A 71905-nucleotide genomic window follows, 5' to 3' on the forward strand; every position below is an offset into this window, starting at 1 on the left:
TCTGTACCCAATGGAACCCGGGTTAAGTAAGAGGAGGGAGTATATAATCCAAGTTGAGTCAAGGCAGTAAACACTGGAGAAGATAAATAACAATGCAAGGGGCAGAGAATGGGCCCTGGAAGGAGTGATTAATTACCAAACAGCCGGTTCCAAAAACAAGCGGGCTGCGGCAAGAGGGAGAGATCCGAGGAGTCAGGCCCCGTGTCCAGAAGGCTTTTTGCAAATGAAAGCGCTGGTGACAAGCTCTGAAAGCCGGCAAGGCATGAACTGGCCAAGGGGAGGGTACCAGATGGCAAAGGTCAGTAGATCAGGTTCCAGGGCACATCTCTCAACCAGCACCACCGCAGGCCTCAGACCTGGCTGCACAACGGAATCACCAGGTGGTTGTTGTTGTTGCTGTTGTTGTTGTTGTTTTCAAACAGAGTTTCACTCTGTCGCCCAGGCTGGAGTGCAGTGGCTCGATCTGGGCTCACTGCAACCTCCACCTCCCGGATTCAAGTGATTCTCTCGCCTCAGCCTCCTGAGTAGCTGGGATTACAGGCGCCCGCCACCAAACCTAGCTAATTTTTGTATTTTTAGTAGAGACGGGTTTCACCATATTGGCCAGGATGGTCTCGAACTCCTGACCTCAAGTCATCCACCCGCTTCAGCCTCCCAAAGTGCTGGGATTTAAGGCGTGAGCCACCATGCCTGTCCTGTTGTTGTGGTTTTTGAAGCTAGCAATGCCTGGGTTCCATCCTCAGAGATTTGGATTCAGTTTAAGTGAGTGGGAGCCCAGGTATGAAGGATTTTTTAAAAGCTCCCAGAGGATTCTAAAGCTGAGCTAGGACTACAGACCACTGCAGGCGGTAAAGTCCCCAAAGCAGCCAGCCGGGAAAACAACTTTTCTTTTCCACCCTGCAGGCTGTGGGCAGGGCACTCCCTGGGCAAGGTGGCTCTCAAAGGCAGAAACCTGCAGGGGAGCCCTGGGGTCAAAAGGGGGAGGGCTATGGGAGATGAGAAGCTGGATCTGTGGACTCTCTGAAGTAAGAATGCCCTTCCCCGCCCTCGCTGGCGTTGGCCAGTGTAGACACCTGCTGCTGCGTCTTTTTCCCTTTCACTCCACAAAAACATATATAAAACATCTGCGAGGGCCAGAGCATCTGGTCCCAGGGCTGTGGCAGATATAAAAGGGTCTGCATAGTCTAGCCTCACCTGCCAGTATGCAGGAGCAAAATGCCACAAAGGCATTACTCCACCCCTCGGTTGCGCCGCTGGTCAAAGGTTCCCATACTTGAAATCCCAGAGAGGCCCCCCAGGTGCCCAACCTTGAGCCCTCCAGCCACGCACTGGTGATTGGGGGAGGCCTCCTGAGACCTCTGTTTATGGAGTATCCAGAGCCTTCAGGGTGGCAAGGCCTTGGTCAGAGACAGCGTGAGTTTCAGGGCTGGGGCATGTGAGGAGAATCATTGCTTTTCCTGCTCTGTCTCCACTTTATTATCAAGTTGCGATTCCAGCATTTGCCCCAAGCCCCACGCATTCACGTTTTCAACAAATATTGAGGTTCCACTGAGTGCCGGGCACTGAACTAAAAGCATGACAAGAAACAAAATGACTTTTGGCAGGGCACAGTGGTTCATGCCTGTAATACTAGCACTTTGGGAGGCTGAGGCAGGCGGATCACTTGAGGTCAGGAGTTCTAGACCAGCCTGGCCAACATGGTGAGACCCAGTCTCTACTAAAAATACAAAAATTAGCCGGGCGTAGTGGCATGCGCCTGTAGTCCCAGCTACTCAGGAGGCTGAGGCAGGAGAATCACTTGAACCCAGGAGATGGGAGGTTGCAGTGAGCCGAGATCATGCCACGGCACTCCAGCCTGGGTGAAAGGGCAAATCAAAAAAAAGAAGAAAAGAAAAGAAAGAAAGAAAGAAACAAACAAAATAGATTTAAAAATCCCTGCCCTCGTGGCAGCTGCCATTCTGGTGGGAGACAAAAAGCCAGAAGCAAGATAACCAAGTAAACTATATAGCATGTCAGATGTTAACGAGTGCCAAGGTGTACAAGTAAACAGGAGTGGAGGATAGGGAGTATATAGTTGGGGAAAGGCAGAGTAAAGGAAGTCCTCCCCAGAAGCTGACATCTGCATAAAGACCTGAAGGGAGGAACTGAAGGCATTACCTGGGGGGAGGAGCTTTCTAGGCAGAGGGAGGAGCATTCCAGGCAGAGGAGGAACAAGTGCAAAGGCCCTGAGGCAGGAGCAGGCAGAGGCAGGCCTGCCATGTTCCAGGCAGTGTGGCTGGAGGGGAGGGAGCAAGGAGGAGGGAATAGAGGGTGAAGTCAGACAGGCGATGGGAGCTAGGTCGTGTAGGCCTTACAGGACACTGTGTTTCAGTCAGTGCTGCTTTTACTCTGAATGAGCTGGGAAATTTCAAGGGTTTTGAGCTGAAGAATGATGACATGACAGGGGCACAGTGGCTTCACTGAAACTCAAATTCAGAGGGCAGAAGTGAAGCAGAGAGGCCAGAGAGAAGTCATTAGCAGAGAGAGCTGGTGGCAGGTACCCATGAAAAAAGCCTGGGAGTGGGATTTTTGGTTTTGCTTTGTTTCGTTTTGTACAAAAATAGTGACAGGGTCTCACTATATTGCCGAGTCTGGTCTGAAACTCCTGGGCTCGAGGGATCCTCTTGTCTCAGCCTCCCAAAGTGCTAGGATTACAGGCGTGAGCCAACAACCCCGGCCTAGGAGTGTTTTGACGGTAAGACCAACAGGCATTACTAACAAGTAGATGTCGATTATGAAAGAGGGGAGAGGCCAGGCGCAGTGGTTCATGCCTGTAATCCCAGCATTTTGGGAGGCCGAGGTGGGCAGATCGCTTGATCTCAGGAGTTCAATACCAGCCTGGGCAACATGGTGAAACCTCAGGATATGGTTTGGCTGTGTCCCCACCTAAATCTCATCTTGAGCTGTAGTTCCTATAATCCCCACATGTTGTGGGAGGGACCAGGTAGAGATCACTGAATCGTGGGGGCAGTTACCTCCATGCTGTTCTCCTGATAGAGAGTTAGTTCTCACAAGATCTGATGGTTTTATAAAGGGCTTCCCCCTTCGCTGGGCACTTATTCTCTCCCCTGCGACTCTGTGAAGAGGTGCTTTCCGCCATGATTGTAAGTTTCCTGAGGCCTCCCCAGCCACACAGAACTGTGAGTCAATTAAACCTCTTTCCTTTGTCAATTACCCAGTCTCGGGTATTTCTTCAGAGCAGTGTGAGAACGGACTAATACACCCTGTCTCCACCAAAAAATACAAAATTTAGCTGGGCGTGGTGGCGCACTCCTGTAGTCCCAGCTACTTGGGGGGCTGAGGAGGGAGGATCACTTGAGCCCAGGAGGTCGAGACTGCAGTGACCCATGAAAGTGCCACTGCACTCCAGCCTGGGTGACAGTGCAAGACCCTGTCTCAAAAAAAAGAAGAAGAAAAGAAAAAGAAAGAGGAGAGAGTGATGGGGGATTTTGAGGGCAAGGGTTTGGGCCTTCAAATCAGGAGGAAGAAGTAGCTGCATGCTGAGATGGAGAGGGGGCTATGGATTGGAGAGGTGCTACAGGGAGGGAGACGGTGGGAAACATTTGAGGAACTTCTCCAGCATTTGGTATGGGAGATGTGAAGGAAGTTGAACAGGTAGTTGGGCAGTTTTACATGTACTGTTTCTGAGCCTCCAACCCTAAATGCTACCCCCCTATCCTGCGTAGGGCAACAGCCGGCCCATGCCACTCCATCCTCTGGAGCCTTTATCCTCTCCCTCCACCAAAGAGAAACAAAGTCACCAAGCTTGCCAGCTCCTGGAAATGCTGGAGACCCTTGTCACCTGAGGTCAACCCACATGGGAAAAGCCCACTTACAGTGAACCAATTGAAATAGAGACCAAGGTTTCCAAGTAAATACAGGGGAAAAAATTGAACTGGGACTTAATCTCAAAAATGACACTTGAATCATAAAAATAAGTTATTTTTGGTTTCATTTATATATGGAATCTAAAAAAGTCGAACTCATAGAAACAGAGTGGGCCAGACACAATGGCTCACGCCTATAATCCCAGCACTCTGGGTGGCCAGGATGGGCAGATCACCTGAGGTCAAAAGTTCGAGACCTGCCTGGGCAACATGGTGAAACCCCATCTCTCCCATCTCTACTAAAAAAAAAAAAAAAAAAAAAAAAAAAAAAATTAGCTGGGCCTGGTGGTGGGTGCCTGTAATCCTAGCTACTTGGGAGGCTGAGGCAAGAGAATTGCTTGAACCCAGGAGGCAGAGGTTGCAGTGAGCCAAGATTGCACCACTGCACTCCAGCCTCAGCAACAGAGCAAGACTCCATCTCAAAAAGAAACAGAGTAGAATGGTGGCTGCCAAGGGCTGGGACACGGAGTAAATGGGATGTTGGTCAAAGGGTACAGTTTCAGTTATGAAGGATGAATAAGTTCCGGAGATCTAATATACAGAATGATGACTGTAGTTAATAATACTGTATTGTATACATTTGCTAAGAGAATAAATATCAAGTGTTCTTACCACACACAAAATGGTAACTATGTGAGGTGATGGATATGTCAATTAGCTTGATTGTCCTAATTATTTCACAATGTATACATACATCAAACATTGTATAGCTCAAATATATACAATTTTTCTGTTGAACCATACTTCAATGAAGCTGGGGAAAAAATAAGTCATTTCATATTTAAGAAAATGGAGTTTCTAAGTGCAACTGTGCACCACTCTTAGCAGTAACAAAGTGCTGACAAGTTTGGTTGGGAGTTCAAAGCTTTTCTTTTCCCCGACCAAATCATCTAGAGACACAACAGCCTCCAATTCACCCTTGACTTTCACACACCATCATAAAGAGGGTCATTTTGGCAAAAAGGTTCAAGGCCTTCATCAGCTATCCCAAGGGTCTCTCTTGATTCTTTGTTCTTCAAAAGGTCCACTTTTGGAAACTCCCATCATGCCTCCTGCCTATGGATCATCTCTTTGGCTGAGAACCGAGCTAACTCACTCAAGATCCCAATTAGTGACTCCTCATGAGATGGAAGTAATTCTCCGGCATCGTCCTCATTTGATTTCAGAAAATCCAGCAGTTCTGGACTTCACAGTTGCACCACACGGTATTGGGCTGTGGTCTGCTTCCTGGCAACCAAAGGGCAGGACATAGGTAGCTGATAAGGAAGGAGTGAAGGATGTCTGCGTGGGGGCAAATTTCATGCAAAATTCATTACTGAATATTTCTGTAATATGACAATTTCTGCTTTCCTAGCCAACCATACAACTGCAGAGATCCACAGAGCTACCGTTTGAGGAATAAGGAACCCTGTACATAGCCAGGGGCATTCTAAAATCCCCAAACTTGAATCCTACTTCCGACTTTGCTAGGACACCGCAGGAATTACCATCAAAGAAGGAAAAAGATGCACAGAAGTTTCCCATTCGACAGCTACGATTCTACAACCCCATAGTCTTTCTAAACCACAGGCTGCATTTTCCATTTTGTTTTGCTGTGTTTTCCTTCATGCGCCTAACTCCGGAGGCAGAGTTCTGCCCCTACAAAGCCACATTCATGTCATCATTCCAAAACTCACAACTCCTGAAAACTTTGAGGAATGTTATTAGGCCCTGTAGGCCAGAAGGGCCGTTTCCAGGGTAACAGCAACTCTACACTAAGGAAGAAAGGCATTTCCCTTCCTATGCTCCTCTCAGAGTTCAGGCCACTGCAGAGAAACCCATGCCCTGAGCCTGAGGGACACTTCCTGTGGCCCTTATGCAACCAGCCCAGCACCCACCCCGAGGACACACAGCCAGCCCCTGCGCACTGGAAGGCCACACTTCCTGCTCCCGATATCTCATGTTGATCTCCTGCCATAAATCTACCCATGCCTGTCCGTCAGCACGTCCCAATCTGTGGTCTGGAAAAGTCAGCATAGATGTGAGAAGAACTCCTGCACAGGCATTTGTTTTTCCAGCCGCCTGGCTTTTGTTTTGAGCAAGGTGGAAATGAAAACTGTCTCTAAGGGAGAGAACGCTCCTTCCAGGTGCTTGAGTGACTCCAGGCCCAGAGAGCTTAACCGTGCCCCTTTCACCTTGGCCTGGGTCCTTCTTGACTGAATAAGACACATTTCCGCCATCTAATAAGGAAACTTGGAAATGAGGAAGGAGGCCCGCAGGGGATATCTGGGATGCCCTGTCCATGTAAGGCTTTCTCCCCAGTGTTCGTCGGCTTTCCTGATTGCCTAATCCAGACAGGCTCTGGCAGGGACCCCTGAAGGCGAACCACATTGAGCTGGGTGAGAGATTCCCCCTGTGAAACTCAAGACATATCGAGTTCAAGAACAGGGCTCAAAAGCTTGTGGGGCTAAGGCAGGTCATGGCCACAGGGTCTCTCTACCAGATTCCCCTCCCCCATCTCTGTGCGCCCCACCACTCCTGCACCCATCCACATACAACTAAGCCTTGCATTTACTTGCAAGTTTCTTGAGACATGGCTGAAAAAAAAAAAAAAAAGCTGTTTTTGCCAATGACACTGATCTTCCCTGATTCATAATGGAGTCAGACCTTCGAATTCCTCCTGGGGACAGAAGGAGAAGTGACTAACAGGAAGCCCTTGGGATTGTGAGACTTACCCTTGAGAATGGAAGAGCACAGTGGAGAAAAAAATGAACACATGTAACAAAATCAGCGGCAAGTGCAAGGCTGGGCAGTGCTACTGAAGCTCAGTAGCAATTCAGGGAAGGGAACTACCAGGGCAGGCTGACTTGCGGCAGACAGGGTGTTCTTGGGGGTGGTGCAAGGTGGGGAAGTGCTGAGGCTAAAGGTAAGTCTTTTTTTTTTTTTAAGAGTCAGGGTCTCATTCTATTAATATCACCCAGGCTGGACTGCAGTGGCACGATCATAGCTCACTGCAGCCTCAAACTCCTGGGCTCAAGAAATCCTTCTGCCACAGCCTCCCTAGTAGCTGGGACTACAGGCACATAGTACCATGCCCAGCTAATTTTTAAAATTTCTTGTAGAGACTGGGTCTCACCATGTTATCTACCCAGGCTGGTCTCCTGGCCTCAAGCAATCTTCCCGCCTTAGCCTCCCAAGTCCCTGGGATTACAGCCATGAGCCACCGTGCCTGGCTAAAGCTAAGTCTTACAGATTTCCATAGGAAAGGACCAGGCAGGGGGTGGCAGGGCTAAAGCACAGAAGTGGGAATGGCCCTGGCATATGCAGGCAGAGAGAACAATCCACAGAAAAACAGGTTTTGCTTATATTTCATTTAGAGGATTTTCTAATACAGATTCAAGTCATTCAACATTTACTGGTACCTACTATGAGGGACCTGCTATGGGCCAGGCACCATTTTGGGACCTACAGGGGATCTGGGGCTAGTCCAGCAGGACGAAGGACCAGAACAAACAAAGTGACATGTCTGCGTTTGGGTTCCTCAGTAGCCGACCCTGAGATAAGGGTCTAAGTACAAGTGGTATATCTGGAAGGAGGCAGGGAAGGGAAGGTAGCCAATGAGCAGGTTGCTGCTGTGGGCAACTGGGGCACAGTCCCACTGGGGATCTGAGAGCTGGCATAGAACAATTACTTGGGAATATTCCATCCATGGAGTGAGGGAGCTGGGGTATTTATCCACCAGCTCCCATCAGTCATTGGTTGAGGGCTGCTCCCAGGGAGCATTAACCCCCTGGCACCTTCTGCTTGACAGAGAAGGCTCAAGTGGTCAGAAACAGGCTCCAGGCACAGGGATACAGGTGCTGGCAGCTGTGTGCACAGAAATGGTAAGCACAAGGTGACATGGGTGAGGCATCAATAGTGTCTACTGCACATGTGACTGAAAGGGGACAAAGAGGATATGGACCTGTGGCCTCCATAAAGACACCAGGACAAAGTTTCCAAAACACTCATCGGAAGATCCTTGGGGTTCAAAATGCTGAGAGCCGGGGCTGGGGAAGTAGTACATCATTTCAAATAAAAGGAACATTGTGAACAAAGACAGCTGAGCAAGAATCATGTCTGGGAGCTGAAAAGTGTGATTTGGCTAAAGTATAGTGACAAGGAAGGTCAGAGGTAGGGACCTGAGCCACACTGTGGAGAACTCAAATGCCAGGCAACAGCTTTAATCTTCATTCCACAGGCAATGAGGAGCCATTGAAGGTGGTTGAGCAGGAGTGGCATGGAGAAGTGTTGTAGGAACACTAACCTAGCCAAAAAGCAAGAGGATAACTTGGAGGTAGGGAGACTAGGTTAAAAAAAAATTCCCCAAATGAATGTTAGCCACAGTGGAGATTATTTCGGAAGGGAGAGAAATGAAGGGGGCTCCCTGCGGCTCTGGCCCCAAGAGAAAGGCCCCTGAAAAGAATTGCGTGGGAGCTGCTAAAAGGGGGACCAGCCCCTCGCCTGCATGGCCTGATTGTTCCTTCTGGCAAAGATGTGGGCCCACTCATTTCTCTCCTATTTTCTTTCCTCCAAAAATGCTTTTGGCCTCTGGTTTCCGAAAGCTTTGCTCAGTGAGTTTAAACAGCATCTCACAGCATGGCCGAGCAATAACAAATGGCGCCTGGTGGCTCGCCTGCTGGTGGCTTAAAAAACAATTGATGACTTTTAATCAGCTGAATGAGCATGGGACAAATGACAGCATGGCCTGAATGCAGCCCAGACGTCATCGGCTGACATCAGTGGGGAGGAGGGAGGTGCCCTTCTGGTGAGCTTGGGAACAAACAGGAGCAGAGGCTGGCGCTTGAGGCTCCAGGAGGCAGCTCTGCTCTCACCCCAAAGCGGTTGCCTTCTTCTCTCCCTTCTGGGGAGACCAGGTGAGCCAAGGGCTGGGGCACTGGAAGACCGGGGCTCAGGGTCTCCAGATGTCACTTGGTAACTGTAGGCATCAGTTCCCCTCCAGACCTCAGTTTCCCCCTCTGATAAATGGAGGAGATGAAGGCAAGTTTGTGTCTTCTGTTAGGCCGCCCCATATGTGGGATAGCTTTAGACTGAATCTCTAAAGGACTCAAGTGAAGGTCTGTTTATATATCCTGCTCCTATCAAAACTATCAAAACCATCAACACTCCCCACTGCGCGGCCACTTTCCCCCACCTCCCCCTACCCACACACCAAATGGATACTCACCAAGCATTCCTTTTTTTTTTTTTTTTTTTTTGAGACGGACTCTTGCTCTGTTGCCCAGGCTGGAGTGCAGCAGTGTGATCTCACTGCAACCTCCGCCTCCCGGGTTCAAGCGATTCTCCTGCCTTGTAATCCTAGCTGGGATTACAGGTGCGTGCCACCACACCCAGCTAATTTTTGTATTTTTCATAGAGATGGGGTTTTGCGATGTTGGCCAGGTTGGTCTCCAACTCCTAAGCTCAAGTGATCCACCCGCCTCAGCCTCCCAAAGTCCTGGGATTACAGGTGTGAGCCACTGCACCCGGCCTCACCAAGCATCTCTGATTAAAGGAGTGCAAATTTGAGCAAAGGAAGCAAAAATGGCAGGAATGAAAATAAAGGTATTTGTTGAGTGCTTACTACATGCCTGGCCCCGTGCTATGTGTTTATAGGCATTATCTCATTATCCCCATCTCACCTCATGTGAGATGGGGAGGAAACAGGCTCGGAAGGGTAAAGGCATCTGCCCATAGTTCTACCACCAGTAAGTGAGGGACACGAACACATGCCTACCTGCTTCCAAAGCGCTTGCCCTTCCTCACTTTTCCAGCCCAAACTGGGACACAGGAGCAACTTAAGAAAGTAGGCTGGGGGAAAACTTGACCTGATGCAGGAACATATACATTATATTAAGAAATGCCACAGGTCACACCTCAGTCACAATCACAGGAACGCAAGACCTTTATGCCATGAATCTTCCCTGACCACCAAAATTTAGGAATTAAGAATCTGCTTCTTAGGATGATTTTTTTTTTTTTAATCCTGTGCTTGGTCCACAGGAATGGACACTCCCTCCTGGCCAGCTTGCCCACCCTCCAGGCCACAGTTTGCACACTGTTTGTCTCCCCGAGAAGAGCTACCCCTCCCTCCCTGGCTTATGCTGGGCTTTGTGCGAGATGGACCCTGAGATGGTGACTGGTGTATAGGATCCTGATTGGAGGCTGCTGTCAGGAACAATGCCTGTGAGGGAGAAAGGGCTGCAGGATGGGGCAGAGGGAGAAGCTGAACTACAGTGCAGTTGCAACAGAGGCCTCAGTCAACTCCAAGGCAAGTTCTGGGGCTGGGATGGCCCTTCAGAGATGTCCTAAATTGAGGCAAGGGGGTAAGTCCTTGCATAGTCTCCCCCGCCTATAAACCAGTCATTGAATGAGTTGCCCTCCCGGAAGGTGGCAGAGCGCTCCCTTGGACAAGGCAGCTCAGCCAGCTCCTATCAGCTAAGGACAATTCCAAGTGGGCAGCGGTCCCCACCCAAACCTTTGAAGGGGGTAGTTATATGGTGTGCTCCTGAATCCACCATCCCATCCAACAAAACTCCTGCTCATCCTTCAGTTGGCAGCTCAAGCTTGACCCATTCTTTCTGAACTCCTAGCCACTCCCTGAGCCCCTAGACTCGCCACTATTTCCATCCACAATGATGGCCCTGCTTCAGAAATGTCAGATAACTCCTTACCCTCCATCTCTAGACAGTGAGAAATGGAGATCACCTTTACCACCTGTTCCTGGCACAAAGAAGCCTCCCCTAGGTGCTGAGTAGATGGATGTTGCATGGGAGGTGCCAGCAGGCCCACGGGAATGTTCCAGCTTCCACAATTTCCTCTCTATCAGTGACTCAAAGTGTCTACGTTGTTTCTGCCGATGACATACAAGCACAGAGAAAGCTTGCTCCCACAGCCAACCTGGCAACCTCTCTTGGGCTCAGGCCAAGAAAGTCCTGTCCTTGTTCCCTTCCCTGTCCAGTGTTCTGCTGTAAGTCCACTTCCTAGCTAAGAGGGCCAAGCACATTTAGAAGCCTCCGTGCCAGGGAAAGCCCAATGCCATTGCCAACTGCACTACATCGCCGTTCTTCTGAAGGAAATTACTATTGATCCCACAGCTCTCCTCCCCATGCTGTTTGCCGGGGACAGCCAAGGATTCCCGTGCCAGCTGGGCTCCCACACGGCTCGACTGTTCCTGCACCAGATGGCCAGACCAACACCCTCTGGCTGCCGCACGCTCCCTGGGAGACGAGGCTCTGACGTCTATCAGCCTGGCTTTTTGTGCACAGGGACGCCGGGGTCAGGGATTACAGGGCCAATCACATTACACTAAAAATCTCTGCACAGCGTAAAGATTTCCAAATCCCAGTGGTTATCAGTGTAACCAACAAGGCAGGGAAACTGTTTCTATAGCCTTAACTTTCACTGCTCTTTTCACAAATATCAGTTGAATGCCTCCGTGGTCTGAGGGATGCAATGGTAAACAAGACAGTCCCTACCCTCAAGCTAGTTATAGTCTACTGGGGTATAGGTTAGGTAACCATATCATTTATTGTTCAAACTAGGACACTTTTGAGAAAGTAAAAGGGGTGTTTTTATCGTTAAACCAGGGTAGTAGGCATAAATAAGGAGGTGTTCCAGGCAAACCAGGATGTTTGGGCACCCCAGATAGAGACACAGCATGACCAAAATGGGGGGGAGTTCAGGTCATGGGGGCATAGTACTGTTAGGTGGCGCCACAAGGTGGCGCAATTGAAATACTCGTAGCTTTTCTTTGTTTTTGTTTTCTCTCTTGAAAACTAATTTTTCTTTCCATTGCCACAGAGCCAGTAGAACCCTTCCATGGTGTGCTGGAGCCAAAGGGTACTGGTTTGTGAGATCAGATCATCAAATTTTCAGGAATTTTTGCCAATTGGTTACTAAGCATAGCCATTAATAAAAATTAAAAGAAGTAAAATAAAAAATAGAATTATAACTAAAATAATTAAAATTTAAAATGGAGTAAGTCATATTAAAAACAAAGGTAATAAATACTGAAAACTCACACCTTCCTGACTGCTTTGCTACAGTTTACTATTATTTACTCTCATGAGGTTATTTACCCTTTCATGACTGTGTGGTAGAAATACTATGTAAAAGGCAGGGCATGGTGGCTCACGCCTGTAATCACAGCACTTTGGAAAGCTGAGGCAGGTGGATCACGAGGTCAGGAGTTCGAGACCAGCCTGGCCAACATAATGAAACCCCGTCTCTACTAAAAATACAAAAATTAGCCAGGTGTGGTGGCGGGCACCTGTAGTCCCAGCTACTCTGGAGGCTGAGGCAGGCGAATCGCTTGAACCCGGGAGGCGGAGGTTGTAGTGAGCTGAGACCACACCATTGCACTCCAGCCTGGGTGAGAGGGTGAGACTCTGTGTCAAAAAAAAAAAAAAAAAAAAGAAATACTATGTAATGCTGTGTCCGTGTCTTTTCAACTCCATGGTCAGCACCATCACGTGGGCAGCTTGAGACTGGCTGTGGTGGGAGTATTTGCATCATGGAAATCAGCAGATACTACAAGTCAGGGCTTGGGGGGCAGGGAGCCAGTTGTTAAACATTTACTAGCACATCACCGGAACCATCATTTAAGTTCAATAATTTATGTGGCTGATTTCATGTACTCTGGGCAGTTCTATCACATTCCCCAAAATTATAATGTCCGCTCTCACCCAAAACAACACAGAAAGTTGGGGGAGGAAGGGGTTATGTTCTTCCCATAACCTAATCTGAACACTGAGGAAGGAGGAGCCCACACAGTTTAGTGCTAAGTGCCACAGTGCAGATAGGTGAATCAGGGAGTCCACCGCCAGGCTCTAGACTGCTGTGGAAAGCTTACCCCCAGGGACAGATGCCTAACATTTGCATATTCAAATTGACCAGTGGGGAACTCAGGATATCTTGTCTGTGATTGGTGGGATGACTTAGGGACTGCCCATGGGTACCACTTGTGCTGTGAGTCAGGGCCCCGGTAGCAATGGATGGCAGACTCAGCAAGAGGGTTAATTGACAAGAGTTTGTAAAGGGACTATTTACAGAGTTGTGGGCAGATTACAGAAACCACAAGGGATAGGGAAGTACCTTGGGACTAGCAACAATGGGAAGCTGCCACCACTCCCTGGACTGAGGGGGCCAGGAGTGGGGGCTGTTAGCAGAACCTGGAAAGAGCTGTAGGTGAGGGCTGCTATGGGACAAGGAATGCAGCCACCACCAAAAAGGCAGCCCAGCTGTGGAAATAAATACCCAACCTCTGACTCCTCCTACCTGCCTCCCATTGGCCAAGCCAACCAGAAGCCAGTGGTCAAGGCAGCCCAAGGGATCCAGTCCCCAAGGATCAAGGATCAGCCTCCTGGGCACAGAAAGTGGATGGGGTGAGGGGAGGGCAAATAGATCTGCCCAGCCAATATGGTGCTGCCCCTACCAGTCTGCTGGCTTGAAGAGGAAGTGCCAGAGACCACTCACCTGCATGGCTGGCCCAGTAGAACAAACCACAGGCTGGCTGTGGGCCTAGAGGCAGGCAGGCCAGCCGGAGCCTGGCAGAGATATACCAGAGTCAAAGGAGGGCCATCCAAGACCGTCCAGTTGACCTAAACGTGATGTGGAGAGGGATGTGTCTTAGCTACACCTATGTCCAGAATTAAGCCTCTGCACAGGTGTGGATTTTACCTCGAGGCTAATAAAGCTTAAAGTTCAGGGCCTTGACTCTCACAGTCCCCTTCCAAGGCCCTGGTAGGGTCCTAGCAGTTATCATTTGTACCTCTGCACTGTTTTTCTTCAAGAAGGCCCCAAAATTCACGTAACTTTTAGGCCCCCAAACTTGGATCTGACCCTGCAGCTGCATTAAGAAGAGATTGGGCTGCTATTCTGGTTTCTCCTTCCAGGGGGTAAGTTTATCCGCAGGGTACAGGAGGGCAGAAGGGACTGTACCTCCCCACAAGAGGGGTTTTGCCTCCGCTCTGCTTCTCTTGGAGGAGCATTTCCCAAGCTCCTCCTCCTCACCTCGTTCTGGGAGAGGGTTAATAGACGTGGGGGTAGGAGGCCTCTTGGGGCCAAATACTTCTGGAAAGATTGGCGGCCTCTCCACTGCCCCCCACCCACCAACCTCCGGAAGATTCACAATGTACATTAGCATAGTAAAGGCTCCAGATAAAGAAAACGTTTGGCTTTGTTTACTGTGGGGGTTGCCCATACTTCCTGGAGCTTAAGCTGAAAGCGAAAGGATGAGTAGGAGTCAGATAGTTGTAGGAGTCAGATAGTTTTAGGAGTCAGAGGGTTTTAGGCTTGAGGGTACAGCCCCAGCAAAAGCCTCGCAAAGCCCGGAGAACTGGAAGAAGTTGCTGCTGGAAGGCAGAGTTTGAGGTGGTGGAGCCGGGAGGGATGGACTAGAGGAGCCCCCCAAGCAGGCCTTTCATCCTGAGGACACCGGGCGACAACGCGCTCAGAGCTCTGAATCAGAGCTTCCCTGAATCACAGGCAGAGCTCCCAGCTCTCTGAAGGCTTGGCATGCTGCTGTTTGCATCCTTCCATCTGTTAGCGATGTTTCAGGCTGGGCAGGCGTTGTCCTCATAGAGTTTCTCCCCCATTGTCTCTGCCTCTGTTCACCCCAAAGCTGGCAGAACCACAGCGCCCAGTGGCCTCTGGCTGCAGAGGGCATGAGGACTTCAGGCTGGTTTCCCAGAAACAGGAGGGTTTGTAGATAACCCTGATACCCTATGACCAAAGGCACCGTTCCCGAAACCCCTGCCCATGGAGCTATAGCCTAGTGCTGCCAAGTAAAGTTTGGTTCTGGAAAAAACAATTAGCCTACAGGGGTAGCACTAGCTGTTTCTGAAGTTCTACAGCCCAGGCCACCACTGGGTGCTGGCCTCAGTCCCATGAACCTTCAGCCCTGCCAATGAGAAGAATTCACAGATTTATTGTCTTCTAGAAAGGTTGGGGGACACATTCCTCCATGCCACTCTCCGCTAGTTGAGGGCCTGTCCTTTCTCCCCAGGGAATAGTATCTCCCTGGCCAGAGAGGCAGCGGACCAGGCTTTGCTTTCCAGCCTCACATAACCACCCTCCCGATGTCAAATATGACACATTCTTCAAGCTAATGACCTCTGCCCCCGCCTTAAAAATAACAGCCCTCCACTTCATCCATCTTTGGGCTGATGACTGCTTTTTCTCGAGCAGGCACGGACTCTAGCAGTTCCTTTGTTTTCCAGTGATGCTTTTTATCCTCCATCTGATTTCGTGTCATCTGTGTCTGTGACTGAGCAGGGCTCCCCCGTCTCCTGGCTCACCCCGCCCATGCACCTTTGGACGTGAGTCTGGAGAGCCTCTGATTCCATGTACAGATTTGCAGGGCTGGCATTTGCCTCTCACATTGGTGCTCAGAGTGGCCGTGTGAAAAGAGGGCGGTCTGGCCGTGGGACTGACTTCCCAGAGCAACAGGGCAAGCTGGTGGGTAAGAACCAGCCTTTTTGCTGGCAAGGGACCTGGGCAGAGATGGGCCCTAATATACCCAGGAGCAACTTGAAGAATAAATACAAGTCATGAGCAGCATCACTGCCAGAGTGTGACAGCTGGCCACCTAGCCCTAGATGGGTACAGGGGAGTGTCTAGAGCCTGGAACCTTCTGGAACGGGGTAAAGGAGTAGCTGAGGGCTCCTAGCTCCACCCTTGGCTCTTTACATGCTCCTGAACACACAAGGGTCCCGCCTAAAATACCGGAGGGCATGGGAGTCTACGTGTTAGTCCCTGTGGCAATTTGAGTCCTCCAGGTAGAGGACACCAAGAGAGAGTAAGTGTGAGAGATGTATTGGGGGAGATTTCTAAGAAGGATAAAGGGGGAGGGAGGGGGGGGACTTCGGACCGGGAGGCAGCTCTGACCCCTGCAGAAGGAGAGGGGAAGGAAGGAGGGGTGGGTAGGGAGAGCCTCAGCCGGCAGCGCAGCTCTGAGAAAGTCTCAGCCAGGCCGATGGGGAGCCCCAGAGCACAGACTGCCCATCAGAAACTTCCTGTGTCAGGCAGTAATGACCCAGCTCTAGTCCCCCTGCTATGCTCTGTCATCGGGCGGGAACAGCCTGGGGAGGGTGGCCTCAGCAAGAATGCTGCAGCAGATCCCGAAGGTGCCACAGCCAGAGGCTAGCAGACCATGACACTTCTTCCAGAAACTTTTCCGCTGAAGGGAGGTCTGGGCAGTGCCCTTGCATGGCTGCCACTGTCCTTTTGTGTGGGGGTAAGGGGGTATCAGTGAGGGGAACTCTGAACCCTGGTCTCATGACCTCAGTCAAGCTTTTCTCTGTCGTAGCTTCTTAGTGTGTGGATGAGGGGAATGAACTATACCACATCAGTCCCCATCTCTATGGGGATGCTTGACACCCTGGATTCTGGTTATTTCAGTCTTTGAGCTCCTAGAAGGTAGACATGGAACCAAAAAAGATACCGAAGGGCCTCCACCACCAGAGACAGACACATTGCAGTTGGAAAGGGTCCAGAGTCCTTTTCTACTTGCAAGTACAGAAGGGATGTGGGCCTGGCCCAAGACCACTGAGCTATCCAGTCATTGATTCCATTATTCCACAAAGATGTGGTAGCCACCTACTCCGTGCAGATGGCTACTGTGTGCCCAAGGGGGCCATGGGTCTCCTGAGGACCAGACGGGCTTCAGCAGGAAGACCTTGCTGCCCATCTCTCCCACCCAGCCTTGGTGATTCTCAAAACCGAGGGGCAACATTCCAGATCAACCCCACTTGGTCCTGAGGAAGAGAGAAATGGTCAGGGGCGGAGGGTGGGGGAGGTCTCAGGACAAATAATATAATGCCAGTGACTCCCCCGACACTTCTCCTGCACTATCACCTCACAAATACGTGCACTCACACGTGCACACACGCACAACCACACAGCCATCTTTGGCATCATTAATAATTTATCTTTGAAGAAGCCTGTACAGTTTACAAATATTAAAGCATTATCTCACTATTTTAATCACAACGACTGCTTTGGGGTATTCTCGTTCTTTCTGATAATGAAGCTAGGCTCCGAGATCAAACTTCAACAAGGTCAAAGGGATGGCAGGTGGTTCTTAACCTTTGGGACTGTCTCAGATCCCTTTAAGAACTCTCCCCTCGGTAAAATGCATCTACCCAGAATTTTGCCCACTCTTTCAGGGGTTTGCAGTCCCTACTTCAAGCCCTTGCAGGGCTCCGCCTCCCCACCCCAGTCCCGGTGCGGCTGAGTTGGACCGGGCAGCCGCAGGATAAAATCCAGAGAGGAGTCCGTGTGACGGCGCAGCAGGATTAAGAAATCTCCCAGACCAGGATGGGCACAGAAATGGTTAAGGGGGTGGAGGGTTTTGTTTTTCACCTCTGAGGACTCTGTTATGGGTCATTAAGAACACAAGACCGAACGAGCATTCCATTTGCTGGGCCTGCCTCTAGCGCACAGCTCTGCTTCCCGACAAGATAAGTCCTGTGCAGGAAGGAAATCCTGGGCCCAGGGAGGCAGATGGGAAATCACCCCAGATAAAGCGGCTGCTCCGAGTGCTGGAGTCACACAGGGCCTTTCTGCTGCAAGAATGGCACTGCCGAGAGTCTGCGTTTCTTGCCAGCTAAGGAGGAGGAGGCTCTTCGGAGGCGTCTCCTAACACATTGCTGTTCTAGGCAGCTCTGCAAGGGGAACCCCCCAACGGGGGTGCAGCACCGTGCCTCCAAGTGAAGGAGAGGCCCTCGGGTTGCCGGAGTCTGGAGAGGTGGCCTCCAGCGGTGCCCCGGCCGCCTCCGGCTAGGCCCGCACACAGTTTACCCCCACCCAGGCCTCCTGGCACCCCCGCCCCGCATCCACCACCCAGGTGGTACCTGTGCCCGCGCAGGTGAGGAAAAAGGCCTGTGGAAAACATCATTACTGATAAATAACAGTTCCTTTCAGGTTTAATGACACGTTGCATCCATCCTAAATCTCTCAAAAAAAAAAAAAAAAAGAAGAAGAAGAAAAGAAAAAAAAGAAAGAAAAAGATAAAAGCCCTCTCGAGGGACTGCGCCTCGCGCCTGTAAATAGGAACGACAGGCCGGGGCGCGCGCCGAGGCGGGCGCACGGCTTGGAGCGGGCGTGTAAATTAACCGGGGGCCGCAGAGTGAATACATTGCACGCGGTATTTATTATGCGGCCGGACCTCCGAGGGGTTCTCCGGCTCCCGGACGTGGCAAATCTTGTCCGGAGCGCCGCTGGCCGCGCTGCCAAGGGCTAGGACGAGAGGACCCGTGGCGGGGGGCGGGGGGCTTCTCCTCCAGTCCCCGGGAGCCCCGGGGCAGCCCCCTTACAGCAGCGGCAGTGGGGAGGGTTTAGGCGAGGAGAGACGCGGCCCCGGGCGCCGCTCGGGCTAGGGGCCGGGCGGGGAGGGCGGGGCGGTGGGAGCGGGCGGCGCGCCCGGCCCCTTAGCATTCCGCCGGCGCGCCCGCCATCGCCGCGTGCGCCCCCGCGCCCCACTGTAATTACCCCGATTACCAAATGAATCTCGCGCTTTTGTGCTCGCCGGGCGGTGGGTGCGGGGAGGCAGTTCTAATAGTTGTCATTAGGGCCGGGGGAGGCGGGGCGCCGGGGGCTGAGGGTGGGAGCGCGGGGGTGGGGGAGGCCCGCCATTCCCTCGCTGGCTCGCTTGTTCGCAGGCGGTCCCAGGCGGCGCGCAGGCCGCTGCTGGCTGCTGAGTAATGATTTTTTTTCTAATTGGAGGCGAACAGCGGCCCTAATGGATGGAGCCGCTCTCGGCGCGTTCGCTGCGCCCGCCCTTCGATCAATACGGCTCGCTGAGACCGCCGGGCCGCGCTCCCCGGCCCTTTGTGGTCAGAGATGCCTCGGGGGCCCCAATCCCCGCCACCACCACCGGCCCCCCATGCTGCCTCAGCCTCGCCCGGGGAGTTCCCAGCCCCGCCACTCCGAGACACCACCCCTCCTCCGGCCTACCCCCACCCCGGATACTCCAACCCCAGGCTCCTTCCCGCACCCCCGCGCCCGAGTTCCCCTCTCGGAACACTCTTACTCCAGCTCCCCCAACACTGCCCCCGCGTGTCCCCGCCGTCCCGAGCCCTCCATCCCTTCTTGTCCTCACACTATGCCCAGTAGCCTGGTCCCCGTGGCCTTTCAGACAGGGTGGGTTAGCAGGGAGGTGTACGGGAGGGCAGACCCGGGATTGCCACCCTCACCCCTTCTCCGTGACCGCGTTTCTGCCAAGCGCCCCAGGCCGGGAGGAGAGCCGGGCACAGGCGACAGCCTCCGAGAGTTTACGCCGGCTGGTCCGGGAAGGGTTCGCTGAGTCCAATTAAATCCCCACGTTCTTTCCTTCTTGAGCCCGCTCCATCTCGGACTGGCTCCAACTGGGACCCTTCGGCTTTTTGAAGGTACAGAAACTTGCGAGCACAGACACACTCCCAGGGGGCACCAGTTTCCAAGAAGCCCTCTGGAATGTTTAGCTCAGAAACCGGACAGCATGCACAAGTCCTCCTAGGTCAGGGGTCAAATGTGCCCTCTGTTTTGCAGGCCCTTCGTGCACTGCTTCTAACTAGCTGGTGACCTTGGACAACGACTCAGTGCCTGAGGGACTCTTTTTCTTACACCTTACAGAAGTTTATCCAGCTCTACAAGCTAGGCGGCTGGGATACAACATTAAAAGGAATGGTCAAACCTTCCCACTCCTTCCTGCAGTTTACAGACTTTCCTCCTTCCACCCTGCGGAGAGCGGCTCCTAGGAGGCCCAAGCTGCTCCACCTACCCTCCTTCCTTCATCTGCTCACTTTCTGTTGCTGGCTGTGATTCCTGCATAACATTTAGCATCACCTAACATAATAAACACTTGCTTGGTTTTTTTCTTTGTTTGTTTTTTGAGACGGAGTTTTGCTCTTGTCGCTCAGGCTGGAGTGCAATGGCGCGATTTCAGCTCACTGCCACCTCCTTCTCCCAGATTCAAGCAATTCTCCTGCCTTGGCTGGGATTACAGGAGCGCCCCCCCACCGCCCCACCACCACCACGCCAGGCTAATTTTTGTATTTGTAGTAGAGATAGGGTTTCTCCATGTTGTCCAGGCTGGTCTCAAACTCCTGACCTCAGGTGATCCACCCACCTTGGCCTCCCAAAGTGCTGAGATTACAGGCGTGAGCCACCGCACCCAGCCAACACTTGCTTGTTTGTTTATTGTGATTCTTCCCCCACTACTATGTCATCTCCACAAGGACTGGGATTTTTATCCATTTTGTATCCTCAGCACCTAAAACAGAGCTTGGAACATAATAGGTATTCAGTAAATATTAGCTGCATGAACAAATTGAAACAATTTGAACCTGGTGAAACCTCTTCCTCTCCTGTCCTGAGAAAGGATAAGACTTCGGCTTTTCACTTCTTGGACTCTGTGGCATATTGTGTTTTCCAAATAATGGCCACAGCAATGTTTCTGGTCCCACATGCTATTCCAGCACCGTGCCTCTACCCCCTTCAAGAGAAGTCTCTTTCCCCTCCACTTGAACCTGGGTGGGTCTTTGTGACTGTCTCCACGAATAGAATGTAGCCACATACATCCTAGTCTAAGTCATAAATGATTGCATGGCTTCCTTCTCTCTTTTTCTCTTGGGACTGTCACCCTTGCAACCCATCCACCATGTTGTAAGGGAGCCCAGATCACATGAAGAGGTCAAGTGTAGGTGTTCCAGCCAATAGCCCTAGCTAATGTCCTAGCCACCACCTAGCACCAGCCACCAGATAGGTGAAAGAGCAAGCCTTCGAATGATTCCAATCCCGGCCTTTGAGCCACCCCAGTTGATGCCAAGTTGCATCACCATTCAAGCTACCCAGCTGACACTGAGTGAAGCACAAATTATCCCTGCTGAGTACAGCCAAGTAGCAGATTCATGAACAAACTAAATGTTGATATAAGTCACTAAGTTTTGGGGTAGTTTGCTACCCAATAGATAGCTGAATCCCCCATTCCACTGACTTCTCTCCAGTCCTCTATTACCTAGGCACACCACAAACCTCCTTGTCACAGTACACAGAGTGAACTCTCTTCTGAGGCCCTAAGCTCTGTGCTCCATCCCTGCAGCCACCTTTTTGAGGATCCTCAGCTCCCCTGTCCCAGTAGCACAGCCTGGATAAACATCAGCCCACTATAAATCCAACAGGCCCTCCTGCCCTCCTCTAGGCTTGCTCCCAGGAGGCCCAGCCCAGCAGGAGGAAATCACTCAGCCTTGCTAAGCAGTAGCACCACCACCAGCCCTGCGAATCCTGCATCTTCCTGCTCAGCTCTCGACACACAGTTACTTCCCTCATTCTCCACTCAGCTGACTTCAGCCCCACACTCCACTTCACAGAGACCATGACCTCCCCCACCCCAGCATGTTGCCATCACACGTCTGTCCACAGCATCCTGTCTGCCTACCCTCTGGTTCCAGGTGTCTTTCCACCCATCTAGAGGCCAATCCCACTCTTGGGCTGTGGATGCTAGCTGCTCCAACTCTAGGGCAGCGCTGCACAACAGTTGCAGTGATGGAACTGTTCCATCTCTGTGCTGTCCAATAGAATAGCCACTAGCCACCTGTGACTACTGAGCACTTAAAATGTGGTCAGTACCACCAAGGGGATAAATTATTTTATCTTAGTTCATTTAGGTAGCTGAACGCTGCTAGTGGCTACTGTATTGTATAGTGCAACTCCAGAGATTAGTCCTGCCCTCTCCCAGGTCCTCGGCTTCACCCTCCCCATCAGCCATTTACAAGTCCTTCTCTCTCATCTCCTGCTACCTCCCACTCCACCCCCACCCACCCCCACTGCATTTTTCTCTGGTCCTTCACAGCCAAACTTCTTCATGGATTTGTCGCCACTGCCTCTTCTCCCATACCCGCACCTTGTCCACACCCTAGGTCTTTCCGAATGTCGTTTTCTTCCCCACCTTCCCAGCCCCTCCCCACGAAATGAACTCCCCACGTAATGAAATCACCTTAGAAGCTTCAAGGTAAAAAGTTACTTTTTCCAGGAAGCCCTACCGGACACCCCCATCCCAGAAGAGATTGGTTGTCTTTGCCATGTGTCCCTGTGGTGCCCTAAACAATCTCTGGGACTGTACATGTCAGTTTCTTGCCATTGCCTATTTAATTACCAGGCTTCCCTGCAGACTGGTTGTCCCGTGAGGGTAGAAGCCAAGCTCCCATGCCCATCATCACATCCCTGTGCTTGTGCCAGGCACATGATGGGTGGTCAGTAAATATTTGTTGAAGAAATGCCCTAAGGCGGAAACTGTAGCTAAACAAGTAAGTGACAGATGCTTCAGTGGAGGACCCAGTGGGTGGGTGGGAGCACACAGGGGAGTTCGAGGTTGGTAAAGGCCTCACAAAGAAGGTGACATCTGCAGGGGATCTGAAAAGACAAAATGAGTTTGCCAGGTGAGCAAGTCAGGAGATTATTCCGGGGAGAAAGATATCATGAGCAAAAACCCAGACATGCAGTGGCAATGAGCAGGAAGAAATGCAGACTGGGCGGAAGGGGTGAGAGAAGGAGGGCTGCGAGGAACCAGGCTGGGGGCAGAGTGAGGCCCAGAGGAAAGGGGCTTGCCTTGGAGGCCGTGCATTTTATCTTCAACCTGTTGAAGTTGAACCTGTTCAGCTTTGAGGCTTTTTGTTTACCCATTTGCATGAGAAGGGAACTCTGCAAGGAAGCTTGGAAGGGACCACGGTCATCTTGGAGATCCATTGCTCAGATCTCTCTTGCACACAGAACTTTCTGCAAGTACAATTAGTTGACAACCTCCAGCCGTGGGTGCCTTCAGGCTCTGCCTTTTAGGGCAAGGCCATGCACTTCCAGTGACTGAGTATGGCCAATCCAGGCTAGATCACTTCTCTAGGTGATCTTTACGCTAGAACTTCCCCATGGACCTGGCTGAGACTCTCTGAGCTGCACTGAGGGGTGAGGCTTTCCCTACCAGCCCCTCCTTCCTTCCCCTCTCCCTTCATAGGAGTCAGACCTGCTTCCTGGCCTGAAGGCCCTCCCCACCTCCTCCTGCTCCCTCCTCACTTCATCTTCCATAAGCATTTCCCCCAGTAAACCTCTTGCATGTCTAATTCCATCTTAGCATTTGCTTCCTGGAGGACCCAACTGACACAGTACAGAATTACTGACACACACACTTTCCCTTTACTGAGTCCCCTGTTAAATACTTGCCATACATTGTCTCATTAACCCTCCCAGCAGTCCCATAAGGTAGGCACCATTATTATCTTCACTTGCAGATGAGAACAGGGGCTCAGAGAGGACAAATTACTTGCACAAGGTCATACCATCAGGGCTTGATGGAATTCAAAATCAGGCTTAGGCATGCCTGACTCCAAAACTCAGCTGCTCAACTCCTGCACTGTGACCCTTTAGGGACTGGTTGGAACAAAGTTGTCCTGGAGACAGTGGCCAAGCAAATGAGGTGGACTGGAGCACGTCATCTCAAGAGTCCTCCAGGCCTTACTTTTTCCATCTCTGTGGCTTTGGGACATGTAGGCACACACTGGTGCCAGGATTTACCTGTGCCGAGGAACCTGCCTGCCACACTGTGACCAGGCAAGCATTGGATTGAGGGTAAACAGATTAGGATTCCAAAATGGGGGCTTTGGTCAGCACCTGAGTGATCTTAGGCAAATGACGTGGATTCACCAGGAAACTTCATTTCCACAGCTATGGTGATCATCTGATTCCCGTGATGATCTGGTGCCCCTGATGTTTGATGCTCTTCTTTGCCACAGCCTGACTTCCTGTCCAAGATGCCCAAGGCAAAAAGAAGACTTTTTCTCTGCTTGCAAAGTGATTTGTGGTCTCAGCTCAAAAGCCTGAAAACTAATGTTTGCAGCCAGGGGGTTGGAATACCTGAGGACTGCTTAGGTAAATAGTCCTACCAGACTGCCTCTGGAGAAGGTTTTTGGTGGTGAGCAGAGGGGCCCACTCGAGGTCTGCTTGACCTGTGCCTGTACCTGCACCTGTTCACGACGAAGGTGCAGTCTCAGCCCCCTTGGGGAGAGGATGCGGTCATTGGCAGTGCCCCCTCAGCTGCGCGCTGTGGGATCTAACCAGTGATAATGCTGGTAAATGTTTAACTGGCTCTCTGGGGGAAAGTCCTAATTTCTAGTTTTTGCCAATTTCCATAGAGCAAACCCTCCTACTCTAGCCAATTCCAAGCTTCAGACTTGTCATCACTGAACACAGAGGTAGGAAGAGCTGTGCACAGTTGGCTGGGCTCTTGTGCGCTGGAGCCGGCCCCAAAACACCCCTCACTGGGTCTAACCCTGTGGCTGACTGAGGAATGGCTCCTCATGTATGGCCAGAGACTCCTGAGTACACAGGGCCAGGCCAGGGAGCAGAGGAATCGAAAGGATGGGGCAGGGGTTAGGGGCTTCGACTGGCTGGGTTGGGGGCCTGGGAAGAACATGTCACGCCAGATGCCACATCACAGCTCAGCATGTTGCTGCACAGTCTGGCCCAGCGTGTGTTCATGCATTTGCTCTGTCTCTTTCTAGAGACATTCTAGAACTCAGTGCTTACATCCGGCAGATGCTCACTACATTTCTAATTGAAAAGTGTGTGCGTGCTTAGATCCAGGCCTTTCCCCCAGAGACAATAGAGACAGAGATACCCAGAGAGACTGACTGTAAAGACTGGGCCACAGCCTCGGCAGCTCTGAGCTGTGGCAGGGATTGCAGCGTGGGAGCTGGAGGAGTAGAATCGCTCGGGGAAGAAAGACAAGGTTCCTATTGAGTTAGGATGAGAGGTTCACAAACCAAAAGTGGTTATAGGGGCTCCCCTTCTATAGAGACTCCTTGGAGCAGGACTGAGGCCCCTGGAAGCTAAAGGCCATTGCCTGGCTGCTTGCCCCCAGGCAACCTTCCCCACACCTGCCCCCTCCCCACCTCTGCCTGACTGACCCTAGATCCTTTTTCTTTTTTCTTCCTTTCCTTTGTACAAAAAGGGAAGAGCAAGTCCGGCTCAAACGTGCTACTCTCCAGGAATTGCCGAAACTTACACTGAATGACACCCAAATCCCTTCATGGGCACCTCCAATAACCACCTTGGTGGCCGTTTTTCATACCCGTGGCTCATTAGGGTTTCTGGGGCCAGGCCAAGAAATTGCCAAAGACAAGACAAGCAATGCCTGCCTGGAAATTCCGCAGAGCCCACTCCCCTCAGAGGCCCTTCCTGCAGCGTGAGTGAGGGGGTGAGTTGCGCTGAGCTAGAGCCGCGCCTGACAAGTGACACGCCTGATGAGAGACGCGATGACGAGTCCCTGGGGAGGCTGTGGAGTCTGGTTCCTGCAGACACTGTCTCCCCTGAGGCAGTCTCCGCGCTTGAGTGCTGAGTGTGTGGTGTGTGTGTGTGTGTATGCACACACATCTTGCTTCTCCAAAGAAGATTCTCTGAGCTCCACAGCAAGCTTGACAGAGGCCCCCCTGAACACTCCTGGGGTCCACGGACATCAAGAACAGGCACGGCAGGCCAGGTGCGGTGGCTCACGCCTGTAATCCCAGCACTTTGGGAGGCCGAGGCAAGCAGATCACTTGAGGTCAGGAGTTCGAGACCAGCCTGGCCAACATGGTGAAACCTGGTCTCTACTAAAAATACAAAAATTAGCTGGGCGTGGTGGCGGGTGCCTGTAATCCCAGCTACTTGGGAGGCTGAGACACAAGAATCACTTGAACCAGGGAGGCAGAGGTTGCAGTGATCCGAGACTGCGCAACTGCACTCTGGCCTGGGTGATAGAGCGAAACTCCATCTCAAAAAAAAAGAAAGAAAGAAAAGAAAAAAAAAGAAAAGAAAGAAGGAAAGAACAGGCATGACAAGCCAGCCACAGCCTGCTCAGTTCAGGAGGTCCCTCATGGAGTTGCCCTATCCTCACGTCCCTGTTCCAAGCACATACAGGGATGGATTGATCCCCTTGGGAGCTGCTGAGCCCTGCCTGGTACAGCAAGGCTGGTAAGATCCAGCCTGCAGGTGTCTGATTCGCCTGACTCAGCCCAAACCCAGATCATGCCTGGACCATCAGCCCTGTGCTGGGCACTGGGCCATACAGAAATGAATAAAATAGTCTCTCTTTTCAGAGTGCTTGCAATCTAGGTACTGCAGACTATGTAAGGGTCATATGTTCCAAAGAAGCCAAGGTCACAAGAAAAAATTTTTTTTCCTAGCCCTCCTCTGATATTCCCACCCCCAAAAGCTTTCTGAAGGATGTGGCATGTGATTTTGAAAAATGCCTAGGCTGACAAAAGCCCACAGAGATGGAACAAGAGGAGGAATGTCTTCCAGCAGGGTCTCGTGGTTAAAGTGAAGAGTTCCCTTTGGGGGAAGTGGATGTAATGAAATGTGGAAGATGACAAAGAACCAAAGACGCTCAAGGCAGGACTGTATGTCAAGTATTTGGTCCCCTGGGTTCCCCTCCAGACACCAACAAGCAGCCACCATCTTTTTCTTCATGCTCTGCAGGGAGTGTTACAAAGTCATACATGGTCCCCTTCTTAGATGGATCTGAATGTCTTAGAGTTCCTACCTGTACTGAGCCAAAAGGTGCAGCTCTCTTGCTATTCACCCTGGGGCCTGCAAAAACAAGGCTCATTTCTCTTCCACCAATGACCCTTCAAATAGTTGAAATAACTGTGTTTTGCTTTTCTACTCCTGCCTAAGAAGTACCACCAAAACTTAATGATTTAAAACAACAGTGTGATTATAGCTCACTGCAGCCTCCAATTCCTGTGCTCAAGTGGTCCTCCCACCTCAGCCTCCCAAGTAGATGGGACTACAGGCATGAGCCACCACACTCAGCTTAACAATTGATTCTTTTTCTCACAATTCTACAGGGTCCGTTTGGCTCAGCTGGATGGTTCTTCTGTTCCACGTGGCAGCTGGAGCCATGCAACTGCAGTCAGCTAGGAGTTTGACAGAGTATGGGACATCCCAGATGGCCTCATTCACATTTTTGGCAGTTAGTGTTACCTATTGACTGAGTTGCTCCTGTTCTCTTTCCCTCGGCCTCTCTCTTCAGTAGCGTAGCCCAGGCTTTTTACATGGCAGTTCTATTCAAGAAAGCAAAGACAGATGCTGCCAGGTCTCTTAAGTCCTAGACTCAGAAGTCACATGGGAACACTTCCATTGCATTCTGTTGGCCAGACCAAGTCACAAGGCCAGCCTGGGCTCAAGGGGAGGGGAAACAGATTCTTGCTTCTTTTTGATGAGGAGAGTGGCATGCACACACAGGGATGGGAGAAATTGCTGGCAACCAGTTTTGCAGACAGTCTGCCAGGAGCTTCCAACAGGTCCAAAGTCCTTTCTTCCAAGCCATCCCTTCCCACTGAACCCACGCTGGTTTGGGTACACCTCTCTTAGGCTTGCTGTAGAGCCTCCTTCAGTATAGTGAGGGGAATCATTTGAGCAGTACGGAATATTGAGGACTTTCAGAGGAGACTTGGGGATATGGGCTGAGGCCAGAGCAAGCTCTAACCTTTAAGGCAGCCCCCAAATTGACTAGGGCCAGAGGAGCGGGGGTGAGGGAGAGAGGCCTCCTGATAGAGGATGTTTAGAGCTCCCCCTTGTCCAAAAAGCCCCTAGGAAAGAAAGCTTTCTGGCTGGTAAAGACTCCAGAAAACCTGTCACACAGCAGAACAAAGTGTTCTTTAAAAACCCTAAAGACTCTCCATGTCCCAGCTGGTCACTTGGAGCAAACACTGCTGGTTAGGGAACTTGTAGTGCTTAGTTGGCAATTAATCACTTGGAGCTCTGTGACGTCCCTCATATTGTCCCGGGTTGTTATTTAACTCTAGCTGTGTTTATGCTGCCAGGCAGAGTAGAGCCTCTAAGACAGACTGCAGACCAGCCTAGAACACCCTCTTCCTGGTGAGAGAGTCTCTCCTCTCTCTCTTTCTGATCATTTTAATGTTCTTCTTTATATTCTTCTGTATTTTTCCATTTTTTTTCTATAATGACTACCTTATACTTTCATAACAAGAGAAAAAGGTTAGGGGAATCCCTGACAAAGATGTTCATTGCAATATTATTTATATTAACAGAAATTTGAGGACAGAATCAATGTCCAGCAATAAGAACATTGCTAAATAAATTATGATGAATCTATGGGGTGCAAAATTCTGAAGCCATTTAAAGCGAGGCTCTATAAGAGCATTTAATGATACAGGAAAATGCTCATGGTAGAACATTAGTGAGAAAACAAGCCAGCTTCCAAATTTTTAAAGGGTTTGGTCTAAATTGTGATGTATGGTAATATGAAAATAAGAGCTAGTATTTCTTTCTTTCTTTTTTTTCTCTTTTCTTCTTGGGACGGAGTATCGCTCTGTTGTCCAGGCTGGAGTGCTGTGGCACTATCTCAGCTCACTGCAACCTCCATCCCCCAGGCTCAAGCGATTCTCTTGCCTCAGCCTACTGAGTAGCTGGGACTAAAGGCACATGCTACCACGCCCGGCTGATTTTTTGTGTTTTTAGTAGAGACAGGGTTTCACCATGTTGGCCAGGCTGGTCTTCAACTCCTGACCTCAAGTTATCCACCCACCTCGGCCTCCCAAAGTGCTGGGACTACAGACGTGAGCCACCATGCCCAGCTACTTTTTGTATTTTTAGTAGAGATAGGGTTTCATCATGTTGGCCAGACTTGTCTCAAACTCCTGACCTCAAGTGATCTGCCCACCTTGGCCTCCCAAAGTGCTGGGATTACAGGCGTGAGCCACTGTGCTTGGCCAAGAGCTAGTATTTATTGAGCACTTGCTATGTGCTGTCACTAGCAGGAATTATCTCATTCACTCAGCACAAAATCCCCATAAGCTACGTACAGTCATCCCTCGGTACCCATGGAAGGATTGGTTCCAGGACCCCCCCACCCGCCCCCACCCCTTGGATAACAAAATCCGGGATGCTCAAGTCTCTCATATAAAATAGTATAGTATTTGCATATAACCTATGCACATTCTCCTGTACACTTTAAATCATCTCTAGATTACTTATAATACCTAATACAGGCAGGGCACGATGGTTCACACCTGTAATCCTAGCACTTTGGGAGGCCAAGGAGGGTGGATCACCTGAGGTCAGGAGTTTCAGACCAGCCTGGGTAACATGGTGAAACCCCGTCTCTACTAAAAATACAAAAATTAGCTGGGCGTGGTGGTGCGCTCGGGTAGTTTCAGCTACTCAGGAGGCTGAGGCAGGAGAATCGCTTGAGTCTGGGAGGTCGAGGCTGCAGTGAGCCATGATCATGCCACAACGCTCCACCTCCTGGGCGAGAGAGCAAAATCCTGTCCCAAAAAAAAGTAAATAAATAAATAGAAACAAAATCAAAACAAGAATAAAAGCAAATGGGACCCCTGTCCAGCAAAACTTCACATACTGGATTTAAGGTTTGAAGCCTTCCCTTTGATCCTCAGACCGGCCTTGTTCTCACTCCTGCTGGTCTGCTTCCTGGCTCTCCTCCTGGGAAAGCAGAGGGGTAAGTCCCCTGATTCATCCTTGGCAGCTTTTCATCAGTATTTGACCAGACTTCGAAGGTCCGAAATGACGGCTGGGAGGCGGCTGTTTCCCAAATACAGAGCCATCCTTCCCTCCCTCCCAACCATGTACCGCCCTGGTTTCACTGCTCCAGCATCTGGTGGATACGTTGTCTTATCCCTAACTAAATCATCCACTGCTCTTGGCACGGACCGTGACTTACACACATCTTGCCGTCACCCACGTCACCCATGGCACCTGGTGTCTTGACACAGATAACAGCCTCTGAAAACACACCTACCCATTGGCTGCTCGACACATGGAAGCCCAGAAACAGTGCAGGCAGCTCAGGAGCTTATGGTGGGAGGGAGCCTTGTGCCAGACCCAGACATCCTACCTGGGTGGAAAGGAATGGAGGGAATACAGTACGCCTCAGATGCTAGCCACCAGATGGGCCCGTTAGAGGCTGTTGAAGCAAAAAGGAGTGCCAGAAACTCAATTCTAGCAATAGAACCTGGAGATGGGGCCTTTACATTAGGAGATTATCCACAGACTCACAGACATTCAGTCCAAGCCCCAATGGGATTCACTTTGTCCCTGTGAATGTCAGTCTGTATTTATCAGTTGGTCAACAAATATTTATTGAGGCCAAGGCAGCAAATTATAAGGTACTTGAGTTGGGATAGAGGCTTGTGGGGGTTGGGGAGGGACAGTGGGCCCCTCATTTTCCCCACTCACCCTGCCCTTCGCCCAACCACCACATACACACACTTTGGAACTTAGGGACTTAGAGATTGGTTCTTGTAGATCTTGGTGGTTTTCATGAACGGTTTACAGTCTGTTGGACAGAGTGGTATGTGGACCATTGTTCCCTGATTCCTGTCCCCTCCTGCATTTGAATTATTCACCATACTCCTTGGCATTGATCTTGCAGTTTCTTGTACATTTCTCCACCCCTTAACTTTGGGCCTGGACCTGTAACTTGCTTTGATCAATGAGGTGTTAGTAGATGGGTGGCAAGCAGAGGTTTGCAACGTGCTTGTGAGGTTGGCCTAGCCCAACCTCTTATGCTTCTGCTGTGTCATGAGAACAGGGCTCAGCTCGACAGCAGGTCCAAGGGGCCGACTCAGGCTTCTCCCCATGGACTTGCCCCCACCTCTGCCTGGTTCTCTGGCTGCTACAGCAAAGGCACCAGGCTAAGTATTCAAACATCAATGGTTTCATTCAATTCACTCAACAGCTCTAGGAGGCAGGGCCCACTTGACAGATGAGAAAACTAGAACACAGTAAAATCACTTGACCAAGGTCACACAGCCAGGAAAAGCCAAGTGAGGATTTGAACTCAGCGGTCGGCTCCAGAACCTTCAAGGTGAGCCTCCGTTGATTTCTTCTGATCCCTGGGAACCTCATCTACCAGTAGGGTCTGGGCTCCTGAGCCAAGTCCAGGCCAAGGGGAACATTCCTTACTTGTGGCAACCTGGTAGTCGTGTCTTATCTTAATCCCTAGCCGGCAAAGACTCTGGAACATTCCTGTTCACTACCACAGCTGCCACCACACTAACCTGCCTCAGAGGCCCCCATGACACCTTCGGCAGGTACCTAGGATTGACCACCTGGGGGGCCCCACTCTCTCTCACACTGGAATTTGAGCCCTCAGGCAAATAATAAGCTGAACATTTTTTCAATCTCCTGCCAGTGCCATGAGCTCCCTCAGTTACAGCCACCATTGGCAAGCCCTGGACCCTTATCTGCAAACCCCTAGGTTCATCACAAGAGTCTCAGAGCAAAGCTCTCTCAGCCAAGAGCTGCAAACATGATGTCCTGAGCTTAAATTAGAAGGCAAGGTCCTCTGGCCAGGTGCAGTGGCTCACACCTGTAATCCCAGCACTTTGGGAGGCAGAAGCAGGCAGATCGCTTGAGCCCAGTAGTTCAAGACTAGCCTGGGCAACATGGCGAAACCCCATCTCTACAAAAAAATACAAAAATTAACTAGGTGAGGTGGTACATGCCTGTAGTCCCAGCTACTTAGGAGGCTGAGGTGGGAGGATCAATTCAGCCCAGGAAGTCGAGGTTGCAGAGAGCCATGATCGTGCCAGCCTAGGTGACAGAGCAAGACCCTGTCTCAAAAAAAGAAAAAAGGAAAGTGAGGTCCCTCTTGTCTATCACCCCTGAAATGTCCCTATAGTTTTCTGACACACATACATTGATACAGATAATGTATACACAGGTGTCATCTTAATTTTGGCCTCAAGGTCTTGAAGGGCTCGGCAGGGCCGTGGGTGTGGGGACTTATTAGTACTGTCCATTATCATTAGAATAGGAGAGTTATTTTAGGCAAACACTAACTCACACTAAGTCCAGAGGCTGGTGAAATAGTCCTTCACCTTTCTCATCAAGTCCTTTAAAGTCTATACAAAGCAGATCTCTGTGAGTTAGCACAGGGTTTAACTCTGAGTAACAAAGACCAGAAATGAAAGTGCCTTAAATGAGTCAAAAGTGTATTTCTCACCCAAATTCCCAAGCTAGGTGGTCTGGGGCTGGTGTGGCAGCTGTGGCTGTGCTCCATGAACCCTCAGGGACTATGGCAGGTAGAATTTTCCAGAACTGGCTACAACAGTATCTCCTGTCCCTCACGCTCTTCTGTATCATGAGCTTGATAGCCCACAGTGGAGAAGGGGCGTCTGATTCCCCTCCTAGGTTGAATCTAAGCCAGCTTGTGACTGTTTCGGCCAGTAGAATTTGGTAGAGTGATACTGCAAGATTTTTGGGTGGATCATAAAAGGTCATATGTTCTCCACCTTGTTCACTGGAATATTCTTGCTTGGGGCTCAGAGCCACCATGTAAGAGATCCAACTACCCTGAGGTTACTATGCTGTGATGACATCAAGCCACATGGAGAGGCCATGCATAGGTGCCCTGGTTGACAGTCCTAATCTTTGAGCCATCCTCATTCCAGGCTCCAGATGTGTAAGTGAAGCTGTGTTGGATCTTCCAGACCAGCCATTCAGTCAGCTGAGTACCACTGAGTGACGCCAGTCAACACCACTAGGAACAAAAGCATTGCCCAGCCAAGCCCTGCCCAGAGTCCTTTCCCACAGAATCTACGAGCACAATAAAATGGTTGTTTGGGATTTTTGAGACAGAGGCTCACTCTGTTCCCCCAGGCTGGATTGCAGTAGCATGATCTCGGCTCACTGCAACCTCCGCCTCCCATGTTGAAGTGATTCTTGTGCCTCAGCCTCCCGAGTAGCTGAGACTACAGGTGTGTGCCACCATGCCTGGCTAATTTTTGTATTTTTGGTACAGATGGGGTTTCACCATGTTAACCAAGCTGGTCTCAAACTGGCCTTAAGTGATCTGCCCGCCTTAGCTTCCCAAAGTGCTGGGATTACAGGCGTGAGCTATCACGCCCAGCCCTAAAATGGTTGTTTTAAGCCACCAACTCTGCAGTAGTTTGTTACACACCAAAAGTAACTGGGACAGAAATTCTGGTTCCATCCAGCTCATTGTTCTGCCACAGCTAGGGAGTGACCTTGTCCTCATTATCCAAAATGGTGTCTGGAGCTTCAGCCATTACATCTGCATTCCAGATGGTAGGATATTGGGAGGGATGAAGGAAAAGGGCAAAGGGCGTGACACAGCTCTCTCTTAAGGAAGTTCCTGGAGGATGCCTCAGGACATGAAATAAATTGGCTAGTATTTAGTCATGTAGCCATACCTAGCAATAAGAGAAGCTGGGAAACATTGTCTTTATTCCAGATGACTGTATGCCCAACTAAAAATCAGGGGTTCTATTACATAAGAAGATGAAGAAAATAAACACAATAGTCTGCCACAGCATCCCCAAATGCCCTTGCTCTCTCCCTCCTCTCCCAGAGCCCCCGTATTTATTTATATACACTGTCAGCCTAGCCCAGGGTCCTAACATGAATATCAAGAAGTGAGTATCTAAAAGACAAATGAGTGTTTCTCCAGCTAATACTGAAGATCCCTCTCAAAGCATAATTTCTGATGCTAACAAAGTCTTTCTCTTTTCTTTTTTTTTTTTTTTTTTTTTTTTACAGAGTCTTGCTCTGTCCCCTAGGCTGGAATGCAGTGGCACAATCTTGGCTCACTGCAACCTCCACCTCCTGGGTTCAAGCAATTCTCCTGCCTCAGCCTCCCAAGTAGCTGGGATTACAGGCGAGTGCCACCATGACCAGCTAATTTTTGTATTTTTAGTAGAGACAGGGTTTCACCATGTTGGCCAGGTTGGTCTCCAACTCCTGACCTCAGGTGATCTCCCAAAGTGCTGGGATTACAGGCATGAGCCACCGTGCCCGACCTTGTCTCTTTTCTTTCTAAAGGCCCCTTCCCAGTAAGGATGAGGAAAGATGGTAGGGGTCCGGGGCCAGGGGGAATAGGGATCCTGGCCAGCCCCATATATTAATTAATGAAGCAACTGTTAGTGTGTCCAACACTGGCTCATCTAATCCTTGCCCGAAAACATGGCACTACGATTACATTCAGTTAGCAGATGGGGAAAAAAAAACAGACTCAGAAAGCTTAAGTGACTCACCCCAAGTCACACAGCTAGAAGTGGCAAGGACAGCAGGGCTGGTGTGGCAGCTGTCACAGCTCACCCCTGAGCACAAGGTCAGGTGCCAGGTTCCTGGTGGTGGCTCTTTAAACAGCAAGTCCCAGCACGTCCCCCGTCACCGGGTCTGGCTGTGGTCTGCAGCCTCCCCTGTGGAGACCCTGCTTGTCTGTCTTCCCTGTACCCACAGGAACAGGATCGTTAGTGAGCATGCCTGAGGGAAGCCAGGGTTGTGTTAAACTGTGGCTACAGCCGAGACCTGTGGACATTGTTCTCTTTCAGTTTGGAACTGGGCCTCACTCCAGAGCTCGGTGCCTGAGCCTGAGCCTCCACTCAGAGACAAGCTCATCAGCTGCAAGACAGTCAGGGAGGTGCAGGCAGCCCCCGCAGCTTGTGAATCAGTGAGTGAGCTTAGATATATAAAGAACCCCGGCAAATGATGAAAAACTTCTGCAGATGGCTGGTGGTGATGGTAGCACAATGTGAATGTACTGAATGCCACTCAACTGTACGTTTAAAAATGGTTAAAATGGTAAATGCTATGTTATGCATATTTTATCACAATAAAAAAACACCCCAAAACTTAGTGGCTTAAAAGAGCAATCATTTATCAGCCCATGATTCTGCAGATCTGCAATTTGGGCTGGGCTGGGTTGGGCAGTTCTTCTGCTGGACTCACCTGTGACCAGCTGGCAGGTCACCTGGGAACCGAATGGTCTAGGATGGCCTCATGCAGTGTGTCTGGTGGTTGGTGCTGGTTGTCAGCTGGGTGGCAGTGGTGACTGGGCCACATACCTCCACCTGCCTAACCCAGGCACATTCACATGTTGGCAGTTGTAAGGGTCCCAAGAACAGCGTGAGAGGGCAAATCTCAATGCACAAGCACTTTTCAAACCTCTGCTAATCATGGCTGATGGTGTCCCATTGGCCAAAGCAAGTCACCTGGCCAAACCCACAGTCAGTGTGGGAGGGAACTACACCAGGGAGTGAATCCAAGGAGGTGTGAGCAAATGGAGTCACTACCACCAGTCACACAACTTGTCCATGAGTTATTGTTGCAACTATCAAGCCTGGGTGACTACACAGGTGCATTAATTTTCAAAACAGAAAAGAAAGCTGGTTGCCCAAATCAGCATCTACTTTAGCCATTGAAGACATGAGATGGCCCCAGGCAGGAGTGCAGTTTTCAAAAATGAAGGGAACATTCTAGCATGACGTCGTTTCTTGGAGATCCAGAACAGAACCCACATCCCCAGCTCTTGGGGATTTCTGTGAAGTTTCGGAGAGCAAGCAGGGTGCCCCCAGCTCTTCCTGGTTGGTGGAAGCGCCAGCCTCTCCAAGTGCATCCACTTCTTAAAGGCAAATCGTGATTCCCAGGCCCCGCCCCATCAACACAGATATGCTAAAAGCAGGGTTTGAACTAGAGATGGGTGGTGAGAACCAGGCCAAAAAATGACTCCTTCCGCAGTGTACTGGATTTCCTTTCTGCCCTGTCCCCGGATAGAGCCCCAGAGGAGAACGGCTGTTTGCTTTCTTTCCAAAATGAGCTCAACTTTCCTTTGGGAAGAAGGAGGTGGAGTTGTCCTGCCCCCATTACTGAGCAAATCAAGAATGGAGGGCCAGCCTCTATACCCCGCCGGCTGACAAGGAGGGCAGCCATACCCACACAAGAGTCAGACAGTCTGGGTGACCCCATCAATCACCCCTGTGTGACCTTGAGCAAGTTACTTAGCCTCACATGGTCAGTTTCCTCATAGAAGTGCAACAACGACAAGATTAACCCCTCTTGAAGGGCCATCATGAGGATCCTATGCCCTAGCTCTTGCATGAGACAGTCCAGAGCACATAGAAGATGCTTACTAGCCACAGCTTGTCTTTTACGGTGGCTCTCTCCCAAGCCACAGGAGAAGAAAGCTTCTATGAGCTAGGCCAGGGTAACAGACCAACAAGGTCATTTGCAAACCCACATCTGGGCAGCAAATCTCACAGCCCACCTTTCATCCAAAGGGCTTGATCATGGCAGCGGTGCTTCCACCCCCCTGACGCAAGAGAGACTCCCTCTGCCTTCCCCAGAAGCCATCACTAAGTCTCCACCTAACATTGTGTAAGGATGTCCCAACCATCCCTCCAAACCCTACTTCCACTGGCTGTGACAGGTGGCCAGACAGGAAGGAGGTATTACCTTGGTGTGAGAGTGGAGGGTTACAAGCTACCTTCAGGGTGCTACCTTGCAGGTTTCAGAAAACAGGCCAAGCCGCAACCCCATACACCACCTCTCCAGCATGCGGAAGCCGTGCTGCTGAAAGCATTTTGATTTTCCTCTTCCCTTGGCTTATCCTTTCCCCCTCAAATGCCATCTGGGGGGGAAATAGAAACAAGAGAGCATTTTAAAGACTTCTTGTGGTCTAAAAGCAGCAGTCCTCCAGGATGAAGCATCCTTAGGAAACCAATGACTCTGATTCTTTCAACCCTATTCCATGAAGCAGAACCCCCAAATCGTCCCCCTCTGATTTTACATCCCCTTGGGTTTGCCAGATTTTACCACCCAGCATCCTCCAGTGTCCCAAGCAGACCCGCAGCACACACCTGATTAAGCAGGTGCCAGACCCCCCCACCCTCACCCCGGGGCAGGTTTTGCGTGTTGACTGTCTCGGAAAGCTGCCCCTACCTGGTTCAGCTGGTTTATTGCAAGTTAATTGGTCTCATCCCTCCCCACTCCCCAACTCCATCACCTTTGGTTATTTATTGCTATGTACCAGTTACATAATGTTTTCTCTTTCGTTCATGAGGTAACAAAAATGTCTCTGCCTTTTGATTTTTTCTTAGACAGGGCTGGAGGGAGGAAAACAAGGGGTGACCCAGAAGTCTGCATGTCACCCTGGCCCTGAGGAACACTTAGAGATTCCCTCATTTGGGTTCTGCCCCAGAGGATGGAAGAGATGAACTGCCACCTTTACCAGTCAAGCTGAGAAGCCTGCAGGCCCTCTGAGGTTCTGGGTGGGCTCCCGGCCTCCCCCTGGCTAGGGAAATATGGCCATTGGTAAATTGGGGAGAGAGGTACATGGACACAGGGCTGGGGTGAGGGGGCAGTAAAGGACCCTGATAAATCTGTCCTGGCTTTAAAGCTCCAAAGAGGAGCTTGCCTTCATGGGCTCCTTCCTCCAGGTTCAGAAACCTGGACAAATAGCTCCCCACTTCCCAGGGTCAATGACCAAATCTGGATGGAGGGGGAGGGGAGAGCAGGCTGGGGGTGTGGGGGGTGGCGGTGCTGCTACCACTGCTGCTGCAGCCCCCTGTGTATAAAACTCCCTTTGTATGCAGGTCGCCGGCTGCTCCCCATGCCAGGTGCAGCTGCCAGGATTCTCAATGCGGTTTGAACACAATTTGCCAGTGTTGGTTCAGCTCCGCTGGCTTCCAGTTGGGGGGCCATATGCTGTCTTTAATCTGCCTGTGCGATTCTCACCGATGTCAATAGGCGCGGGCGGGTGGGTGGTTCAAATGGCCCGAGAGCTGGGACTGGGGTGGTGCTCTCCCTGCTGCCAGGCGGCCTAGCTCTCCACCCCACCAAGGACCACCAGCGGGTCCTTGCAGGAGGCCATGGCAGCAGGCGGCAGGGACAGGCAGGGCCCAGTCACTGGCAGCTGCCCCTGTGTTTGGCTATGGCGCGTGGGAGCCTCTCTGTTCGGCCATCCCCAGAGCCATCATTGAGCCTTCCCCTCGACAGAGATCCCTGCCAAGGAAGTCGGCCAGGGAGGTGCCAGCGCTCAGTCCAGACTTCACATTTCCCTCATTCTTTCTTTAATTGGATTTTTGGTCCTGCTGGGCAAAATAAGCTTTCCACTGGCAAAACACTCTTGCCTCTTCGGAACGCGCGGTGGTGCCCGGCGGCTCTAGGCAGACCGTCGCCTGCCTCCCCCACCAACGCATTCATTCCCTCTCCCCAGGGACACAAGAGAGCTTGGCGTGCACACACATGCACTCACACACACACACATCCCCTCTGCCAGGTCCAGGCAAAGTCAGCCTCCCTCCAAGAACTTGATGTAGAGATCTTTGCAAACAGTTACTCTTGCTTACCAGGTCACGATCCCACATGGAATGGCCCGGAGTCGGGTGCTGTGGTTGGAGCTGGGGCTGTTGGGTGGGCATCAGGCCCTGGCCCAGCTGTTGGCTGCCCTCTCCGTGGCTGGGCTGCCCCCTCCCCTTGTAGTTAGTCCCTCCTTCCCTGAAGCCCTGAAAGTCCCAATTCTGTTACTCAGACACAGATTAAGGTGCCAAGAAGCAATCTTCTGTCTTTCCTTGACAATCGGACAGGCAAGCTAGGCCTTCGTGTGTGTTTGGGGTGGAAGTGTGTGGTGGCGGTGGGTTGGGGAAAGGCTGACGGAGGAGCAGGCAAGCAAGCTGGAGTCGGACTGAGAATGTCATTCAGAGAAGTGGCATTTTACTAGCAGCACTCAACATGAGATATTTAGATACTCTTACATCTTGGACTGAGCATTAGGGAAGAAAGGGAGAGGGGGAGGAGAGAGAGGGAGAGTGGAAGAAGGAGGACCAGGAAGGGAGGAGGGGAGAAGAAAGAGAAAGGAAGGAGAAGGGGGGGGGGAGAACAGAGTGGGGAGGATGAAGAGGAAAAGGGGAGGAAGGAGAGGAAGAAGAGGGGAGGAAGGGCAAGAAAGAGCCACCCCCAACTCTCACCCGCCTTTACAAGAGGTGTGTTTTAAATCCTCACAGGCAGCTGTGAGGACCGGCAGAGCTAGCCCCTAGCCTCTCCCAGGTTTAGCCAGGCACGTTAAGGAAACCCTGCATCCCCAGACACTCTCAGAGCTTTCAGTGGCCAAGGGAACCCAGCAGTCCTCTCTCCATCTCTGGGATCCCGCATTCCACACCCCGTCCCCCACCCGCCACCGGCTGGGCCTTCCCATCCAGTGCCTGAGAGTATTAGAGACCTCATCCCCGGGTAGTTAAGGTGCCTATTAAAATACACCAAGCTCAGCCCCAACAGCAGGCCAGAAAGCTGCTGATGGTCAAATACATCACAATATTTCAAAGTCCCTGTTAACAAGCACCCATTAAAATTTGACAACCAGGTAGTATCGCAGAAAGCGCTCATTCTGAAAAAAACGTGAGAGCTTTCTGCTGCTTCAGCAAGAGAAGGCTGGTTTACCTGTTCCTTGAATTTTAAGCCCGGGAGCACAAGGCCTTCCTGTCGGGGTGCTGCCTGGTTAAAGGAACACTGGGTGTTTATTCGCCAGGCCACATCTGAACCCGGCTTGTTAATGAGTCTGCTGTTGTAGGCTTGCTGTCGGTCAGCCTGCCTTTTTTTAATCAAAGGATAAAACAAGTCGGTTATCAAGGATTAATTACTCTTAGAGCATCCATATGAGGCTTGTATTTATCTTTTAAAAGAAAACAGAAGGAAGAAAAATGACCAGATTTTGTTTCAGTAAGCAGTTTAAATCTGCTCTGGTAAGTTGAATTCATTCATTCATTAATTCAGTCATGTGTCTGGGAGAAGCCAGCAGGAGCCCCTTCCATCATAAGAACTTCTGACTGTGAAATAAACCCCGAGTAACCAGATTAACTATGAAGTATGTCTCCGTCAGGTTTTAGGCATTAGTTCAAGTGTAGTTTCTGTGCATTTCGGCTTACTGCAGCGAGTTGCCCATTCTGGTATTCCAGGCAGCTCTTCAGGAGGAGAAAGGGTCTCTGTTTCCCCTCTCCAGCTTCAAAACAGCTCGTGTATGCAATGACAATATTGCCCGGTGTTGTTTTAACTGGGAATATCAATATTTTAAATAAATTCCCATATGACTCATATAGCTTTGCATAGCACAGAGTGTATGAATGTCTCTTTACCTCTGAACATGCATAGGTATATATGCACATACCGGCACGTGTGTGCGCACACACACCCATATCACATATACATATATGTGACCATGCAGAGCATATGGCTACCGAAATACTCATTTTAAACAGTTTGAGGGCTTCGTTTACAACATATATTATAAAATTGGTATCTTTTATTTAGCATCCCTAGATACAGTTTGGCCATAAAACACACACACACACACACACACACACACACACACACAATATTGGCCTTGCTCCCACTCGAACTGGGCCCTGCTGTTTTCTAAGTTGGCTGTCTTCATACGGGCCTCCTTTTTATTCTCCATCCTTTTCTGAAAGTCTATATGCTCTGGTGTAGGAGAGCTAGTACTCTTGCATGAGGACACTTGAAATCACAGCCAAAAATGTCAAGGCGCTCCTTCTCACATCAGCAACAATGGCACACACTCAGGTTACAATGCGGCCCATTTTGGAAAGTAAATGATGTTTCCGGTGCTGCAGCACATCATTCTCTGGCTTCAAAGAAAGGCAAATACTCATTCTGGAGTAGGCTGGGGATCAAAAACAAATTCAGAAAACCCTAGTGAGGATCTGTCTACTGTAGTTTCACCTCTTTGGGTCTCCTGGCTCTTCCTCACCGGCAACATGGTAGTATTAACATCTGATCTACCACCCCACTGGGGAGAAAAGGAAATTGGATTTAAAGGAAATGCTTCAAGGGGATTATTTCTGGGTGGGGTAACTAACAGTTCAGTTCCCATGGGAAGGATGTCACATGGAGGACCTGAAACCTGTGCTGTTGTGCCGAGATTCATGTTCTGACTCCTGTGTTAGGCAGAGAGGCTGTTGGGAGTGGGAATGTGGAGAAGAAATCCTGGTGAGAGGTTCTAGAAGCCTTGTTCTCACTAATAAAATGGTGAAGCCCCAGAAAAGCTTCTAGTCAATTTCACCAGGAGGGAGTTGGAATGCAGATGAGGGGCCATTCAGCAGGCACCGTGCCAACCATTCCTTCTAGTGAGCAAAACTTTCAAAATAGTACAGGGCTTTGCCCACCTGATAGCAATTAATTACAAAGGGAAAACTCATCACTTTACATTGGAGAAAGCTGGCAGACATCATCTTAACCCAATGATGAAGGTAACAAACTGGCATCCTTTTATGGTATTCTTGCCAAACATTCATAATCTGAGTTGAATCATAAGGAAAAATCAGGCAAACTCAAATTGAGAGACATTTTGCAAAATAACTAGCCTGTATGCTTTGAAAACGTCAAGGTCAAGACTCAAGTAAAGACTGAAGAACTAGTCGGGCGCGGTGGCTCAGGCCTGTAATACCAACACTTTGGGAGGCCAAGGTGGACAGATCACCTGAGGTCGGGAGTTTGAGATCGATCTGACCAACATGGAGAAACCCCGTCTCTACCAAAAATACAAAAAAATTAGCCAGGCGTGATGGTGCATGCCTGTAATCCCAGCTACTCGGGAGGCTGTGGCAGGAGAATGGCTTGAACCCGGGAGGTAGAGGTTGTGGTGAGCCGAGATCAGGCTATTGCACTCCAGCCTGGGCAACAAGAGCGAAACTCTGTCTCAAAAACAACAACAACAACAACAACTGAAGAACTGTTCCAGATAAAAGGAAACTAAAAAGACATGACAATGAATTGGATCTTGGGCAGAAATCTTTTTTTTTTCTTTGATATAAAAGGATAGTAGTGAGACAACTGAAGAAATGCGAATGTCTGTGCATTAGATAATAGCATTATTGCAATGTTAATTTCCTGATCTTGATAATTGCACCATGGTTATGTAAGAGAATGTCCTTGTTTCTTAAGAAATTTATATTAAAGTATCAGAGGTAAAGGGTCACCGTGTCTGCAACATACTCTCAAATAATTCAGAAATAGACATTTCAGGGTTGGGGGATAGAGGAGAGAGGAATAAAGGCGATTGGTAAAATATTAACCTTTGGAGAATCTGGGTGAAGAGTATATCAGAATTCTTTATACTGTTTTTGCAACTTTTTTGTGAGTCTGAATTTTTTTTTAAGCCAGGGGTTAATAAGTATATAAAGGACTTTGGATTTCTCTTTGGAGCAGCAAGGTAAAAAGGAGCTGGGGAATGGGCTAGAGTCAGACTTGGTGAGTGTGACGACCCACAAGGGTCAGTAGACAGAATGGCCATGACCCAGCGGAGAGGAGACAGGACAGGGCCCTGCCCTGATGCCGATCTCAGCCAAAAGTTGCCCTGGAGTTTTCCGCAATATGCACACTGATGTAGGCTGAGTAAGTGTTCTTTATGGCTCGGTGCCTATCATGGGGCTCAACACTTAGTAGCTGGTGGGTCTGTTTTGTAGCTGAGTGAATGAATGAATAAATGAATGTGATCCTCCCTCCGCATCACATGCCATGGGGCAGCATGCTCCACTGGTCCGACCAGAGCTTTAAAGGGAGGTTTGTGCCTCCATTTACTAGCCCTAGTTGGGTGAGAAGGCTTGAGTGGCAGTGGGAGTCAGGACTCCCTGCATTCATCTGAATGCTTATGTGAGATTCATTATTTAAGCGACAGTGCATCCTCCAAATAAACACGTGTGTCTTTGCAGCTTGCAGCCTGGGAGCTCTATTAAACGCACAGCGGCAAAAGGCCCAGGCCCGCGCTGCTGCGTGCAATTTCCAGCCAGCTCGCTATTCTTTTGTCACCGCCTTTTTATTGGTTTTCTCAAAGTGGTTACAATGCTGTTATTGTAAAACCTTCACACCAGAAGAGCGAGAGGCAGCAGAGATGGGGGAATGGAGCAATTTCTGCCAGGAGAGCCTTCAGACCCAGGTGGGGGAGGCTCCCTGGCAAAAGTGGGAGGAAGTAGAGTCTTTTCTTTGCTCAGGTCCACTTGACCGGCTAAGAAATCTACCGGGAGCCAGGGCAACCCTTGAATTCCCTGTAGGGTATATGGCCTTGGCGTTTTCTGCTCCTGGGGAGGCCCCTCTGCGACTCTCAGCAGCCCTTCCCCTTCCCAGTCCAGCCAGTTTCTGGGTGCACAACCAGGCCTGGCCCATGGCAGGGGACAGAAGTCACGCTCTTGGGGGCTATGACTTTGCCAGTGTCCCCATTTCTCACCTGCAGGAAGGACTCTTTTTCTCATCCCACTGGGGTATAGGTATTGAGGTATATAATTTGCATGCAATAAAATGTGCAAATTTCAAGTGTATGCCTCGATGACTTTTTACACAGCGCAGCTCAAGAAATGGAGCAGCGCTGTCCAATAGAACTTTCTGCAAAGTAGGAAATATTCTCTGTCACATGTGGCTTTTGAGCATTTGAAATGTGGCTAATGCGTCTAAGCAACTGAATTTTTAATTGTATTTCATTTTAATTTCATAATCACGTGTGCCTAGCGGCTACCATATTAAACATAAATATAGAAGATTTCATCATTCCAGAAAGTCATCATTCCAGAAAGTTCCCTTCTGCCCCCTCCAGTCACTCCCCAAGAAGTAACCACTTTTCTGACTTCTATCACCATAGGCCAGAGGTTCTCCACTTGGGCACTGTTGACCTTTGGGGTGGGATGAGTCTTTGTTGTAGAGGACTGTCCTGTGCATTGTAGGATGTTTAGCAGCATCCCTGGCCTCTACCCACCAGATGCCAGTAGCATGCGTGCACACACACACACCCCAGTTATAATAACCAAAACTGTCTCCAGACATTGCCAAGTGTCCCGCAATGGGGGATGGGAGTTGTGGATTCACCCTTGATTGAGAACCCCTACCCTAAATTAGTTTTTCCTGTTCTTAAACGTCCTATTAATGGAATCATACATTATGTAATTTGTGTTCAGCTCCTTTTGCCCAACATAATGTCTGAGATTCCTCCAGGTTGTTTCGAGTATCTGAAGCTGATTCCTTTTCATTGCTGAGTACTATTCCATTGCCTAGATATACTGCAGTTTGTTTATTCATTGGTCTGTTGATAAACATTTGGGTTGTTTCCAATTTGGGGCTGTTATGCATAAAGTTACTATGAACATTCATGTACAGATCTTTGTGTGGGTGTAGGTTTTTATTTCAATGCCCAAGAGTGGAATTGCTTGGTCACAGGTACGTAGATATTTAGGTTTATCAGAAACTCTTCTCCAGAGTGGCCATTTTCCACTCCTACTGGCAATGCATGAGAGTTCCTGTTCCCAAGCACCCTTGCCTCTGTCTTTTTAATTTTAGCCATTCTAATGGATTCTAGGGCAGCCTAACAAAGCCCACAAAGCCATCCACAGGAGCCAGAGTAAAAGTGCAGCTGTAATAACAAAAGTGTGGCCAGGTGCGATAGTTTACACCTATAATCCCAGTACTTTGAGAGGCCAAGGTGAGAGGATCAATTGAGACCAGGAGTTTGTGACCAACCTGAGCAACGTAGTGAGACCCTGTCTCTACAAAAAATATAAAAAGTAGCCAGGTGTGGGGGCATGTAACTGTAATCTTGGGAGGCTGAGACAGGAGGATTGCCTGAGCCCAGGAGTTTGAGGTTACAGTGAGCTGTGATCATGCCACTGCACTCTAGCTTAGGCGACAGAGCAAGATCAAGGAAAGGAAAGGAATGGAAAGGAGAAAGGAAAGGAGAGGAGAGGAGAGGGGAGGGGAGGGGAGGGGAGGGAAGAAAGGAAAAAGTGTAAGCAGTGGAAGGGAACTTGGAGACCCCCAGCCTTTGGCCTTCATGAGCTCCGAAACCAGGGAGCCGAGTATGCCTTGGAGCCACTCACAGTGGGCAGTAGGGGAGGTAGGTTGCTTCCCAGCAATGTTCTTTCTGCTCCACAGCTTGTTGGAGGGAAGAGGCCTCAGCATGACCATCCCACAGGGAAAAAGAAAACACAGACAGGGAGACAGAGTTTGCATCATGAATGAGAATGACAGGAAAAAATGTATTTTATAGGAGACCCTCAACCCCTTCCCACACACACAGACATGCATGCATATGCACACACAGACACACACACACACAGACACACACACACACACACACACGCTCCCCTCCATGAGAGACATGGGACAGCAATTCCTTTGCAAAAGGTGGGGTGATGATGAAGAAGGAGAGAGGGATAAGAAGGGTTACTCAGCTGTCACATGGGGAGTTCAAAATGGTTTGGCTAAGGACTTACCAAGTTTTGGAGGGCATGCCCTGCACATGTTGTAAATTAGACACTAGAAGATGGGAAATCTGTCAAGGAAATAAATCCCGACCCCTACCTCGGTGAAGCTTCTGGTCTAATTTTCGATGGAAAATAAATAGTGCAACTCCGAAGTTGGAGATAATATAATGCCACCAGGACCTGGACACAGAGAGCTGCCTGTGTCAGGACTGACAGAGTGTGACAGGTTAATCCAGAGGGGCTTACCAGAGGAAGTCAGGAATCTGAAGGAGAGAAGAGCCCGGAATTAACCACGAGACAGAGAAAGCGCCCCACCATCCTAATAAGGATAGTGTCTTAACATGTTCTTCTGTTTGGTGCCGTTTCAGAGGGCCTTGTTAGCTGCAGTGTTCCCCTAAATCTCGGGGAAATGTTATTTCCTCCTCCAAAACACTAACTTATTTTTAAAATAGTAAGGAAACTCCCAGTGATAAAGCAATCTATCTCTGTTACTAAAGTAAGTGTAGGAAGGTCCCTGCCAATGTTATCCCGTAGAGGTCAGGGTTAGTGGTAACGAACAGGGTGTGCTCTGAGGATGACGTCACCTGTTCCATCAATCACTTGGGAAGAAAACGTCTGGAAGTGGAAAGTGGCCCTACTGGTGTTCAGAAAGTGGACCTTAGCCAACTGAGAGAGAACATGGATCTAGATCTCTTGTGCCAGGACATCTTGAAGCTGGAATATATATATATATATATTTTTAGACAGAGTCTTGCTCTGTTGCCCAGGCTGGAGTGCAGTGGCGTGATCTTGGCTCACTGCAACTTCCTCCTCCCAGGTTCAAGCGATTCTCCTGCCTCAGCCTCCCCAGTAGCTGGGATTACAGGCATGAGCCACTACTCCCAACTAATTTTTGTGTCTTTTTTTTTTTTTTTTTTTAACTAGAGATGGGGTTTTACCATGTTGGCCAGGCTGGTCTCGAACTCCTGACCTCAAGTGATCTGCCCACCTCGGCCTCCCAAAGTGCTGGGATCACAGGTGTGAGCCTTTAGGGGCACTCACCAGTGGTAGGGCTCAAAGTTAGCATCTGCTTGAGGAGAAGAGATGTCAGTTAGCCAGGAACTCGTAGCAGGAGGGACGTCAAACTGAAGATGAGTCAACTCTAAGTTGTGAGCCAAATGCTCCAGGTTCGTGTTTCTCTGTTTATTTTCTCTTTGTCCGCCTCCAAACTATTTATTAAAATGTGAGCTCCACGAAGGGCAAGGGCTTCATCTGTCTTGTTCACAGCTGTATCAGCAGCTAGAAATGTGCCTGGCACATGGCTCACTAAATATTTGGTGAACGGATGAATAACAAGACCTAATTGAATGCTTAGACCTTGGTTCAGCTGAGCTACTCAATAAATCTGGGAAGGCGACTACTACAAAACACAGAAGGCCTGATCAGGGGGCGGCAAAGAAACTCGAAGCACCTATGAAGCCGCTGTGACAGTCTCAGGGAGACCAGAGCGAGGAGCCCAGGGAAAAGGTGACTTCTCTAAAGTTTCAAGTGCCAGCCGTGTTTTCAGCCGGATATCGTTTGGATGTTTGTCCTCTCCAAATCTCATGTTGAAATGTGATCCCCAGTGTTGGAGGTGGGGCCTGGTGGGAGGTGATTGGATCATGGGAATAGCCCCTCGTGAATGGTATAGCACCATCCCTTCAGTGATAAGTGAGTTCTCGCTCAGTTAGTTCATGCAAGATGTGGTTGCTTAGGCCAGGCAGGGTGGCTCACGCCTGTAATCCCAGCACTTTAGGAGGCCGAGGCGGGTGGATCACGATGTCAGGAGTTCGAGACTAGCCTGACCAACATGGTGAAACCCTGCCTCTACTAAAAATGCAAAAATTAGCCGGGCATGGTGGCACGCGCCTGTAATCGCAGCTACTCAGGAGCCTGAGGCAGGAGAATCGCTTGAACCTGGGAGGTGGAGGTTGCAGTGAGCCGAGATCACGCTACTGCACTCCAGCCTGGGCAACAGAGCAGGACTCCATCTAAAAAAAAAAAAATCTGGTTGTTTAAAAGTGTGTGGCTGCCTCCCCTCCCTCTCTCTTGCTCTCACTTTCAACATGTGAAACATTGGCTCCCCTTCGTCTTCCACCATGATTGTAAGCTCCCTGAGGCCCTCATCGGAAGCAGATGCCAGCACCATGCTTCCTGTACAACCTGCAGAATCAAGAGCCAATGAAACCTCTTTTCTTTATAAATTCCCCAATCTCAGGTATTTCTTTATACTGACACAAAAACAGCCCAATTCACAGCCTGTCTGCATCGACTCCACTTCTATCACCAGCCGCTGGGAGAGGTGGGTCCTGTTTTACTGAACAGTGTCCCTAACATGGCCTCCCTTCCTTGGATAGGCCCCGGAACCTTCCAGGGTTAAACAAAAGCAGGTTTCCAGGATGGAAAAGCTCCAGGCAGACATGAGACGCTAAACACCCAAACTTTCCTCCTGGAATTCCCCTTCCTCTTGCAGTTTGTACCTTGATACCAAAGGCCACCCCTAGGAGAAAACACCCTTCATGACTAGTCCTTCAAAGGACAGAGTCCTTTTCTTTGTTTCACCTTAGCAGAGTCGAGACAGGCAGATAAAAATGTCTTGCTTTGTTAAAGAATGAAGGAGGAGCAGAAACATAAGGGGCATAAAATCATGTTCATGAGTGAGGCACGTCTGGACACACAGGGGCAACTTTGATTCCAGACCTGCCTCCCGGAGTCAGATAAGGGAGCTGAAGTGCCAGCCAGTGGCCTCAGCTTTCTTAAGTCCTCCTACTCCAGCTTTGGACAAGCCAATGCCATCTTCCTCCAAGAGGCAGGCACCATCTCTTTTCCAGGGCCTGCGGGGAGCAGTTCCCCTCTCCTTCTGCCTCAAGGATGGCACCTCCCAGCTTCCCTAATCTCTCCCCCTTAGTGTGGGGGTGCAGCTAGTCTGTGGATGATTTGCAGGACAGTGGTGGTTGACAGCCAGCAAATAATAGAGCTCCCTGGGTCTGTGTTATCTAATCCACCTACCCCTGGAGCTTCCCTTAGCAACTCACTCCGGAAGCACCCCTCCCCCAACACCATCTGGAAGTGGTTTCAGAAAAATCTACTCATTATTGTTAAAAAGCAACATGTAGGCTTTTGCAAGATACAGTTACAACAGCAGCCCCTAGATTGTAAGTTCCCAGAAGGTAGGGATCTTTCCCTTGTTTGCTACTGTGTAACCATCACCTGGCACATAGTAGGAACTTGATAAATGACTTTCAAATAAATGCAGAATTAATAAACTCACAATCAAGGTCTTCCAATTATTTCTGCATAACAAATTACTCCAAAATTTAGCAGCTTAACAACCGTTTTATTATGCTCAAAGTTTCCATAAGTCAGGAATTTGGACGGGCCAAAGCATTGTGGATCTCTCTCTCTGCTCCACAATGTCTGGGGTCTCAGTTGAGAAGACCTGAAAAGAGCTGGGGGCTGGAATCATCCAGAAGCTTCTTCATTCACACATCTGGTACTTAGGCTGAAATGACTTGGAGACTGGGCTCAGTTGGGACTATGGATCTCTGCACCTATGTGTTGTCCCTTCATATTAATTGGGCCTCCTCTCAGCATGGCCGGCTGAGGGTAGTCAGAGTTCTTACATGACAGCTATTCAGGGCTTCAGGGCAGAAGCTGTGTGGCCTTTTATGACCTAGCCCTTTCATTATCTTAGTTGAAGCTGTCACCAGCGTATCCAGATTCAAGGAGAGAAGGACCCCGCTTCTCATTGGAAGGAGTGTCAGGAAACTTTGGGGTCATGTTTTCGAACCACCCCAAAGGGTGAAAGATTAGAAAGCTCTAATGATGTTACATTCATTCCTTCAACAGAATTTACGTTGAGCATCTACCACATGTTAAGCTCTGGGTTGAGTGATGTGCAGGGATTTAGTGGTGAACAAAATAGACATTGTCTCTGCCCTCATTAAACAAATAGATACACAAACAAATGCATAATTACATATCATGATGAGTGCTATTAAGCTGGGGGTGGGGAGTGCCCTGAGAAAGAACAGGGAGACTTAATTTAGATTGCAAATGTCTTGCATACAAGGTTTTGTGTGCAAGCAGTTTCTTTGGGAGGTGATTCCAGGAAGTGTCAGTAGGGCAATGAGGACATGGAGAGAGAGCCAGGGGGTCAGTCAGAGGCCGTATTGATAAGTAGGCTCCCACCCATTTGTCTGCATTTGTTGGGGCAAATGGGGCTGGGTCCTGCAGGATACCCCTGGTTGACAGTGTGGAACACACCTCAGATCATCCCTCCTGAAGGATGAGGAGGCTGGAGCATTTACCTACGGAATCCTAACAGTCAGAGTTGAGGGTGTTAGGGAGGGCTGCCCACTCACGCAGCCAAAGAGAGCCTCAGGCAAAGGACACCAAGTGCTGGCAGAAGCAGCCAAGAGAATGGGGAAGGAGCCTGCCCAGGGGTCAGGGAAGCCCTCCATGAACAAGTGATCTTCTTAAAGAAGGAGTTCAAGGGTCAAGAACTTAGGATTTCTAGATGGTTCATAGATTTTTCTGTGTTATATGTGGATTTTCACCAAATGCAACCCTAATGCCAGCACTTAGCACAGTGCCTTAGATAGTAATATGGTTTTGGTTTTCTTCCTGTGTAATGATTGTCCCCACTGACCACCCTGTCCCCACCTGCCCCTCTCCTTTGTGACTAATGGGAAACATTGGCAAAATTGCCCACAGGCAGGGAGGCAGGTAGGCAAGGTGGGGAGAGAGTTTTCCCTTTGTGTGAGTTAACTGCCCGGAGTTGCGGGCGTCACACCCCACCACTCTGACCTCAGCTGAGCTTAGTGAGGCAGAGAGGCTAGCCTAGCTTAAGCTGTCACTAAACAATTCTTGGGAGAGATCTTTCATGCCTAGTCAGTTCCTCAGGAGGGGAGTCTGTGTAGAGAAATCCAGTGAGCAGTACCCTTGTTGAGGGATGGTCACATTAGCCAGACACATGGCTCTCTGGTCCCGGCAACCTGAGAGAGATTCCCAGAGACCCCTCGCAGTTCCTCAGCAAAAGCTTTGCAACAAGCTTTGCAACACCAGACTCCACGGAACAGCAGGTCTGCGGTGAACTGGGAGAGACGCTACGAAAACACTAATCAGCCACCGCAACTGGGGGAAAAAAAATCAGTGAGCAACTGGAAAAAAAGCATTTTTACAAAGACAGTATAATACTCTTTCATTTTCAAATAGCTAAATAGAATTTCTGTATAATTTTCAAACAGTGTTTGTCTTAATGACTCTTTGAAAGCCTCCTTTTTCCAATTTGACTGCTACTGAATACCAAGTAGATGCCATGCCCTGGGTGAAGCATTTTTTGTAAGGTAAAAATCATAATAATGACTGCCTGTGTAGTGACTTTCAGCGCTTGACACAGTGCGTAGCTAAAGCAGGAACATGGTCCCTAGCCACTTGTCGACATATCTCTTTTTTGTGCACTCTCCTGCCTTTGGATTCTCAGCTGCTCTCCCACCCATCCCCAGGGCTGGCCTAAGTCACCGTCACCCTGAGGACAGCAAAACAGTATGTGGGGGAGGGGCGGGAGAGGGAGAGGAGGGGGAAGAGAGAAAAAGGGAAGGGGAGAAAGGAGAGGAGACAGAAAAGGGCAGGGGAGAGGGGGGAAGAAAAGAGGGAGAGAATGGAGAAGGGGAACAAAATGGAAAGGGGGGAAGAGGAGGGTGGGGAAGGAGAGGAGAAGGGGAGAGGGATGGAAAAGCAGGCAGAGGGGAAGGGAAAAGAGGAAAGGAGAGAAGGGGGAAAGGGAGAAGAGGAAGGGAGGGGAGGGGAGAGAATTCTTCTGGGATGGAAAAGGCAGGAAGTGAAATTCCTAACCCAGTGATAAATAGAATCCCAGCTGCACCAAGAACAGAGCAGTGGTAAAATCATTCAAACTCTGAATTCCTGACAGTGGAAAATAAACTCATCTTTGCTGGTGAATGGAAATTTAGGGAAGGCAACCGGGTGTGCTCTGGATTCCACAGCCCCATCCCTGGTAGAGGGCACAGAAGCATTGGAGGGTTGAGAAAGGGCGACTGGCAGCCTTTGGGCCAAGTTGCTTTAAGTCCAGAGAGGCTGAGAAAAGCAGCTCAATGCTGCAGAAGAGAAGGTGGAAGTTGGAAGTAAGAAAATGAAAGAGCCAGGTGGCCCATGGTGGAGAGGTGCCCAGAGCTGGAGACAGAACCCAAGGAACCCTGGTTCCTGGGGTGACCTTGAGAAAAGACCCGGCCAGTCTTAGACAAGGTGATGAAAGGAAGGAAGAAGGCTGCTGAGCTGAAGAGAACAAAAATATTTCCCCAACCCCCATCCCGCTGGACAGTGAAGCATCTTCAGGGCCCCTAGCCTGGGTGCCGGACAAAAGACTTGGAGGTACTGGAATATTGGGTCTGTGCCCCAGCCCTATCCGTGCCCAGTGTTGGGCACCCCCAGAGGCTAAGCTTGGCCAAAAGCTCCTCAGGCTTCCTCATCTCACTTGTTCATGGGATGGTTCCACCCATATGAAGAGTAAGGCCTGGGTGGTGCCTCTCCTCCTGACTCCAGCCTCCTTCCCCGGCCCCAGTCCCATCCATACAGGGGTGCTGGCCTGGCCCCCTCTGGTGGGAGGACAGATAAGCAAAGGGATGGTGGGGACACTCTAGATGCTTCACTCACATCCCCTCGGGCTCCTTCCCCCACCCCATATAGCTTCCCCTCTCCTAATTCCCACAGCCTGTGCCTGGGACTCTTTGGAGGCCTGCCCGGGGCACATCCCCCTCAGAGCCAGAGGTACCCAGGAGTTTCAGTCCCCACACTCATGGTAGCTCCTAGCTGGTGCAAGGGTGCATGCAGGTACAGCGCTCTTGCCTGGAGTCAGGACAGGCTCTGAGTTGACACTTGCCCTCCAGAGCTCCTCCTTTGGGAGGTCATGAGGTCATGAGGGTGGAGCCCTCATGAAGGGGGTCAGTGCCCTTATAAAAAGCGACCCCAGAGAGCTCTCTCTCCCTGTCTCTGCCATGTGAGGGCACAAGGAAAAGTTGGCAATCTACAGCCCAGAAGAGGGCCCTCCCCCAAACCCGACCGTGCTGGTACCCTGATCTCGGCCTCTCAGCCTCCAGAACCATGAGAAGTACGTGTCTGTGGTTTATCAGCCCCCCGGCGTGTGGTACCGTGTTACAGCAGCCTGGATGGACTAAGACCCTTCTGCAGAGGGACTTTGTCTGAAACTGGCTTCCTCCCCTTCTTGGTCCTGCCCTTCCATACCCTTCCGTGTTTCTTGGGAGCACTTCCTTAATAAATTGCTTCCACACGAATCTGCGTCTCAGAAGCTGCTTCTGAGAAAACCGAAGTGATGGGGCCCCTGGGCTGCACAGTTGTTACAGACGGCACCTCCTCCAACCCTCAGAACCAGACGGCCACAATGGTATTGACTGCATTGCACAGAGGAGGAAACGGAAACCCAGAGAGCAGAAGGGACTTGCCCAGGATGGTGGAGCTGGTGAGCAGAGCAGCCTACATTAAACCCAGCTCCAAAGCCAGCCCTGGGTCTTTGATGCCCCACAGAAAATACATGGGAGGAGCCCTGCAGCTCCTGAAAGGAGCTAACATCTCCCAAGCCCCACTTCCAGGGGCGATCTGGGGCCAGCCAGGTACTTAGATGGACAGATGACCAAGGAGAGACCACTCAAGCCCTCAGTTTGAGAATGCATTCCTCTGCGTTCACAGGCTTACCTGGAGCCAGTTCCCCAAAGCCCCACTGGACTTTTTAAGCCCCCAGAGGCCTTCAGACAGGAACCCACTGAGTCTTCAAACCCCCAGTCTCCATGGGGTTAAGACAATCCCCAAAAGGCAGGACTTACTAGGAGTCGTTCAGAAACTGGCAAAAGCACCCTCTGAATAAATGTTCAGGGTTCCATCCGGAGACGCCCACGGTGACTGATGAGTCATCAGATAGCCAGCTGTCGCCACAGAGTGCTATATATAGAAGCTGGAGGGGTGCCTGGTACCTAAAGAAAGGGGAGGAGCACACACCTAGTAGGTGGGGTCTCAGCCAGGAGGCAGGCCTAGAGCACCTGGAAACTGCACCCTCAGCTCCCTCTGCCCCCCCAGCAAAACAGAATCTGGGTCAGCAATTCCCCGGCACAGAATGCCGCATGAACTGGAAGCAAGCAGCAACAGGGCCGGACGTGGGCCATGCCAGTGCATTAATGATGATTACTGCTAATGATGGTAATGGGAGAATAATGGCTCAGTGAACTTCCCGCACATCACCTCATCGTCTTCCCATCAGACATACACACTGAGGACGCGCTTGTATTGCTGCCATTTAGACAGCCGAAACAGAACTTCCAGACCTCAGGCTTGGTAGGCTGGGCCTGTGCTGTCCAGGACAGGGGCCACTAGCCACCTGTTTCTACTGAACACTTGAAATGTGGCCCGGCCAAATTGAGATCCTCTGTCAGCATAGAATGCACACTGGACTTTGAAGATTTAGTTCCAAGAAAAGAATGTCAAATACCTTGTTAATAATTTTTTCCTGGTTTCATATTGAAATGATAATATTTTAGATACATCGGGTTGATCAAAATATATGATTAAGTCAATTTCACCTGTTCCTTTTTACCTTTTTTATGTGTCTTCTCGAACATTAAAATTATTAATACATATGTGGCTCACATTTGTGGCTTGCATTATATTTCTATTGGACAGTGCCGGGTTGCAGGCTGGAGGCCAGAACCTTCAGGAAATCCTGGCTATGCCCTCTCCTGACAAATAAAGCCTGCTTCCTGGTTCAAGGCTGAGAGAGGCCAGGGCTGCTCTCCAGACAACGCCAGTGGCCAGCTGCAGCTCCATGTACCGATCACAGAAGGTCCAGGTGATGCACAAAAGCCCCTGAGGGTCTGTGAACCCCAAACTTGTCCCTTATATCTTCTGAAAATGCACAGCTTTCCGGGGGAAAGATGATGAATTCTCCCTGGCCCTGTCTTCTGCCTTCCCCACTTAACCCCCAAGAGAGCTCCATGCTGTATGATTGCATAATGAGGCCATGGAATAAGGCCACTTCACAAATGAAGCAGCTCTTTCCCTCACATATGCAAACAGCAGAGAGAGGCAAAGGAAAGTAGGGAGATGAGAAACAGAATGAGAAATGCAGACGAGACAGGCAATTCACACCAAGAGAGAGAAACTGTATCCCAGAGACAGACACACAATGTCACACACACTCTGCTCACTGACACCTGGGGGGAGGGGGAGAAGGGTGTGTGTGTGCACGTGTGTGGCGTGTTTATGTGCATGCATGCATGTGTGTGGAGCTAGAGAGCACTAGAGGCCGGGCACGGTGGCTCATGCCTGTAATCCCAGCACTTTGGGAGGCCGAGGTGGGCAGATCACCTGAGGTCAGGAGTTTGAGACCAGCCTGCCCAGCATGGTGAAACCCTGTCTCTACTAAAAATATGAAAATTAGCCAGGTATAGTGGCGTGTGCCTGTAATCCCAGCTACTCGGGAGGCTAAGGCAGGAGAATCGCTTGAACCCGTGAGGCAGAGGTTGCGGTGAACCAAGGTCACGCCACTGCACTCCAGCCTGGGCGACACAGTGAGACTCTTTCTCAAAAAAAAAAAAAAACGAAAAAACAAAAACAAGAGAGCACTAGAGAAAGGTTCTAGAACGAGGCAAATCGAACAGAACAGGGAAGAGATGAGCACAGGAGGCGAAAAGAAATGGAGGTTCGGGGAGTTGACAGCCTCCATTTTATAGCAAGGCCTGCCCTTTCTTTCTATGTCAGTTTAAATTATTTATATCAGGACAATGGAAAGAATATAGATAGCAAAATAAAAAATGCGTCGGGGCCAGGCGGGCCCAGGATTCATGTGCAGTGGAAACAGAGCCCAGGGAGGAGGAAGGGCTGCCCGCCCTGCACCCAGGAGTGGGCTGGGCTTTGGGTGGCTGCAGTCAGGGCTGCTTTTCCAGTCACTCAGTACCTACATCAACTCCAGAGTGTTGACAGAGCTGGAGCCAAACTGCACACCCCCAGGGGCAGACCTGGGACATTTAGGGAGCTGTGTGAGTCAGACAAGGCCTGGGGACACCCACAGACCACAACCCCTCTGGGGCCAGGCTGAGGGCTGCCTGGTGTTCGCCTGCTCCCAGAGAGGCTGACACTTTGTGCCAGCCTCCTGCCTATCCTGAGCTGACCCTTCACTGGCAAGTCCAGGGTCCCGTGGGTGACCATCAGTTAATCAAATCAAAGCAGCCTTCTGTGCTGCCAGGACAGGAAGGGGAGAGGTTCTCCCTCCCCTTCCTAGGTAATTAGGAAGTGACTTCTGGAGGCCTGGGCCCACCTTGGTCACCTCACCTAAAGGAAGATTCTGTCACAGGGATGCAGGACGAATGTATCAGTCTCCTCAGGCTGCTGCAACAGAAGACCACAAGCTGAGTGGCTTAAACAACAGATATTTATGTTCTCACAGTTCTGATGGCTGGAAGTCCAAGATCAAGGTTTGGTTTCCCCTGAGGCCTCTCTCCTTGGCTTGCACACGGCCACCTTATTGCTGTGTCTTCACACGGTCTTTCCTCTATGCGTATACCCTGCCAGTGTCTCTCGTGGGTCCAAATTTTCTTCTAGGGACACCAGTTGTATTGGATTAAGCCCACCCTAATGGCCTCATTTTAACTTAATCACCTCTTTAAAGGCCCTAACTCTAAATATAGCCACATTCTGAGGTCCTGGGAGTTAGGGCTTCGATAGATGAATGGGGTGTGGGGCACAGTTCAACCCATAGCAATGAAGTACCAAGAAAGAGAAGGCCAGGTTCACACCAGGATGGGGAGAACAGTTCAGGGCCATGACCCTCTCAACGTCTGATAATCCCACTGTCTCCCTGCCTGTGCTTAGGGCCTCCTCCCGGTAAAGCTTATAGAAACCAGAGGCAACATTTCTGCAGGACAGGGGTTTGGGAGAATGTTGTTCCCATGGCTGGTAGTTGCTGTCTTGCCCAGGAGCAGGAGTTGTGTATCCCCAAGTCCCAGTTCAATGCCTGGCCCAGCAGGGAAACTCTGATGGGGGCAGAACAGAGGCCATTAGGCAAGGCTCTGTGTCCTTACTCATTTAGAGTCTTATTGTCAATGGAAGTGACTCCAGAATAAATTTGGGCTTCATTCACAGAGAGTTGAGGCCCTCGCAGATTTAAAAATAATAAAAGAAAAAGGCCGGGTGCAGTGGTTCATGCCTGTAATTCTAGCACTTTGGGAGGCAGAGGCGGGCGGATCACTTGAGGTCAGGAGTTTGAGACGACCAGCCTGGCCAACATGGCGAAACCCTGTCTCTACTAAAAATACAAAAATTAGCTGGGCATGGTGGCAGGTGCCTGTAGTCCCAGCTACTCGAGAGGCTGAGGCAGGAGAATCGCTTGAACCCAGGAGGTGGGAGCTGCAATGAGCCAAGATCATGCCACTGCACTCTAGCCTGGGCGACAGAGGGAGACTCTGTCTCAAAAAAAAAAAAGAAAATAAAATAAAAAAGAAGGAAGGAAGGAAAGAGAGAAAGAGAGAAAGAAAGAAAGAAAGAAAGAAAGAAAGAAAGAAAGAAAGAAAGAAAGAAAGAAAGAAAGAAAGAAGCCAGGTGCAGTTGCTTACACCTGTAATCCCAGCACTTAAGGAGGCCAAGGCAGGTGGATCACTTGAGGCCAGGAGTTCAAGACCAGCCTGGCCAGCACGGCGAAACTCCATCTCTACTAAAAATACAAAAATTGGCTGGGCGTGGTGGTGGGTGCCTGTAATCCCAGCTACTAGAGAGGCTGAGGCAGGTGAATCGCTTGAACCCAGGAGGTGGAGGTTGCAGTGAGCCGGGATCACACCATTGCACTCCAACCTGGGTGACAGAGTGAGACTCTTTCTCAAAAAAAAATTAAAAAATAAAAATAAAAGTTTAAAAAATATATGACTTCAGCCCCAGGTATAGTCTGGAGGCAACTGCATGAGACAGAGAAAGAGACAGAGAGAGAGACAAAGATACAGACAGACAAAAACAGAGACAGAGAGAAAAAAAAAACTAGCTAAGAGCAGTCAACCCCCAGAAGAGTGAGAGATAATAATAACATGGTAGTCGTGTTTTTTGTCACTACGTTTTGGAGTGATTCATTATGCAGCAATAGATAACTGGAACACAGGCCAAAACACAATTGCGTGGGCACACGCACACACACAAGGTACACAAAAATCCTCCTTCACAGGACCTGTTTTGAGGCTCCTGGCAGCCAGCCTGGGTGCTGGTGCTCACGCCACAGACTCTGGGGCCAGCCTGCCAGGATTCACACCCCTTTCCCACCACTTCTTAGCTGTCCAGCCTTGGATGGGGAAACCAACACCTCTGCCTCAGTTTCCTCATCTCTGAACTGGAAACCATACTGGAGCCCTCCATCTGGGATGGCTGGGAGGATTAAATATGCTAACCCACATCAAATGCACGGGGCCATGCCAGGCATGCAGTTGGCACTTGATAACTGTTTGCTGGAATGATATGACTCAACATCTGCCTTTCTGCTTCCTAACAGGTGGGCTGAGAAACACGCCATTTCCGGCAGACACGCCGCTGACCATCTTTTTCCATCACACTGAGGTCACCAGCACAGCCTCACACTTATTTGTTTTGTAAAAATGTCAGCAGCTGGGCCAGGTCCCCTCCCCCAGCCCCTGTGGAAAGTCAGCTCCCTCTCCCTCTGCAGGCGCTTGAGATCTGTCCCTGCCACTGTCATCTCCCGCCTTTGCCTTGCAAACCACAGATTAGCAGAAGACAAAACGCTGGCTAAGGGCTGACCTCAATACCTGCTTTTAAAGTCCCTTGGCCTGGCCCAGCCACAGAGCTGTGGGACACAGGATGAGCAGGAAGCAGACAATAACAGTTGGCTGGGCTTGCAACATCCTCTTGCCTCTCCTTTTGTGGGATGGCTAAATGGTGCAGCTTTCGGGATGCCCTGGTGCCTCCTACGCATGGAGGACCCACTTTCCAGAGGCAACTCCCACAGCCAGGAGGGGGCAGGATCATGGCAAGGTGCCCGGCTTTGCCAAGTCCTCCTCACTGCCCTGGGCTCCCCCAGGGTACCAGCGGAGCCAGAGGCCAGGTTCTTCCCATGAGGAAGCAGGGGGTGGAAGAGAATAAAGTCAGCAGCAGACCCCTTTTCTGTCTAGTCAAGGCCCGCCTGGCCTCCAGAAAGGTCTCCTCTGCCTTTTCCTCTGGGGCAACCCCTTGATTGTGCCCCATACTAAATCCCCTGTCATGGGCATTCACGCTCCTCTGACTTTCCAGCTGTGTCACTTTTGGGGGGGCTATTGCCACCCGTGGGCCCTGTTTCTCACTCTCCATTTGTAGTAACTGGCTGCCTTACCCAGCAACACAACCCTCCCCTCCCCTTTGACCCTCACATCTCCCTCCAGGTGGCCTCTGCCAGACCTAAAGCAGGTGCCCGGGCATCTCCTCTCCAGCCTTGTTGGGCTGCAGGATGCACAGGATTTCGATAAGTTCACCAGCTCTCTTACGCTAAGTAATCCCTGCCCCAAGCCCTTGGGTCACCTTGAAAAACCATTCTTAGTCTCTAATGAACCAATTGGTTCTTTAGAAAAGACACCTGGAACTTTCTTTGCAGCGATGAGCCATGTTTGTCAATGGGAGCACTATTCATATTTGGGCCTGGACAAATCCCCATTGTGTGGGACAGTCCCTCCCCCATTGTTGGATGTTAAGTGTCCTTGGCCCCCTGCCTGCTAAACTCCAGTAGCACCCTCTAGTCATTGTGACAGCCAAAAATGCACCCCTATTTCCAAATGCCCCCACCCCCAGGTGGAACAGTCCCTGAATAGGGAAGCACCATTCATCTCAGGATAAAATTCTTTCTCCGCCACAACAATCACCAAGCAGCATCTCCCTGCAGGATCAGTTATGCGCGCTTGATCAGCCCAATCTCCCTCATGTTATGCAACCCAGAGTCAACGCCGCTGCACAAGTCTATTCTGTTTCTGCGTTCACAGGCTCATACTGTGAGCAGGGACTCCAAAGTACGCCGAGGAACTCGGTCCCTAAATCTATCCTCTTTATTATAGATTGTGTGTGGGTTGCCCCTGACAGATAATTCTCAGCAAAGCGTTTACTGAGAAATCATTTGTTTAATTTCACACGCCCCCTTCCATCACTGGCATTACTTTAAAAAATAAAAATAAAAGTAAAAGAGCAGCCATTGTTGGAAGAGTTCCATTGGAGCTGTTTGTTTGTCAAGGTCCATTGAGTCAAAATTCCCAGTTTAACTTTGAATGCTCAACGCTTCTGCCTCTAATGTGAGGTTGGTGTTTGTACCTTAAAAAGGGAGGGGAAATTGAGTCTTTGAAAGAAAGAAAAAAGGGAATAAAATAATCCTCCCTCTGTAGTGGCTATACTTTTTAACATAACATGGGAGTGCAACTACCTTTTTACCAAAACACGTCTCCAGCTTGGCGTGAAGTCCCCACATCTGGATCCGCCAGGAGGGAGGAACATCCATTCCGACAGGGACATAGCCTTGCACACACCTGCTGACACTTCTGCATCGCTGTGAGTCTAGCTGTAGTAGCTACATTGGGTCGTTTTCCTTTTTAAAACAATAGTTCTTAACACCAAGAGCTTCTTGCTGGTGTCATAAAATCCCCGTCTCACATTGAAGACCTAATCCTGAAGGTTTTTAATCTCCCAGAGTCCACTTGTGATGATCTGATGGACCCTAAGGCCTCTCTTCACAGAACAAGACAGACACATGTGTGGACACATAAGGTATGTCCACATGCGTGCACTCACTTCCACAGAACTTTACACATAATCACAAAGCCTCCTAAAGCCTGCCCTCAGGCAGTCAATTAAGAACCCACCACTGGTTCCACACATGAGGAAATTGAATGTAAAAGCAGCTTTGGTGGTACATACAAATATGATTCAGTTTCATGTGGGAAAGCGACCAACTCTCAAACTGTTCTTCCTGAAACAAGCCACTAGCCTCGTGTAAAGACAATAGCCCCTGTAGATGGAGATAGTGAGAAAAAGCTTCCAGAGACCACTGTCGCTCCTGAACACTCCAAATTTATGTGGACTGCTAAGGAGAGAGACCAGAAAGCAAAGCAACCTGGAAAAACTCAAAACCCGTTACCCCAAAGTAAAACAATTCCTGTCGATGGCAGTTCCTGTAGATAACAGCACCACATTGCCTTGCACTTGCACAATGCTTTACCCGGCTCAAACAGCTTTCACCAGCATTATTCAGCAGTCTCACAACTGCTCTGTGAAGTCAGGACCACTATAATTGCCCCCATGTATGGGTTGCAACAAAGGAAGAGGGCTCAAAGAGTGGAAGTGATGCCTGAAAGGACACGTTGGTTGGTAATGGTAGTACTGACTTAGTCTGTTCTGGTTTCTATAACAAAATCCCTTAGACTGGGTAATTTACAAACAACAGAAATTTAGTGGTCACAGTTCTAGAGGCTGGGAAGTCCAAGATCAAGGCATCGGCAGATTCCATATCTGGTGAGGGCTCTCTGCTTCATAGATAGTGCCTTTACCCTGAGTCCTCACGTGGCAGAAGGGACAAACAGGTTCCCTCAAGCCTCTTTTATAAAAGCACTCATCCCATTTATGGGAGTGGAACCTTTGTGACCTAATCACCTCCCAAATACCCCACCTCTTAATACCATCACACTGGGGATTCAGTTTCAACATATGAATTTTGGAGGGGCACCAACGTTCAGACTATAGCAGTAGGGAAGCCTCAACACTCAAGTGCTTGTCAAATCATGCTTGCATCGTGCTTTTGTGATGTTCTTCTTTTACATGCCATTGCTGATGTTCCATTGGCCAAAGAAAGTCATGAGGCTAAACTCAACATGAGAAGGGACTACCCATGGATGTGGATATCAGGACGTATAACTCATTTGGGGGCCATATTTGTAACCACCTACCACACACACGAGTAAAAGCATCTCCCCTCCCACATAATGACTGAAATATCATCATTTATCTTTCAGACCATTGCCCTCTTTTTGCTTGTGCTTTGAGAAATCAGGCGTGGCTTTATTGAATATCCTATGACCCAGCAATTGTATTTCAAGATATACAGCCGAGAGAAACAAGTGCTTGTGTGCACCAAAAGCCCTGCATGCAAATGCACGTAGCAGCTTTATTCACAACAGCCTGAAACTGGAAACAACCTAAATGCCTGTCAACGGGAGAGCAGATAAACTAATCATGGTATACTCATACAATAACACACTATACAGCATTGAAAAAGAACAAATTACTGCTACATATAACAACATGGATGAATATCCCAGATGATATTGAGCAAAAGAAACCAAATTCACGAGAATATGTGTTGTATGATTCTATTTATTTGAGGTTCAAAAACAGATAAATCAGCTGGGCGCGATGGTTCACACCTATAATCCCAGCACTTTGGGAGGCCAAGATGGAAGGATCACTTGAGCCCAGGAGTTTGAGACCAGCTTGGGCAACATAGTGAGACTGTGTCTCTATTAAAAAAAAAAAAAAAAAATTAGCCAGGCATGGTGGCACGAGTCTGTAGTCCCAGCTACTCAGGAGAGTCAGGCAGGAGGATGGCTTGAGCCCAGAAAGTCGAGGCTGCAGTGAGCTGCGATTGCACCACCACACCACTGCACTCCAGCCCAGGTGACCCTGTCTCCAAAAAAACAGACAAATCAAGTCTATGTTGTTACAAGTCAAAATAATGGTTACCTTTGGGGGGATAGAAAGTGGGAGGGGACACAAGGGAGCTTCTGGGACAGGTGCTAGAAATAGTCTCTATGTCAACCTGGGTGACTGTGGGTCTGCACATATGTAAAGAGTCATAGACTTGTACACTTAAGATTGGTGGACTTTACTGTGCTTATAGCTTAACTGTTTTTCAAGTACAACATTAAAAAGTAAGAATGGAATTCAGGTGCAGGCTTGGGGCTGGAGCCCAGGCTGCGGGGTCCGCCCCGGGCCTCAGGGGCACGTCTGGGAGGGCAGGGCCCAGCGCCCAATTTCGGGAGTTAATTCCAGGCGTTGGTGATTTCCTAGGGATTAACTGGGGCAGAGGGTGCATGCTTTTGGGTGTATCTAGATGAGTGCTTCCTAAATCCTGGGGGCTCCGCACTTTAGTGGAGGCTCCAGCATTTTAGGAGTTACCGTCTTAAAATCCACGTTTAAGAAGGTATTTTTGGAGTTCTCCAGTCTTAAGGGTTAATCCTGTGGAAACTGACTCCTAAGGGCAAATCCAAGGAGCCTGCGTTTTTGGTATTTAATTCTGAATCCTTATGAGTTACATAAGGAGTGAATCCTGGGTGGGTGACCTTGGGTCTTGGAGAATGATCCTCGCTGAAAGGTGTCTGGGGTGTGAGAGGGGTGATTCTGGTTTAGAGGATGAATTCTGCAGGCCCTGGGAGGCCTTCTACAGCATATAAATTGAAATAACCCCGGGCTTAGATCTGAGTATGAATTACAGACGGAGTGAGCCTACCAAAAGCAGCCGACCATCTTTCAAAACAAGAAGAAGCTCCTGCTGGGAGAAACTGGCAAGGAGAAGCTCCTGCAGTACTACAGAACATCAAGCTGGGCTTCAAGACACCTGAAGAGGCGATTGAGGGCACCTACATTGACAAGAAATGCCCCTTCACTGGTAATGCCTCCATTCGAGGGCGGATCCTCTTTGGCATGGTGACCAAGATGAAGATGCAGAGGACTGTCATCTGCCGAGACTATCTCCACTACATCTGCAAGTACAACCACCTTGAGAAGCACCACAAGAACATGTCCGTAAACCTGTCCCCCTGCTTCAGGGACATCCAGATCAGTGACATCATCATGGTGGGCGAGTGCTGGCCCCTGAGCAAGATGGTATGCTTCAACGTGCTCAAGGTCACCAAGACCACCGGGCACCAAGAAGCAGTTCCAGAAGTTCTGAGGCTGGATGTCTGCCCACTCCCCACAATGAAATAAAGTTATTTTCTCAGCCCCTCCCCACCTAAAAAAAAACAGTAAGAATGGGTTTCCTAGTGTGGCTTCTCTAGACAGGGTGGCAGCCTTGGGAGGGTGTCGAGGTGGAGAGTGGGAGGCCCTCAGCCTGGCATCATCTGGCCTGCCCTGTGCCTTCTCCCAAGCCAGCAAGGAAAAGACCTTGCTCCTTGCTTGGGCCCTGAAGAGCTCCACGTGGCGCGGTAGTCAGTGCGGGTTACTTTAGACTGGGGCACAGTGGTGATGGCCACACAGGTTCCCCTGTGGGAAATGCTTTGAAGAGCCTTTGTTCCCAAGAGTTGATCAAGAAAACAAGCTGGTAATGAACAGCAGAAATAACAATACTTAATAATGGGCAGAATCAAAATGGATTTCAATCCTGGCAGCTAATTTACCAGGAAACTTATTCCTGAGGCAGGCAGCTCTCTCCCCTCATCGGACTGTAGGATAAACAAGGAAGTGGCAGGACCAGGAGAGGCAGGAGGTGGGAGGAGAGGAGGTGGAGGGAGAGAGGAAGGGGGAAGAAAGAAGGGAGGGAGGAGCAGCGGGGTCTGAATGAGGTCTTTGGAAATGTGCAGAGACGCTGGGGAGTGAGAGTGGGCAGGGGTTAGGAACGGTAGGAGCCCCCAAATCTCAAAGATGCCTCTCAGAGGCCCTGCAGCTTCCCCTGCCCCCATGATGGCTGTGAAGCCCAGGGCTCCTCCTCCAGATCTCCAGCTCAGCCCCTCCAACTCTTCAACCCTTGGTACATATCCTCCACTGTTACTGCCTGCCCCCAAGAGCTAAGGAAGGGGGCCTCAAGACCACACAACAATGGAAGGAAACCCCTTGTCAGGGAAGGAAGATTCTAACTGGAGCCCTCAATGCTCCAGAAAGATTATCTTTCCGGTTCCCATTGTAAAGAGAGCAACTCACAATCACTCCACTACCCATAAGCTCTCACTGCCCTTTTCCTCCCCCACCCCCACCCCCCAAACAGGCTGATTTGTTTACCTTTTATCACTCTGTTAAAAAATTAGTTCTTACAGGTCCTTCTCCCAGGATGAGGGCAAAAGACAGCCTGGGCCTCCTCTGTTATTTTAAGGCAAGATATGTCGGCTTGAAGTCTGCTCTGAGATCTTGTGGGGAGGGCGGCAGGGCTTGTTATATGAGGGTCAAGTCTATTAAGACCTGCTGGCCAGGCGCGGTGGCTCTCGCCTGTAATCCCAGCACTTTAGGAGACCAAGGCAGGTGGATCACCTGAGGTCAGGAGTTCGAGACCAGCCTGGCCAACGTGGTGAAACCGTCTCTACTAAAAATACAAAAACTAGCCGGATGTGGTTGCACGTGCCTGTAGTCCCAGCTACTCGGGAGGCTGAGGCAGGAGAATTGCTTGAACCCGGGAGGTGGAGGTTGCAGTGAGCCGTGATCACGCCCACTGCACTCCAGCCTGGGCGACAGAGCAAAACTCCATCTCAAAAAAAAAAAAAACCTGCTCACATCCAGGGTCTTCGGATCACCTTGTCCGTGGCCAATGAGAAAAATGCTTCCCTTCCCTCCAGGCCTTTTCCTGCCTGTCCCCAGTCCCTTCAACTGTCCCTGGCTTCCCAGGGCTCCTCCCCTCCCCCTCCAAACTTGCTACTTGCCAACACCATCTACCTTCCGCACCCCCATATCCCACTTTTTTATTCAACGTCCCCATCAGGTGTAGGAGAAGCTAAAGCCCACGTGTACATCTCTGTCTCTGACCATGAATCCATCGAGGTGATATGCCTGAACCCCAAGGCCGGTGGACGGGCACTGGGGGAACTCTTCAATTTCCACTACTTGAGTGCTTGCTTGCCTACATTGACAAATGGATCTCTCACTTTTCAACTTGAGCAGAGTGGATTCTTCTTGCTAAAGGCTGAAGTACTTGCTGAGTTGCAAGTTTTAGAAAATGAGGCCATTGTGGGGCTATTTCTGAGGGAAAGGAAGACCTGCAGTGCCAGCGCCAGCCCCGTCCACCTCCCACAAGAATTGGGCACCATTATTTTTACATTGGGGAAAATTCCATCTCCTATTTCAAGAAAAATAACTGAATCTGGCTTCATCTTCTGCCAAAGTATACACTGTGAGGAGATGGCAAGGGTTTAATTCTTAGAGACAGTGGGAAGCAAGTGACCAAAAGGAACTTCAGGATGAAGATGACTTTTCAGTATCTAAGAGGGCTTTGCTGGTGAAGCCCCTGCAGTTAAGGTGTCAGCTATGGGATAACCGGGGGTGGGGGTAGGAGAGACCCCCTCACCATGGCATCCTGCTGGGAGCATAGCCGGTCTGTGTGAGGAGCAGAGTCAGCCTCCCAGGAAAGGGCAAAGAAAGGTGGGGTTCATGGTCACTTTTGAAAACCAGCTTCCCAGGGCTTTGCCTATAACAAAGTATCATGCACTGGGGGGCTTAAACAATGGAATTTTATCTTCTCACAGTTCTGGAGGCTGGAAGTCTGAGATCAAGGTGCCAGCAGGGTTGGTTCCTTCTGAGGCCTCTCTCTTTGGCTTGTAGATGGCTGTCTTCTGGCTGTATATCTTCACAGTCTTCCCTCTGTGTGTGTCTGTGTCCTAATTTCCTCTTCTTATAAAGACACCAGCCATATTGGATTAGGGCTTACCCATATGGCCTCATTTTAACTTAATTACCACTTTAAAGACCCCATTTCCAAATACTGTCACATTCTGGGGCACTGAGGGGTTAGGACTTCAACATATGAATTTTCAGCGTATGCAATTCAGAACATAAGACCACTACAGGGTTTTTCCTTTGCTTCCACAATTACAACCTATTCAAACTGCAATCGATATAGTGCTGGGACTGGGAGAAGCTGCAGGGTTGCAGATCACACATAAAAAGGTCCTCGTCTACCCCAACCCCAGGCTTCTTTCTGCCTAAATTCTCCTCAGCATCCAAGTCTTGCCTCTGCAAGAAGCCCTCCCTGTCCCCTGAACTCACATGGAGTTTTCCCTTTGTCAAATTTCACAAGGAAGGATCATTCAAGTCATGCTTTCTGCATCCTGAGTGTAAATCATAAATTCGCTTTTTTTTTTTTTTTTTTCGAGACAGTGTCTTTCTCTGTTGACCAGGCTGGAGTGTAATGACACATTCACACCTCATGGCAGCCTTGACCTCCTGGGCTCAAGTGATCCTCCTGCCTCAGCCTCCTTTCTGAGTAAGATCTTTGAGAATAAGCCACCCCCATCCTAACACACACACACGCACACACACACACACACACAAGTGGCCAGTATCTATTTCCTCCCTCTCCCAGCCAGGCAGTTTAGGGAGCTGGAGTTGGCTGCACACCCAGCTCTAGGGATCAACCAGATTGGCTTTATTCAAAAGGGAAGATACACATGACCAAATTGGTCCAATCAGAGTGAATATCAGGATTCTTGATGGGAATGCTGGAACACAGGGTCTCTCTTCTGGGCTGGGTTTGGTTGTACAGCATGTGAGTTCTAGAGTAGAGCAGCTACAATTGGGTGGGCAGGTGGCAGGAATGGGGGCTGGAAGTTCCAGGAATCTGGATGGGGTTGGGGGGTGGGGGCAGGGAACCACTACTGTGTGTAACCATGAAACCCATCCAGAGGAAACAGAGCAGATAATGGGTGCTGGTGGCATCATTTAAGCCCTAGATGAAGCCATACCTGAAGTAGGTTACCTCTGGACCATTCAGTAACATAAACCAATCAATTTCCCCTTTTGCTAATATTGAATTGGGTTGGGTTCACAATGGAAAAATCACTAAATGATATAATTTCTTTGGGATCCTCCAAAGAGCCTAACCCCAGGATAGTGTGGACACTCAATAAATACAAGTATGCACCACATAATGACGTACCAGTCAACAACATATTGTATATACGACAGTGGTCCCGTAATATTATAATACTGTATTTTTACTGTAACTTTTCTATGTGTAGAGATGTTTAGATACACAAATACCACTGTATAACAATTACCTGCAGTATTCAGTACAGTACATGCTGTACAGGTTTGTAGCCTAGGAACAACAGGCTATACCATGTAGCCTAAGTGTGTAGTATACCACATAGGCTCGTAGAAATATATGCTATGATGTTCATACAATGACGAAATCCCCTAACCAAACACTTCTCAGAACATATCCCCTTCATTAAGTGACACATGACTGTACTAGAGCATTACAAAGCCTCAATCTATGAAGGCTTTGTAGATAAGAAAACTGTGACCAGGGGTAAAGGGATTTACCAAGTCTCAGGAGCCAGTTAGTGGCAGAGCCTGGATGACAGCCTAGATCTCCAATCTAGTGCCATTCCCACTGCACTGGAAGGGATGTGGGCCACTGTTCCTCCTCCCTTGATCCGCCAACCTAGTCCCTGCAGGAGAGGGAGGAGCTGAGAAAGCCAGTGTGAAGCCACAGCACCCTCAACCCCCCAGATAGGAAGACTTGGTTGCAAGCCAGGAGGCCAGAGGAGAGGCGAGGCAGGAAATTGAGTGGCTCCACGTCAACCACACGTTCTGAGTCACCTGGGGGCTGTCAGTAAGAAGATAGTGCAAAGATGGTGAGCAGCTGCCAACCCAGGCAGCAGGCATGTCGGTGTCCTCAGGACCCCAGAGGGCCCCATTGCAGGCTCTAGGGAGACCTCTAACCTCAAGAAGGCTGTCTCCGAAGGGGCGCGGTGGCTCATGCCTGTAATCCCAGCACTTTGGGAGGCCAAGGTGGGCGGATCACGAGGTCAGGAGATCGAGACTATCCTGGCTAACATGGTGATACCCCGTCCCTACTAAAAATACAAAAAATTAGCCGGGCGTGGTGGCGGGCGCCTGTAGTCCCAGCTAGTCGGGAGGCTGAGGCAGGAGAATGGTGTGAACCTGGGAGGCAGAGCTTGCAGTGAGCTGAGATCGTGCCACTGCACTCCAGCCTGGGCAACAGAGTGAGAACGAAACTCCGTCTCAAAAAAAAAAAAAAAGAAGGCTGTCTCCAAGTGGGGTGGTGGGCTTAGCAGGCTCCAGAAGGGGCAGAAATGTGTGTCGGGGCAGAGTCACGTGTCTGGCAGCTGGGCTGTGAAGACTGGCAGGGGTGGGGAGTGGATTGTGCAGAATAGAATATCTGGGATACCTTGGGCATCTCTCTCCAACATGGCAGCTTCGGGGTAGCCAAATTCTTAAATGGCAGCTCAGTGCTTCAAAGACATGTGGGAGGGAGGGAGAGAGGGAGAGAGGGCGAGGGGGAGAAGGAGTGAGAGAGAGAGGTGAAAGCCATATCACCTTTTCCAACCTGGCCTCACAGCATCACCTCTGGTTCATTCAATTCATTGGAAATGTCTGGTCCATATTCAGAGGAGAATTAGGCTCCACCTGGTTGGGAGGACTGTCAAAGAAAGTCTAGATATGGTATTTTATTTGTTGTTGTTTGAGACAGGATCCTGCTCTGTCATCCAGGCCGGAATGCAGTGGTGTGACCATGGTTCACTGTATCCTCGACCTCCTGGGCTCAAAAGATCCTCCTACCTCAGCCTCCCTAGTAGCTTGGACCACAGGCATGTGCCATCGCACCTGGCTAATTTTTTTTTAGAGATGGAGTCTCTCGCTAATGTTGCCCAGGCTGGTCTTGAACCCCTGGGCTCAAACGATCCTCCCACCTTGGCCTCCCAAACTGCTGGGATTACAGTTATGAGCCACTGCACGTAGCTGAGACATGGTTTTCAACCATGATAGAAGCCATACCTGGCAGACAACAAGGAGCCGGTGTCCCTAACCCTGTACAATGCCAGCGCTTCCTGGCACTGCCTAAATCTGGACCTTCTGAACACGAGGGATAAAGTGAATGCTATCTTGGACATACCAATGTCATGTGGGGTTTTTTGGTTACTCTCAGCCAAAGCTAATCCTAGCTGATACTGAGCACACGAACTGCCACGTCCTATTCCCGGCACGGAGCAAGCTCTCAAGCCAAAACTTGCTAAGTGAGAGTGGGTGGGCTGATGGAAGGAGGGAGGGAAGGAAAATGCAGCAGTGAACACACTGGACTACAGATCTCAAATACGCTGTTCCATTGGCCAGTAGATTCACTTGTATTTGTTACGCTGTATCCCAATATCTATTTGTTAAAGTGAAAAAACATGCAAAGAAAACCTTAAGTTAACATATAAGGAAGTAGAGGCCAAACAGTAAGTGCCTGTGGATGGAATGGATGAATAAATGAGCAATTACAGGACATAAACAGGCAAGGGAAGGTCCCCAAAGCAAAGGCTTTCAGATTAGTCAAGGTGCCCAGGCTGGCTCAAGGCCGCATTATGAAAAAGCCCTTTGTCCTAGAAGCCTCTTCTTTTACCTCTCTCCTCCTACTCCACTTTCTCATTCTTCTCCTGCTTTTCCCCCTCCTCTTTCCCTCTTTCTCCTTCTGTCCTTTTTTTTTTTTTTTTTTTTTTGAGACAGGATCTCACTCTGTTGCCCAGGCTGGAGTGCTGTGGCACGATCTTGGCTCACTGCAGCCTCTGCCTCCCGGGTCCAAGTGATTCTCCCACCTCAGCCTCCCAAGTAGCTTGGATTACAGGCACACCCCACTACAGCTGGCTAATTTTCTATATTTTTAGTAGAGACGAGGTTTCACCGTGTCAGCCAGGCTGGTCTCGAACTCCTGACCTCAGGTGATCCACCCGCCTCGGCCTTCCAAAGTGCTGGGATTACAGGTATGAGCCACCGCGCCCGGCCTTCCTCTTTTTCTTTTTTGTCTTCCCCCTTCTTCTTCTCTTTCTCCTCCTTTCTCTCTTCCCCCCTTCCTCTCTCCCTCCTCTTTTCCCTTCTTTGTCCTCCTTCTCCCTCTTCTCCTTCCCCCACCCACCTCTCTCTTTCCACAGCCACCTGGTATATATTCTTAGCCCCGTACCCACCCACCCCCACACACCAAAATCTAGGCATTTCCTGATGTCCTGGACAAAGGGAAGGGAAAACCAATCAAACCATCAATCCCAGTTCCCTGACAGGCCTGGCAAATGTGGTCCCAGCACTCCGTCCATCCTTCTCTCCCTTCCCCTCACCACTTCCCTCATGCTCCAGCCTCCTCACCACCCCCTCCTATTCTGGTCAACTCCTACTCGTCATTCACCATCCTGCTCAGATGTCACCTCCTCTAGAAAAGGCGTCAACCCAAGCCGACACAGCAGGCCCTATTGGGGTAGGTGCCTCTCCCGTGTGCTTCCAGAAGCCCCTGCTCACCTGTGTCAGAACACGCAGCCCACTGGAGTGGAACAGTCTGCCTTGGTCTCCACCAAGAGCCGTGGAGTTGCAGGGAAGGTGCATTCCCATTGCAGAACCTCCAAGAGCCTGCCCTCCAGAAAACCTGCGAGAGTGACTCTACCAGCTTAGTCATCCCTGAATTATGGCAAAGACTAACCCTAAAGTAGCATTTCCTGGGTTGCAGGACATGGGGTAAGTGTCCTCTTGGTGTCTCTTATATCAAGGTGGCTGGGCAGCCCCTATATTGTGTCTGGACCCAAAGAAGCACTGGATGTTCCTTGGGCTGGTTCCCTAGAATTCGAGGGCTTTTCTTTTCTTTTTTCTTTTTTTGAGAAAGGGTCTCAGTCTGTCACCTGGGCTGGAGTGCAGCGGCATGATCATGGCTCACTGCAGCCTTCACTTCCTTGACTCAAGCTATCCTCCCATCTCAGCCTCCTGAGTAGCTGGGACTACAGGTGTGCACAACCACGCCTGACTAATTTTTTAATTTTTTGTAGAGATGGAGACTCACTTTGTTGCCCAGGCTGGTCTCAAAATCCTGAGCTCAAGTGATCCTCCCGCCTCGGCCCCCCAAAGTGCTGGGATTACAGACATGAGCCACTGCACCCAGCCGAATTCAAGTTTTATTTATTTATTTCAATTATTTTTTTTCTTTTTGAGACAGGGTCTCACTCTTTCACCCAGGCTGGAGTGCAGTGGCATGATCACAGCTCACTGCAGCTTCGACCTCCACGGCCCAAGTGATCCTCCCACCTCAGCCTCCTGAGTACCTGAGACCACAGGTACTTGACACCATGCCCAGCTAATTTTTTGTATTTTTCATAGAGATGGGGTTTTGCCACATTGCCCGGACTGGTCTCAAACTCCTGGTCTCAAGCCATCTACCCTCCTAGGCCTTCTGAAATGCTGGGATTACAAGCATAAGCCACCACACCTGGCCTCAAATTCAAGTATTTAACATGTTTAAGCCACATCTTTTCCACTCTGTCTCCAGACACCTCCGTTGTGATACACTGTATTTCTCAATTATGGCCACAGTGATATTTCTGGTCCCATATGTTCTTCCAGGATCTCCTTACTCCCTCAAGAGGTGGTGTCTTTTTCCTCTCCCCTTGAACCTGGGTGGGTGACTCTTCCAACCCATAGAATATGGTGGAACTGATGCCATGTGGTTTGTGATGCTAAGTCACAACATGCAAACAGCTTCTGCTTGGTGCCCAGGAGCTCTCTTTTGGGACACTGACCTTTGGAACCTAGTCGCCATGCTATGAGAAAGCCCAAACTACACAGAGAGGTCGTGTGTAAATATGTGACCAACAGCCCCAGCTGAGGGCTTTAAGGACAGCCAGCATCAACTGGCAGACCTATGAGTGAACAAGCCTCCTTTCCAGGATGTGAGTGTTGCCTGACAAGGAAACCCCCCTTCCCGTGTCTGCAGTAGCAGAGAAGCCCTGGGGCAGAAAATGAAAGGCAGAGATGACTGGTACTCACTTTGGGTGAGATGCTGTCAGTGTGAGTTGAGTCAAAGCCCTCACGGAATAGTCCACCAAGGCCACAGCTGGAAGCAGCAGAGGTGAGGCCTCAAGGAAGTGAGCCAAGGCACCAGAGGCAAATGATCCAGCAATTTCTTTAACC

This window comes from Pan paniscus, chromosome X (assembly GCF_029289425.2).
Source record: "Pan paniscus chromosome X, NHGRI_mPanPan1-v2.0_pri, whole genome shotgun sequence".
Classification (NCBI taxonomy): domain Eukaryota; kingdom Metazoa; phylum Chordata; class Mammalia; order Primates; family Hominidae; genus Pan; species Pan paniscus.